Source organism: Eleutherodactylus coqui, chromosome 8 (genome assembly GCF_035609145.1).
Source record: "Eleutherodactylus coqui strain aEleCoq1 chromosome 8, aEleCoq1.hap1, whole genome shotgun sequence".
Lineage (NCBI taxonomy): Eukaryota > Metazoa > Chordata > Amphibia > Anura > Eleutherodactylidae > Eleutherodactylus > Eleutherodactylus coqui.
Window position 1 is genome coordinate 152019017 of NC_089844.1, and position 60948 is coordinate 152079964.

Sequence of the window (60948 nt, forward strand, 5' to 3'; positions counted from 1 at the left end):
CCTTAGTCGCCTGATCTGGCACCCTTGGGCTATCATCCGTTTTCTAATTTGGAGGGAATCAAACTTGCCTCAATTTCTAACGCAAATGCAGCAGCTGATGCCTGGTTTGCCCCCCGACCAAAGAAATTCTTTCTTGGATGGGTTGAAAAAGTTTCAACACCTACATCAAAAGGGCATTCACATCCAAGAGGACTACATAGAACAACTGTAAAATGTCATTGTTCTATGTCAAATTTTTGTGGTTAAAACCTCAAGAACTTATCGGGGCTGATGGACTTCATATGTTCTGGTAAGCCAATACAACTCTATAATACATGCATTTAACAAGCTGGATTAATCTGAGAGGCCTGGCTCCAAGTTCCCCCAAAGTCCTGACCATCAGACTCTTTTTAATGGACCAGGGTGTAAGCACATTATGTGACCCTCTTTGCATCACTGTCTCTCCCATGCCTCACCTGTCACTGGGCACCACCATCCTGTACACCATGCTCTGTCCTCCTCTGCATCCCTGGTGTCTGCCCAGAGGGCTTGCATGTGTTCACGCCCCCCTTCTTAAAGAGCTAGCGTCTGCTCCCTAAACCTGTCTCCTCCAATCCCATTCCTGCACTTGCTGTATTAGGCATCCACACCCTGGAATGGATGCCTAAGCAATTGGTCTCTTTAGCCATTGTGACAAAGCTCCTGTTAGTTGTGTATTTCAGGATTGACTCTTGCTTCACTCCTGACATTTGACTTTTGTACTCACTGACCTTGGCTCTGTATTCTGGACTTTGTTACTACCTGTTGCAATCATTGACCTTTTGCCTGCCTCTCGTTTCTGCACCTCGGTTGCCAGTCCTGACCACGGCTAGTCTTTTGGGCACGCACCTTTTCACACCATCAGGTACTATGCCTCGGCCAAGTGCAGCATCAGCAGCCACATTACCGGGACTATTTGGGCAAGTTTTGGCTTGGGGACCCTGCAGCAAAGAACCTAATTCCGCTTGGAGGGATCAAGGATGAAAATGGGTACGACCTCCCCAGAAAGCCCAAAGTCAAACCGGTGTGTGCCAAGATGGATCCACATCCATCTGCCTGACACTTTGCTTTATCAAATATGAAAAACAGTCCTCAAAAGTCGTAAGGAAAAAAAAAAAAATATATATATATATATATACTTATACTGCCAATGCCATTTTCGAGTCTTTTCCACCAAACAAAAGCAAGAAGATGGTTTAGGGCTGGGCAGGGACTGAGCCCCAACCTTAGCCCAACCAGCACCTCAGAAGTTTGATTATAAGCTTGAATTGCTTTCACTAGTTTCATTATAATCGTTTCAAAAATATAGCATCCTTCGAGGTCCTCACTGAAATAATGAAGACCACAGTGAGCATTTGTTAAATTTGACTTAGCGTATGTTATGGGTGAAGACCTCTAGACAGAGTCCAGGAATACCCCACAATCAGGGTTGAACTGGCCCACCAGAGGAAAAGTGATACTCTTCCACAATTGGGTCAGAGAAGTTTAGGAGGAATTAAAGGGGACATGCACCCATTCTGCATAGCTGGATGGTGGGTTTGAGGTAGTGCAGTCCATCCCAGCTCTATACCCTGTATACTGCATGCACCTGTCCAGTGTCAGATGAGAAGAGAATTTCCAGCAGGGATAACACAATAAAGCTGTGTTTGCAGCCGCAGTGTGAATGCAGCCACGTGTCCTCACAGTCAATATTTAGAAGTCAGTCAGTCAGAGATAAAACAATCGGACACAGTCAATTTTTAAGACATCTAATCTCCTAATGGAAATTTTAACCCCTGGGAGGTGACAAAAAAATTGTGTGTTGAATGGGGAGATCCATTGTCTGTGACGTCTACAACATTGCAGGATATAGATATTAAATAACCAGCGGGGTTCTTGGTCCGGGTCTTACAGTCAGGTAGGAACTTTCACATGTTGATCCAGGGCTTATTTTGACTGCCATTATGGGGTCGAAAAGGAATTTTTTCCACCAAATAGGGTGAATTGGCTTCTGCCTCATTGTTTATTTTTTGCCTTCCTCTGGATCAACAAGTTGGGGTGGAATAAGGCTGAACTGGATGGATATATGTCTTTTTTCAGCTTTGCATACTATGTTACTAGAAAAAGGGTCACTAGACCTAGCGTAGGGTCTGAGGAGGTGGAGCATGACACAAAGACCATCAAAGAAAAAGTCCCTGTGCCATACTCCGACCCCTCAGACCCGGCACTAGGCATACGTTTTACCATTCAAAATAATAGTTCAATAAATCTCTGGACTACTGAAGAGAAAGCAAGTCTTCAGGGGTCCCACATGGAAATCTATTGCACTATTATCTTGAAAGGTTTGGCTCCAATTTTTTTTCATCACCAGCCCCATGTGACTTTTAAATATGCTCAGCTTTCATTTCACTTCTATATAAGTTTTACTCTGATGATTCCTTTAACCCCTTGAGTGGCGGGTTTCCTACCACCCTGTCGTGCCCACCAGGGCAGGTTTTTTAAAATGGTCTAATCATTGAATTTCAACTAGTTTTGCAGTTGTGTCTCAAGAGCCATAACTTTTTCATTTTTCCATTGACATGGCCATGTGAGGGCTTGTTTTTTGCGGGACAAGTTGTGATTTTTTTAAACAGGGGGGAGGAAAAAAAGAAATGGGGAAAAAAGAAAAAAAGGGGCCATGTCATCAAGGGGTTAAATAATGTATTAACTTCCTTCTCTGGGTCATTACGACGCACACGGATACCACATGTGTGATTGTATTTTTGATTTTTTACAAAGTAAAGGGAGACAAGTGTTTTTATTATTTTTGTAATAATTTTTTTCCTTTTTTTTTTTTTTTGCTTTTAAATTTTTTTAATTTTTTTTTTGTCCCTTTAGGGGACTTCCACAGGGACCCATCAGGACCCCCTGATCACATTCCGGGGGGTCTGATGGTGACAGCCCTTTACATGCTGCAGTCACATAGACTGCAGCATGTAAAGGGTTAACACAGCAGAGATCGGAGGTTTTCTCTGATCTCTGCTGTAAGAGCTGGTGCCTAGCTGTCCTCTCACAGCCAAGCACCAGCTCTCCCTGCTACAGAGACCATCGGCTTGCTTCTGACAAGCCGATGGTCTCTATGGCAACCTGTAAACAAAGCAGGAGATTGCCGGCATATCTGCAATATATTCTGCTGGTTTTTCAAAGCCCTTGCTTTGTTCTCTGTGGGACTGTGCAGGCAGAGTACACTGTCACAGCTGATTGCATTGTGCTCTGCAGCTCCCATAGTGATACATAGCCCGGAAATCTTCCGGGCTATGTCGCTATGAGCAGTGGAGCTCGTCCCGGAAAACTTCCGGGCGTGCCACTCAAGGGGTTAAGAGCTCTTATGTAGCACTCAGGTTAAGGCCCTTTTACACGGAACGCTATTGTTCAAAAAATCATATAAAAACGAGCAAAAGTGAACCATAATCATTCAGACTAAATGTAGTCAACGACCGGACGGCGAAGAATAAATTGTTTACTTTTCACTCATTGTTCATTTTGTGCAGAACTAAAAATCATCATTGGCTCGTTTGCTGATCATCGGTTTAAATAACGATCATTCAGTCGTTCTCAGTCATAGAATCATTGTAAGGGACCTCCAGGGTCATCGGGTCCAACCCCCTGCTCAGTGCAGGATTCACTAAATCATCTCAGACAGATATTTATCCAGCCTTTGTTTGAACACTTCCATTGAAGGAGAACTCACCACCTCCCATGGTAACCTGTTCCACTCATTGTTCACCCTCCCTGTCTAATATCTAATCTGTGTCTCCTCCCTTTCAGTTTCATCCCATTGCTTCTTGTCTTTCCTTGTGCAGATGAGAATAGTGCTAATCCCTCTGCACTGTGACAGCCCTTCAGATATTTGTAGACCGCTATTAAGTCTCCTCTCAGCCTTCTTTTTTGCAAGCTAAACATTCCCAGATCCTTTAACCGTTCTTCATAGGACATCATTTGCAGACCGCTCACCATCTTGGTGACTCTTCTCTGAACTTGCTCCAGTTTGTCAATGTCTTTTTTAAAGTGGGGTGCCCAGAACTGGACACAGTATTCCAGATGAGGTCTGACTAAGGAAGAGTAGAGGGGGATAATGACTTCACATGATCTAGACTCTATGCGTCTCTTAATACATCCAAGAATTGTTTACCTTTTTGGATGCTGCATCACATTGTTGACTCATGTTCAGTCTATGATCTATGGTCTTTTTCACATGTGCTGCTGCTTAGCCCAATTCCTCCCATTCTGCTTTTTTCATTTTTCTTGCCCAGATGTAGGACTTTGCATTTGCAGTCACTTATAAAGTGAATGAGAACAAATTCCCATTTGAACAAGCCAAAAAATGCATCTGCTTGTATAAACAGCCTGCATGAACGAACTCTCACATGGTTCGCTCCTTCAAATGAGAAATTGTCTCATCTAAAAGGACCTTTACTGAAAACTAATAGATTTTCATCAAGAGATACATAAAGGCAAAGCTTAAAATACTCATGCGCTTCAAACCCTACCAATAATCTGCCTCAAAATGCATCTTCAATTCTGCCTGTGCCTGATAGGGGTTGTCCAGGGAGGGGAAATACTGATCCGGTCCAGCGGTGTTGGAATAAGCTGAACAGTCAGACCCCTGGCAGGCAACGGAAGCATCATACCATACGACCCTGTGCTAGAAGTGGTGGTTCCAACATCGTTGAACCAGGTATGTATTTCCCCTCCCTGTAGCAGCCCTTTGAAGAGGGTTATCTGACATAAAAAAGTCTCAGTTTTTCACCCAAAAAATAGTGTCACCTTTGTCTTTGACAGCGAAACATGTTCACTCAAACCTCAGTGCTGGATTGTCATTGTTGATGTCTCCACCATGATGTGTTTCACGTCCTGAAAAAAGTAGGACATACCAGAAGAACTGGAACAACCTGGGTCCGTGCTGCTCATAATGGTCAATAACCCTACTTATCCAGCTTTGTACGTGAAACATCATTGATGAAAAGTTAAGGGGCAAACAGAAAAACTGCGATACATGGAAGTTCTCTCGATCAAGAGAACATCCCGCTTGTCAGCGAAACGGGACAGTAAGAGTCTCCTCCCTTTATCTAATCCTTTATTTCCCACATTCCTCCCTTTCTTTTTTCATCCTTTCTTTTTTCTCTCCCATCTACCAAGTCTGAAGATTTCCCCATCCAGCAGTCGATGGCGTCTCTCTTTGCCAAAGATCCACTCCAAATCTAGCAGTTATTTTAAGATTGGCCGTTAACTGGCTCCAGCTCATTGCCTCAAGGAGAGCTGAGAAATGTAGTTCTGCTGTCTCTCAACAGATGTGTCTGTTCTCTTCATCTCCCGGGGGTAAGGCCAGTGTTTCCAAAACTCCAGTCCTCATGACAATCAACAGGTCATGTTTTCAGGTTTCCCTGAGTATTGCGCAGGTGATGTAATTATTATCAGTGCCTCAGACATTGCCACAGGCGTTCTCTCTATAAGATATCCTGAAAACATGACCTGTTGGAGGTCCATGAGGACTGGAGTTGGGAAACACTAGGTTAGAATGACGATTAACCCCTTCCCGCTCCATGACATACCGATACATCATGGAGCGGCGGGGTATGTATGAAGAGAGGTTGCGTGGCAACCTCTCTGCCTACAGTGCGGGCGTCAGCTGTTAATAACAGTTGACACCCGCAGGCAATAGCCGCAATTGGCCGTTCGGCTGATCGCGGCTATTAACCATTTAAATGCCACTGTCAATTCTGACAGCAGCATTTAAATACCCTGAACGATGTTCGGGGGTCCCGCACGCCACCCCCCCCCCCTCGCACGCGGTGTGATAGGGGGAGCCGTGCAGGTGTCATGGCAGCTGGGGACTTAATGAAAGGCCCAGGGGCTGCCTTACCAGACTGCCTTTCAAGCCATCCCTGTGGGGTGGCTTGATAGAGTGCCTGTTAAATTGCAGTATGACGTAATGCTATAGCATTACATCATACTGCAGGAGTGATCAAAGCATCACATGTTAAAGTCCCCCAGGGGGACTTCGAGGTAAAGTAAAAAAAAAAAAAATCAACAAAGTTTTTTTTAATTGTAAAAAAAAAAAAGTTATAAAAGTTTAAATCACGCCCCTTTTGCCATATCTATTATTAAAAAATCTAAATCATAAAATAAAAATATGTATTTGGTATCGCCGCGTCCGTAAAAGTCCGATCTATCAAAGTAATGCATTATTTTTCCCGCACGGTAAACGTCATCCGGAAAAAAAATAAAGAACGCCAGAAATGCACTTTTTTAGTTAACCTGTCTCCCAGAAAAAACTCAATAAAAAGCAATCAAAAAGTCGTATGTATTCCAAATTGATACTATCGGAAACTACAGGACATCCCGCAAAAAATTAGCCCTCGCTCAACGACGTCGATGGAAAGTTATCGCGCGCACAAGATAACGGCAGAAAATAATTGAAAAAAATTAAATGTCTTTGAAAAAAAAAAAAGAGTAGTATAGTAAGAAAAAAACTATACAAGTTTGGTATCGCAGTAATCATACCGGCCCATAGAATGAAGAAGTTATCATGACGCTTTTGTTGCCGTTTGCGAAATGTGTTTTTTTTTTTTCCATTTTACTCCACTTAGAATTTTTTAAAAGTTTTTCAGTACATTATATGGTTCTTTAAATAGCACCATTGAAAAATACATCTTATCCCGCAAAAAACAAGCCCTCATACAGCGACGTCGATGGATAAATAAAGAAGTTGCGATTTTTTTGAAGGGGGGGAAAAAACGAAAATGGAAAAAGAAAAAGGGGCTGCATCATGAAGGGGTTAAATAAGAAACTGAAGGGAAAATCCAAAAGTTCAACTTTTTTTTGCTGCTACAAAATTTCATAACCTCAAAAAAAAACTTTTTTCCAAATGCATGTGAAATTACAATATACAATTATGATATCACAGGGTTTACATAAAACAGCTGCTCTGGGGCCCAATGAGAAGTATGCTTTGAAGGTCCAGGGGCACAATGCCAAGTCTATACCAGCCACCTTCCCCCACTTAATCATATGTCATTTGTAATATTGGTGTCTTCTGATTTGACAGAGGGACCTTTGGGCCCCTCAAGCACCACATCCCAGTGTGACTGCTACCCCTGAATACAATACAGGGAGGGAAAAGCAGCCCAGGTGCCACAAGTCCCTTTTTTCTGGAAGAAATGTGTATGCGCTTGATAAATGGCCCTGAATTAGATTTAAAAAAACAGGAACAGGTCATAATGGCCCAGTATGGGTGCGGCATAAAACTGCTGATACACATTAGATAAGTGTTGGTCTCACATCCAACAAACTTAGTGGGGATTTGGGGTAGCTCTTCTACTATCCTTGATAGCCATGTAGAAGTTGCTATATAAGTTGCTCCCAAACTCTCCCCTTGGCCGAGCCACGCATGCATTCTCAGGGGTCAATTGGGATGACTATGGCCTGAATTCACCATTTCCCATGATTATTAGGACCACAATTGCTCCATGTACTGATACTTTATATGGGACCCAACAGACCAGATTGTAAGTCAATAAAGGTCCTACTGGCATCCTTTTGGAAGGGATCAGGCACTGCATCATGGTTTCTATGACATGTATGTGAATAGAACCCTCTAAAATTAAAATATAATTACTACAAGCATTAAAAAAAATTGCCTTTTCATTTTTTTCTCCCTTGGCCGTGTTTGCGGCTCAGTCTATGTCATTCCACCCGACTGACAAAGTGTCTATATAAATATTAACTGTTTGTCAAGCATCATGTCCTTTAAAAGATCCCTACTCCAGAAGTCAAAATAGCATGAAATGTAATTTTCCAGCAATCTGTCAGAGCCGGGCCGAGCCTGAGATCAGGTTTAGTGATAAGAGCCATACGTACAAGTGTTAGGGGCGGCCGGGCATCTGTGGCCAGAGACTTAATAGCAGAATTCACAGCAACACCACTTGAGAATCCCCTGGCAAATTGACCATTAAGTTAAAACTCACCATCCGTTCTAACTTACTCCCTTCCCCTTGCTCCCTGGTTGCCGGGCGCTAAAACAAATCCCTGCTGTGTTTGCCAAGTGTGCGATTACAATACTCCTATCAAATATTTGTCAACCTGTCAGCTCCAACCTCCCCTATAAATACTTTATCTAAAGCCTCAGGTGGTATACAACGGGGAACCCAGCAAACAAGAAGGTGAGTCGTCTCAGTTCACTTCAATTGGATTATTTCAAGAAAAAAAAAATTTTAATACAAAATCTTAAAGTTTACAAAAAATTCCAAAAATTTTTGTGCAGATTTTATACTTTGTTTTTCCTGTTTATGTATCAGATAAATTCCCTCCAGCGTGATAAGAGTTGGATGATTGTCTATAGGGAAAAAAAAAAAAATCACTTTTTTCAAATGTGTGAAATGTTTTATTCTTTAAAAATGACTAGAAAACGTGTTTAGAATTAAAAAATTACAAAAGTTTTACGAGGACAATTTAAAATGTTAGAAGTTATGTTTTTTTTTTAAAATTTCAGTGACTTTTATTAAATTGAATTAAATTTAAGTTAAATTCTAGAAATAGGATTGACATTCTGGGGGATTATTAAATGAGATTTTGAATATTTTTTTTAAATTGAGTTAAAAGTTGTAGATTTTTTAATTTCTTAGGATACTTCTATAAGACATCTAGGTGGTGTATTACCTGCATATGTCAATGACGTATTATTCGATATCATCAATATGAAATATGGGTTTAGAAGGAGAAATGGAAACATTACCAGAAAATTACTTTTCAGTCTCATGTCTATGCCAAAAAAGTATTTTTTTAGAAATTTCTTTTTTTACCTATTAAAAAAGGGAAATTCAAAAAAAATAAATATATATATATATATATATATATATATATATATATATATATATATTACACATCACGTATTATTAGAAGGAAACCACTATGTTTATGTCAAAAATGGATTATGGCATAACATCCCACAAAAGGGAAACCAGGCTTCGCTTTAAAAATTTTCCAGAGTTTCTCATTTGTTTCTCTCTCTTCAGTCTTCTTGATCTTGTAACAGTCCAAATTATCTTGCAGTTCTGTGACCTAAGAAAATTGCCAGATAATCATAATTCCTGGACTGTTGTATACCAGATTAACAGAATTTCTTGTTTTTCAACAACTTGAAATAAAAAAAAAAAATGTAAAAGAAATCCAAAAATATTATACTAAAAATAGCTAAAAAATAAAAATGTCCCCTTCCAACTCATCTGTAAATCATTACATCTTACCCTCCAAAAAATGTATATTTTTCACCCATCATTATCATTACTGTACCAGAAAATGAAGAGTTCGTCTACAGTAACCAATTGTGTCCCGGCTGGTAGAATTTTGGAAATCTCGTACTGCATGTGTAACTTTAACAGAGAATAAGGCTGCTTCCAGAGGAGTCGATTTGCGTTTGAACGAGCGAGTGACGTCATCGCCAGCTCATGTGCTCTCATTCAGCCAGTTTAGACAGGCATGGTCTCATTCGATGAGAAATCATTTAGCCTTCCTTATTCGCGGTATAAGCGACTGAGAACGACTGGATGAGCGCTGGTTAAACCGAGTGATAAGTGATCGAGCCGATGATGATTTTTATGCGGGCATAAAATGAACGGCGAACGAAAAAGCAAATGACTTGTTTGTCACTCACAGTTGATCGTTCACTTTTGCTCGTTTGAACGATTTTTTTGAATGAGGATCATTTTGTTTAAAAGCCCCTTAAGTCTTTTACAGATTTTACCCACCCAAGTAATTCTGACATTGTACTTTATATAGGCGGTAAAAGTAGAACAATAGGATTTGCATATATTAATTTGAAAATATTTGAAAAATTCCGTTTTGTTAAAAATATTTCCAACTGCAGTATGTCCCATAGGTTGTATGTTTTTGTTATCCGATATACAGTGTATCTCCGTTTGTTTGCTTTATTGTGGAAGCACATTTTTGTGGCCATTTAGGAGATTTACTAATTTAACATTAATTTTTTAAAACGTTGAAGTACATTTTGTTTTCCTGCACCAACCAAGTTTGCAGGGGCTTACGGGATCAGAATGAGAGAAACCTTCCAGAAACTTCCTATTGAATTCCATATAGTACAGGGGACCTTTCTTTCACGCAGACAGAATTCTTCTGCAGGACATAGCAGAACTTTCTATACTGCTGAAAAGTCTGCACCAAAGTCCGCAGAGCCAACCTGAAATAGTTCAATCGGAGATACGTCACTGAGGGGGTTACATTGGGGTTGATGTTGGCACTTCACAATAGAGTCTGCTTGTCTCTCCTCGATCTCATACTGACAGGAGAGAGAGGCTGTACGGCTGGATTCACACAGACATAAGGACAATTCGGCCGCACAGACATGTCGCAGCAGAAATGTGATGGTACCCACGCAGTTCGGCCACTGGAGGGTTAATGTGCACGGCACGCTTGTTCACACAAATATACAGTTCTGAAATCTCATTGATTTCGTGCCCGAATGCTGCATGATTTCTTGCATTGGCGCAAGCCCATTAATTTGAATGGGCTTTTGCGCTGTGCAAATGCGCAGAAGATAGAGCATGTCACGTATTTTTTCACGCAACCAAAAGGCGCGTGCAAAACACCAATATGTGAATGAAGCCATTGAATGAGTTCTATTCACTGCATATTGCGCATAATATGTTGTGCAAATACAGTCATGTGAATCCAGCTTTACAGTACTCAGATGCCAGGAAAGTTTGGTACAACAACAAGCTTTCCCTGGCAGTGCTCTGAATGGCTGTCACTCGGATCACGTCATCAGGACGTGAACCAATCAGGTCCCAATGACTGCACCCTAACCAATCAGGTCCCGATGACTGCAACCAAACCAATCAGGTCCCGATGACTGCAACCAAACCAATCAGGTCCTGATGACTGCAACCAAACCAATCAGGTCCCGATGACTGCACCTTAACCAATCAGGTCCCAATGACTGCAACCAAACCAATCAGGTCCCAATGACTGCATCCGAACCAATCAGGTCCCAGTGACTGCATCCGAACCAATCAGGTCCTGATGACTGCAACCAAACCAATCAGGTCCCGATGACTGCAACCAAACCAATCAGGTCCCGATGACTGCACCCTAACCAATAAGGTCCCGATGACTGCACCCAAACCAATCAGGTCCCGATGACTGCACCCTAACCAATCAGGTCCCGATGACTGCAACCAAACCAATCAGGTCCCGATGACTGCATCCGAACCAATCAGGTCCAGATGACTGCACCCTTACCAGTCAGGTCTCGATGACTGCACCCAAACCAATCAGGTCCCGATGACTGCACCCTAACCAATCAGGTCCCAATGACTGCAACCAAACCAATCAGGCCCCGATGACTGCACCCTAACCAATCAGGTTCCAGTGACTGCAACCAAACCAATCAGGTCCAGATGACTGCACCCTAACCAATCAGGTCCCGATGACTGCACCCTAACCAATCAGGTCCCGATGGCTGCACCCTAACCAATCAGGTCCCGATGGCTGTACCCTAACCAATCAGGTCCCGATGGCTGTACCCTAACCAATCAGGTCCCGATGACTGCACCCTAACCAATCAGGTCCCGATGGCTGCACCCTAACCAATCAGGTCCCGATGGCTGCACCCTAACCAATCAGGTCCCGATGGCTGCACCCGAACAATAGGCCATTTCTTGTATTTCACCCACTCATCCATGGGAGTAAGAACATAGATTTATGTTGCTGCTGCACGGAGTTCAGCATGCAGCGACATTAATGTACAGTGGGCAGTTGTTAAGCAGATAACTAAAGGGATGAGCTTATTTATTTACTTATTAAACTACTTTTTCGGTGATAATTTGATAATTTTATTGTGGAAAAAAAAGACATGAAATAATTAGAGATATTTTTGTTTTGTCATATTGTGTTCACTCAGCCTCCCCTCTGCTAGAGATAAGTAAAGGGGATGCAGACCATTACAGCCAACATTATTGTCCCAAAGCATCTTAAAAATAATTTTAAAAAAGCGATATATATAGGCACACACACACATATATATATATATATATATATATTATATATATTATATATTATATATAGACACACACTACCTGACAGAAAAGCCGGCACCATGAAGAAAAGCTCTAAATGAAGCGACACACAACATATACGTAGAGAATGAAGTCCTGAGCAATCAGTTTTGATTTCCAACAGTTGCCCGTCTCCTGTGGTCCAATAACCGGGGTGATCAGTAAGCAGTGGGCCACCATGTTGGGCGATACGGTCATTAACACAACGTGGCATTTATTCGGCAAGTGCTGGGCTCCTGTCCCGGGGTGGTGATGGCCAGAGTCCACAGTTCATCGTCATTACGAGGCTGTGGGAGAACGATCGCTCCACATCCAACCGTGTCCCACAGGTCCTCAACTGGAGATGGATCTGGCGATCATGCTGGAAGGTGGCTTTGGGTACGGCCTGAAGATCTGGCAGTGTGACGGGCTGCAGCACATCATCAACAGTTGTGCCCTCAATGTGCCCCGTTGTGTACTAGAGGTGATCTGCTGTTGATGCTGCTGTCACCATAAACCATAACTCTATACCAGGGGTGTCAAACTCATTTCCACCGAGGGCCACATCAGCCTTATGGTTGCCTTCAAAGGGACGCTTGTAATTGTATAGTAAGGGCTCGTTCACACAGTCATAGTTGGGCATTATGTGCACATGTAATATGCAGTGAACAGAACCCAATGATTCCAATAGATTCCTTCACATGAGTATATTTTCAGACGAAGTACAATTGTGTGAAAAAGTACACGGCCTGGCCTCATTTGGTGCATATTGCAGACCTCAATAGGCCTTTGTAGTGAGTGGACTGGCGCATATACGCAGTCAATACACAGAAAACCTCTGAATTCCCTGCATATTTGTGCACTATTTCAATGGGCCTGACTGCGGTTTTTAATGCTTAAATACACAGTGCAGGCGTGATTTTCGGTCGTTCAAATACACGGCTTATGCCTGTGTGAATAAGCCCTTATAGTTATTACTGCAGCCACTAGGGAGGTAATAGTATCCCCCATATTAATAGTGCCTTCCATAGTGGCCCCAGTAGTAATAGCGTCCTTCCATAGTGGCCCAAGTAGTAATAGCGTCCTCCATAGTGGCCACAGTAGTAATAGCGTCCTCCATAGTGGCCACAGTAGTAATAGTGTTTTCCACAGTGGCCTCAGTAGTAATAGAGCCCCCCCATAGTGACCCCAGTAGTAATGGCATCCTCCATAGTGGCCAAAGTAGTAATAGTGCCCTCCATAGTGACCAAAGTAGTAATAGTCCCCCCCATAGTAGTAGTGCCCCCATAGTCTCCCCAGTAGTAGTAGCGTCCCCCATAGTGGCTCCGGTAGTAAGTGACCCCCCAAGTGGCTCCGGTAGTAATAGTGACCCCCACAGTGACTCCGGTAGTAATAGTGACCCCTATAGTGGCCCCAGTAGCATTAACGTCGCCCATAGTGGCCACAGTAGTAATAGTGTTCCCCACAGTGGCCCCAGTAGTAATAGAGCCCCCCCCCCATAGTGACCCCATTAGTAATGGCATCCTCCACAGTGGCCCCAGTAGTAATAGTGCCCCCCAAAGTGGCTCCGGTGACTACCTTGATGGTCTTAAGCTGGGCAGCATCCCTACAGGCATTCCACTCACTTATCGTGCAGGTCCGATGCGGCGCTGGTAGTGCGGTCTGTGTACGCTGACCTCTTCCCTCAATGTCTGTCTGCGCTGTGTACAGGTTGGCACACACAGAAGATGGGGGGGGGGGGGAGCAGTCAGTCTGCGCTGCCTCTGGACTGGCAGGCTGGATTCGGCCAGTGGACTTGTGTTTGCACAACTTGTTCAGCTGAACATACCCTGAAAGTTACATTTTCACAGTGAGACAGTGTATAGACCCCCACATCCCCCTTCTTAGGGGTTGATTAAACATCATCATTTTGTGTATGCAGCTCTTATGCAGATCTATGTATCTCCATGGAAACAGACTACAAAGAAAGGTCTCATTGACCCTGACGTATTCACAATCCGGATTACGTGCGGAACACGGAGAGCTGAATCCCCACTGCTTTGCATCGGGGTACGAGTATTCACACATTCGTTTTTCCATAAGAAAAAAGACGTAGCGTGTTCGATTGTGGTTCCCAATACGGATCGAAACAACCCATGTGAAGGAGCCCAGGTAGTCAGATCCTACACTTGTGTTACTCTTGCCCCCATCCCGCTCTTCTTGCTATCCTCCGTAGAGGTAAAAGGCTTGCTTCACACAAGCGTCATTTCATTACGTATTATGCACATAATACGTGGTCAATGGAGTCAATGAAGGGTACATCGATTTTCATTGATCCTTTCAGTTGCGCATATTCATTGCGTATAAGCCGTACGTAAAAAAAGGACACAGCATGTTCTATTTCACTGTGTATTACGCGACATACAGCCCTATTGTTCCCTACAGGTGTGTAATCACTGAGAGAGAAGTCACTTCAGTGAACTGAAACTAAGTGACTACTCAGTGATTTCTCCCTCCATAGTCTATCGAGTACCGTCTTGTTTCAGCAATTTTTCGGCTAATAGTTGCCCTGTATAAAGTCACCCTGACACAAATTTGCAGGGTTAGACTACATAGAGATTGTAGTAGACTGTAACTCTGGAGACGCATAGTTCTGCATAAGAGCTGTAGACTACATCCAAAGTTGCTTTGTTTTCTGTTCTAGATGAATTGCAAATGTATTCATACCCTTTAAGATCTTTCTTTCTGTAGTTTTCCTGGATTGTACTCAACACTTGTTAAAATATTAGTCGAGGGTTGCTATCTCCTCCTTTGTCATATTCCTCTCCCCCCTCCCACCCCCTCTCCCTCTCCCCCCCCCTCTCTCTCCCCCCCCCTCTCTCCCCCCCTCTCTCTCCCCCCCCCTCTCTCTCCCCCCCCCCCTCTCCCCCCCTCTCCCTCTCCCCCCCTCTCCCTCTCCCTCCCTCTCCCTCTCTCCCCCTCTCCCCCCCTCTCTCTCTCTCCCTCTCTCCCCCCTCTCTCTCTCCCCCTCCCTCTCTCCCCCCTCTCTCTCTCCCCCTCCCTCTCTCCCCCCTCTCTCTCTCCCCCTCCCTCTCTCCCCCCTCTCTCTCTCCCCCTCCCTCTCTCCCCCCTCTCTCTCTCCCCCTCCCTCTCTCCCCCCTCCCTCTCTCCCCCCTCCCTCTCCCCCCCCTCTCTCTCTCCCCCCTCTCTCTCTCCCCCTCCCTCTCTCCCCCCTCTCTCTCTCCCTCCCCCCCCCTCTCTCTCTCCCCCTCCCTCTCTCCCTCCCCCTCCCTCTCTCCCCCTCTCTCTCCCCCTCCCTCAGCGAAGACAACCATTGGACATGGTAAGGTCACCGACTTGCAGGTAAAGTAGAGAGGGGTAACTTGAGGCTCCTGGGCCCAATGCCAAAACTGCAACAAAACCTGTCATCTACCTTGTGCTATTTGTAGTAGAACATATAGGTAGATAGAAGATAATTTGTATCTTTTTAGGTGTGACCCCTATTTTTGCACTCTAAGCTATGTTCCTAGTAGGGTGGATGAACATAGTCCACATCTTAACACTAGAGATCCAGGGCCTGCGATACGGACGTGTCCCAAGAGAACAGACCATGGGGGTTACTGCTCCTGTCTGCATAATTCTACAGAGCAGAGGCCATGGGCCAAATCAAAAAATCTAAGTGCATTATTACATCTTCAAGGTGAGGAACTGCACTTAACAGTTTTTTCTTCTTTTTTTAGCACCTCTTGACACAAAATGGCAACTGGTGTCATAAGAAACCTCTCAGAATTTAAGTTGCCTCCACCCTTCCAACATCCATTCCTATTCCCAGCACTGACCCAGGATGTGGACTTCCAAGATTCCTCAGAAGAGGAGGATGAAGTGATAGAAGAGGACATGGAAGACCTAGCATATGAAGTAGACCAAGACATCAGGTCAATCAGCAGTGTAAACAGCCATGAACCATCCTCAGAAGAAAGACCCACAGAGATGACCGAGCAGCTCCTCAAGTTTTCAGAACTCATCAGCAATGACATTCAAAGATATTTTGGCCCAAAGACCAAAGAAGAAGACCCCGACTCTTGTAATATTTATGAAGACTACTTCACCCCTCGATTGTACGGAGGGCAGGAATTGTATTATCAAGACCTAGTAAAGATGGCACAAAGTAAAGACCATGATAGAGAGGACTTGTTCCACTCCCTCGGTCTCCCTGTTGAGATAGACCATAAGATATTAAAGACCATCTGCACCAAGGAAGATCCCAAGAAGCTTGGACCTCTTACCGAGCTCTTTGACTTCGGTCTTCGAAAGTATACAAGGAAAAAGATGGCTATGGGTAAAGATGCCAGATTACAGAGACTAGACCGCAAATATGCCCATATTGTGCCCATGCACAGGCGGATTTTACCATTGTCATTCTGGAAGGAACCATCTCCTATCCCATCTTGTATCCTCAACACGAGCACCCCCGACTTCAGTGATCTCCTGGAAAACTGGACATCGGATGCACACCACGAATTACAGACTGCCGGAAGGGACCTCATGAGTGAATTCAGTAGATAGCCATACAATGCTCCCCATGTCCCTTATATTATGTAGCAGTTCAATATTTTAGGAGAAGCACATAATCGAGCACAAATAGTCATTATTACGCTCATTCACCCAATGCAAGAACGTCTTTGTCAGCTGATCAGCCCGTGTGAAAAAGGAATGTGCCGACAGTGATAATATTGTATGGGGTGCAAACAATTGTATGAATGATCATTCTTCTCCCACACAGAGAGAATCAGCCTGTAGAAAGGCCAAGCAAACGATTGCCGATATTTATGATCGGCACTCTTATTATTAACCCCTTAAGGGCCAAGCACCATAAATTTACAGCACTTGGTCCTGGGCTTTAATCCTGGCCAATGGTACAAATGTGGTGTGCGATTAAAACTCCTGCTTCTGCAATGTAGCAGGTCGTATCCTCAGCTGTCAGTTATAGCCAAAGACCTGGAGGAGAAGGCAGAAATAGTTTTTAACTGCTTATGCCTTCGCCCTTGCAGGCTACAAAGTGCTCAATGAGCGCTACGTAGTGAAGAGAAAGCGGGAGGGTGACGTCCACTATTCGACTTGGCGATCACATGACTGCCGGGTGCCCCCTGCCAGAGCAGAGCTAGAGGGTCCGCAAGAACAGAAAAAAATTTCACTGAAAAAAGATAAAGATAAAAAAAAGATTTTAAAAAATAGCTCTATATGTCACACAAAAAAAAAAAAAAAGACGCAGGAAAAAAAATATTATTTTTTTTCAACTACCAAAAAGTCAGTAAAACCACCACATGGGTAAGATCTCTAAAAGTGTCTGCTCCTTCAGGGGTTAAAATAAAAAATATGCTGGGTAATTGACCTGTGTAAGGGGGCTCTCAGGCAATAATCTCAATAGGTAATGCTGTTACTTCCCCTATAGAATTAGCATCCCTACTGTATTTCATTTGCACTCCACCTTCTAATTGAGAAGACCCTGAGATGTAGGCAGACTTATTTTTTTGGGCAATGCTCCATGGGGAAAAAAAGTAGGCAAATTAGCGATTGTCAAAGACTCCTCCAAAAAGGAAGGGTGACTCATCATAACATAGATTCACAGTCCCTCATCAGTAGGGAAGAGTCTCTGGTTTAACTCTGTAACAGACTGACCTCTACAGGCGATAAGTGGTACTACACTGCATTAAAACATCAACAGTTACTATTCATGCATCATATACCCGAAACGGAATATATTTTAGTTAATAAAGTTTTTTAAAATGGCAATCTCTGCGTTCTTGTTTCATTTATTGTGCGTCCATGAAGAACTGCAGGTTTGCCACAGGATCTCCCTGCGGTCAGGGCTGCGGTGCGACCGACAGCTGCTGCGGGCTTCAAATCTGGTTTGTTAAAGGACGTCAGTCAGCAGCACTTTGTCGTGTAGACGGATCCCATCCGTAGATGTAAATGGAAGCATGAACATTCCTCTTTTCTCAGAGCCGGCAGGACACGGAAATAACCATTTTTCAGCAGCATACGCACTTTGCAAATTTCCGAGGAGCAGCGTGGGGTCCGCCGGGGTCCTCTCCACCACGACCTTTTGCCTGATGTGACTGCCGCCTCCAGCGGGCGGTTACTACAGCCATATACTGTCATGTGTGGCTATTTCAGCCTGGCTCTCTTACATTTCCTATGGAGAATGCTGACTATTTAGGACTATGTTTGCTACTTCCTAATACCAGATTCTCTATTCCCTTATTGGATCTGAGTTTATGCACTTGCACTTTAGTCTATATGATCTTGTTCTACCTTGTTGGTACATATGCACTGTGGTTGTTCTACTACGCTGCTCGTTAGGCGGCTCTTGTTCATCCTTGTAAGTTGCCCATAATTACTGTTGTCTTTATTTGTTATATATGCCTTTGCGTGTCCATTGTCACCAAAATACTGCCACCGTGTGGTTGGATGATGGCATTATACGCGAAGGCATATTATATAGGCAAACAGAGGGGGACTTGGCACTCAATTGTTTAGACTGTAGAGGACACGGTGGTGCGCACGTACCCGGAGAGCGGCTCCTGCTAAACCCACATCCAAGTGCTGTGGTGTGGGTGGTACCAAGTGGCGAGAGGGGGGAGAAAGACGTTTCGTACAGACTCACTCCACTAACCTGCACATTTTGCCTAGCAATTCCTGCAACATTCAGTGCCCACGTCGATCCACAGTAGAGGGATTATACAAAGTCATGTGGGCGGTGCCAAGCCAGAGGTGGTGCTCACCTGCTTCTGTGACCAGCAGGTGCTGCTGCAGTCAGCACCCACATCGATGTGCAGTAGAGGGATGGTACAGTGTGATGTGGGCACTGCCAACCCAGGTGGGCCAGTGCACACTAGCTGCAGTCAGCACCCACATCACAGCGCTATAGGGGAATGTAGTGTAATGTGACCACTAGCAAGCAAAGAGGGTCCATGCCAGGCAGTTCCTGCTGCCCAAGCACCGGGGGGTGTGGAGGACGCTCGCCTCTTGGTCAAATATTTTAATTATGTCTACGAAAATAGGCCAGTGGGACAACAGGCAAAGGAAGCGCCCCGGTGGTCGGTCTTTGATGCCCTTTTAAGTGTTTTAATGGGCAGGTGTATTTCTTGAATAAAGGCTGTTCCTTTTATTTTGGACATTGCATTTTCTTTTTTTTGTGATGAGATTCCTTGTTGTGTCATGAAGGCTCCGGATCTGAGCTGGAGACACTGCGCTCCACGGACAACATGTACAGAACACGCTCTGCGGTGGGCACCGACCTTAGTGATATCGGACACATGTGCCCAGTCCAGAATGGGTGGAGTGCACAGCATTTCCAGCTTAGAGATGAAGACGTCACTCATCAGGCAAAGGCTAGGCTTGACCAAAACAAGGCCAAAGTAGACCAGACCACTCCGGACAGGTCCTTAGCAATCTGCTGCTGAGGGATGAAAACGGGCAGCCTGTGCCCTAGCAGTCTAGAGGGTGCATGCCACACAGAAGGGAAAAAGAAATAAATAGATTTGGGGTTATGTTACCCTTGTCAAAAAATAGCGTGCATGCGCCTCGTTCAGGATGTGTGTAGCATACTCCATCAGTAGAAAGCACAGTCTCCAGCTCATCAGGCAAAAGGTGGGGTTTGGTCAAAATGAGGTGGAGCAAGCCTGGAGCGGACCACCCATCAGTTGGCTCCGTGGCAACTTGCATAGAGCATACACTCCTGCAAAATGGCGATTTCATGGTCGTGCCACCCCTGTGAGAAAACTAAATTATATTCTTGCTTCTTATTCATATCAGCCTAGAGACTGTTAGGTTTGGTAAAATGCCGGATAGCCTTTAAGTGGGCACAAGCTGCACACCTCTAAGTGTCTGGAAGATCTTGTACCACAGCACCACCTGCTGGCCACTTCAACCAATCACAGGTGCATAGAAAGTTCTATAAGGGAATGTATCACACAGCATTATTAAATTACACCCGCCACTAGGGGAGCCATTTAGAGGGCACTTTATTCTAGATCCTGCAAATGTAAAGAGACTGCTTCTAAAATCACTATAGCCCGAGATATAGCGCCACCTGCTGGGGAAGAAAATGACAGACTGAATGGTGTCAGGCGAACTAAACGGTTTATTTAAAACAGCAGCAAATTGTAGAACAGAATCCATAAAACAAGAGAAAAACAACCAAGAAACGACACGATTTATTTCAATCAGGGCGGCGTCTCGCCCGGGCATTCACCCGTAGGTCCTTCCATCCACTCACACACGCTGGGGGCAAATAGACATAAAAAATAACCCTGTCAGGAAGTTTGCAGTATTTGGCTTGTATAGCAAGTGGTCACTTAGTGAAAGGTGCGGCGCGGTCCCTGCTTCATGGTCCTGAAGATGGGGGATTGGGATGGAACGCAGCATTACTGGGATACTGAATCATACGGGAAACAAAGGGAGGAAAAAGGGCAAATATTTGCATTTTAAGTCAATGATCAAAATCTGCAAGGTATAAAAAGCCAAAAAACCCTGGGGGGGGGGGGGGGGGGGGCGGAGCATCTGATGGGAGGAGCCCTTCTCCAACATCTCGGGTGAAGATGTGCCCATTGTAACCAAGGCAACTTTTTGCAACATTGTTTCCACGATCAGCTCAGTGATTCCTAACCCTGGAGGAGCGGGAATTCGTTTCTGGGGGCAGATCTGCAGATTTCATCTGACCGCGCCATGGGGCAGGGGCAAAATGTAGAGAAAGTAGCCAAGGGGGCACAGCACTGCACCCCCTCGTTCTAGCAATCAGCAAGAGTCTCAGCCATTGAGGAGTACTTTAAAGTGTAGTTACTCTAAAACGAACCCTCTAGTCCTAGGGATATAATCTGCCCAAGGAGGAGGGAGGTGTTCCATCACCGGCTGCCATCCTTTCTCCCTGTTCTGCTGCCGATCTGCCTGTTCCTGCGGCTACTCTTCATTCTTCTAAGATGGTTGAGTCGCTGCCTTATTCACGCTGTTGACTGGTTGCCAGACTTGCACACCACTTTCGTATTAGCCAGCGGCACTCCCATGAGAATTGCCGGCCAACCAGAGCAGTGTGAGTGGTCTTAGATTACCGATGACCACAAGGGGTCAGTGTATATTAGGTGGTCTATAAAACGCTGCAGCCATCATGAACACAGCAGACGGGCCGAAGGAACAGGCGGATGGGGAGCGAAACAGGCAGAATAGAGCCCCTCCCCCAAAAATATGTGCCAAGACCAGGTGGTCACCACTTTAAGACTTTAAAGGCGGGGCACACATCATGGAAATGCTGCGAAATTCTTCAGCAACGTACAGTACAACAGAAGTGAATGGGTTAAACCGACACCATTCACTTACAGCAGAAGAGGCGCGCATTTTCACAGCAGAATCCACATGCAAATTTTGGCGCGACGAGGTGCGCACGTACCCTTAACAAAACAAAAAAAAGGGGGAAAACGGGGAATTTAAACAAAAAAATGTGAAAAACGAATTTTTTTTTTTTCAGTAGTCTATTCTTTCCACTTTTTTTGGTCGCCGACCCCCAAAACTCCCAGAATTACACCGAATTGATGAAATGAAGAAATGTGTAAGTGGTGTCAGATAAACGCAGCTTCGTGCGGCCATTCCACATACGTTTCCCAGGACGCAAGTGACGGACTGGACGCAGTGCCCCCTCTGCTGGGCTGCGCACATACCGCCGCTACGAGTGGAATAACATCACCGGAGGCTCCGCTGCAAAATCTAATTTACTTTTAAACATTTTCATAAAATTTGAAACATAAAAACAATTTAATTTTCTAACTTTTAAAGAGATATCGCCCCATTATTGTGCAGCGGCCACTGAGACAGCAGCAGTCCGAGACGGGATTACCGTATTCCGAGGGCTATGTAGGTTTGTACGTCTCTCTAGGGCTGTGGTCTCCCACTGTTGGCAAACTATAACTCCCAGCATGCCCTCTCAGCCCCTGGCTGTCAGGGCATGCTGGGAGTAGTAGTTTACCTATGACCACAAGGCCACAGGTTGGAGCCCACAGCCTTAGGGCGTATCAAAGTCCAACATTTCACAGTATAAATCTATTTGGTTTAGGCCATGTGTTATACTCCAATCACATCCAGAGCTGCATTTATTTTACTCATTTATGTAGCACCAACATTTTCCACAGCGCTGTATGCAGATTGTCATCGCTCACATCATACATTTCCATTTGGTCTTGCGCTATATATTTGTGAGCACGGTGCTGACGGACACCCCCTAACGCAGAGGAGGTCCTGTTTCGACGCACTCTGGTGCAATGCAATATGGGGAATGTAGAATTTCTAGTAACTCTTAAAACACTACAAGTCCCATGATGCACAGTACAACAGAGCATGCTGGGTAATATTGAGCCTGCAGGGAGATGTGCAGTCCTGCAACCTGAGAGATAACAGAAAAAAGGAATTCTGAATGCAGCTTTGGATGTGACTGGAGTACAATGCACATAGATCAGATGAGGAGGATATGAGTTTAATGGTGTGTGGTTGCAGGACATACTAAAGGATATCTATACTGTAAAATAATAGAAACAGTCAGCAGGACAGTGTGCTTGTATCAAACTAAAATGGCCGCCTCCAGGTCAAACCGGTGCTGCATACACTTTACGGTGGGCTCCGGAGCTTACTGGTTACAGCCACTTACAGCTGGTTTATAAAGGTGTGACCAGTGCAGGGTCTGGTGAAGAGGCAGCGGACGCTCATTTGTAGCTTCCAGGAGCAGAAGTCACCTCCTCCAGAGCAGGCAGCTCGCGGCAAGTTCTCACAACTGCTGAATGTCCGCTTCAAGGAAAAGAGTGGAATTTAGTGAGGTGCAACATCACGTCTGTGCGAGCGCCAGCTCCTCCAGGCCGTTCTTCCCGATACGGTAACGAGCAAGATCTTTTCTGGTTACCAAACCCATGACCTGCGGGAGAACGGACAACACCGGTCAGGAGATTGCCAACCTAGCGGGCAGGGGGGTGCAGCAGGGATCGGGAGAGAGCAAGAAGAGAGGCAAAACACAGTGGGCAAGGGAAGGGGGGGGGGGGGTGGCAAGAGCAGCACCAGCAAAACACAGGGGGCAAGGTTGGGGGGGGGGGGGGCATGAGAAGCACCAGCAAAACACCAGTGGGCAAGGGGGGGGGGCAAGAGCAGCACCAGCAAAACACCAGTGGGCAAGGGGGGGGGGCAAGAGCAGCACCAGCAAAACACCAGTGGGCAAGGGGGGGGGCGCAAGAGCAGCACCAGCAAAACACCAGTGGGCAAGGGGGGGGGCGCAAGAGCAGCACCAGCAAAACACCAGTGGGCAAGGGGGGGGGCGGCAAGAGCAGCACCAGCAAAACACCAGTGGGCAAGGGGGGGGGGGGGGGGGCGGCAAGAGCAGCACCAGTAAAACACCAGTGGGCAAGGGGGGGGGGGGCAAGAGCAGCACCAGCAAAACACCAGTGGGCAAGGGGGGGGGGGGGGCAAGAGCAGCACCAGCAAAACACCAGTGGGCAAGGGGGGGGGGCAAGAGCAGCACCAGCAAAACACCAGTGGGCAAGGGGGGGGGGGGGGCAAGAGCAGCACCAGCAAAACACCAGTGGGCAAGGGGGGGGGGGCGGCAAGAGCAGCACCAGCAAAACACCAGTGGGCAAGGGGGGGGGGGCAAGAGCAGCACCAGCAAAACACCAGTGGGCAGAAGGGGGGCAACAGCACCGGTAAAATAATGTGCAGAAGGGGGCAAGGAGGGCAGTAGCACAGGCAAAATGCAGTTGAAGAGTGGAGAGGGGACAAGAATGAAGGCAAAAGAAGATCTGCAGAAAAGGAGAAGACAGCAAAGTGCAGGAGGCAAGGAGGAGGAATAAGAGTGCAGTGAAAATAGGGCACTGAAGAGCAGAATGTGGGCAAAATGGGAAGAGCAAGGAGGTGCCCAGAGCACAGGCAAAACATACTGGCAGAGGGGAGGGGTGCAAGAAATGCAAAAAGCACAGAGGTCAAACACAGTGGAAAAGGGGAAGGCAGCAGAAAGGCAAGGGGGGGGGGGGGGGGGGGGGGGGAGGGCAGGCGAAACAGCAAGAATGAAGGAGAGTCTGTGAGGCAAAGACAGGGGACCTGGGGCCCAAGAGCCCAGATAGCAAGCAGCAGGCAAGAGGATGAGAGTGCAGGCAGAAAACCGCAGACAGGCAGAGCGCAGGGAAACCGTCAAACAGAGACCCCACCAGAGTGACATCTGGGGACACTTACCTGGTTCTGATTATCCACCACCACCAGGTGCCGGAGGCCGAGCGCTCGGAATAGCTTGAACACTCGCGGTAACGAGGCTTCCTGTAAATCACACATTATAAGATCATCACCCGGATTATACCACTACGGAGAGGCGCTGCAGCGAAGGTATACGATACCTGCGGTACAGTGTATGGGGTGGGGTTCATGAACTCCGTCAGGTCCATCAGACATTCCCGCTCGTCCTGCGACACGTGGATGGACTGGATCGGAGGGAAGCGAGGATAAGCATCCCGGAAATCTTTTAACTTCAAGCTCCGCTGGATGAAACTCAGATTTTCCCTCTCAACAAAAACCTAAAAAGGTCAGACACGGGACAATGACCGACGGATCCATCAATGTGACAGCAAGGGCCCCTGCAGCCCTGAACCCCAGCTTAGTACTCCTCCATAACTGTATGACAGACGCCCTCTACAGCACTCAAAGGGGAAACAACAATCTTTGTTCTTATTTGGTCGCTTATGTAAAAAATAAATAAAATAAAAAAAATGCAGTTTTCAAATTGGCCACTAGATGTCAGCATAAATGAAGAGGTCACAGTGAGGGTGAAATCACCACTCATCTTGACATCCAGGCTCCATTAAAGACAGAAGAGAGCACTTCAATTTCGGCCCATAGGAAAAAAAAAAAAGTTTTCACTGCGTTTGTCCGTCTAGGTTACATGCATTTTTGCTGTGTATGCGTGTTTTTTTACATTTGTGTTGCAACCATGTGTCATCCATTTTCCACGTGCACCCACAAAAAAACAAAAAAACCCCAAAAAACTACAAGGTGGCCCAAGTGATGTCAGTTGTCACAAATCACAGAAAGTGCTGCGCAAAAAACCCCGCGGTGAACATAGATGCTAATGTGTTCGCTGCGGTTTTTCATGCACCCACAGACTATTGGGCAGCTTTCAGAACATTGTTGCGTGTTTTTTTGCACGTGCAATCACGCAGGATTTATATGCAGTAAACACGCACATGAGCGTGTAAATACACAGCGCCAGAGTACACGTAAAAGCGCTTACGCCTCCGAGACACTGGCCTTAAAGGGGTATTCCCATCTCAGGAATCCTATTTCAAGATGTTCAAAATCGCAAAACAAGGCACTGACCCATAAGAGGTTATTTCCAAAATGCTCCGTTCTCCAGATATCGCAGATCTTGATTCCTCTGCTTGTTGCCAGGGAAACAGACCACCTCCTCTATGGACAGAAATCGCAGAGTACGACTGCAGGTTTTTGGGCTGAAAGCTAGTGTGCATGCACTCCCGAGAGCCGGCCAGCAGATCTAGGTAAAAGAAGAGCGCAAGTGCCGGCCGTCTCTGCCATTTCTTTCCATAGGAGGTTGCCCGTTTCCTTGGCGACAAGCAGTAAACAACCGGAGGGCAGAGGAATCAATATCTGGAGAACGGAGCATTTTGGAAACAAACCTCTTATGGGTGAGCGCATTGTTACGCAATGTCAAACACACTGAAATAGGATTCCAGAGACGGGAGTACCCCTTTAAGGCCAGGGCTACACACTGCTGTGTCGCGGCAACCTGCAAGTCGTAAAGCACCCACATTCACTTACGGTATTTGAGGTCCATCTCTGGTGATGACCGCGACACTCGCACGGACAAGTCCAGTGCAGCCCTAGACTAATTTAAAGGGGTTGTCCCGCGAAAGCAAGTGGGTCTATACACTTCTGTATGGCCATATTAATGCACTTTGTAATGTACATCGTGCATTAAATATGAGCCATACAGAAGTTATTCACTTACCTGCTCCGTTGCTAGCGTCCCCGTCTCCATGGTGCCGTCTAATTTTCAGCGTCTAATCGCCCGATTAGACGCGCTTGCGCAGTCCGGTCTTCTTTTCTGAATGGGGCCGCTCGTGCTGGATGCCGGCTCTGTGTAGCTCCGCCCCGTCACGTGCCGATTCCAGCCAATCAGGAGGCTGGAATCGGCAATGGACCGCACAGAAGCCCTGCGGTCCACCGAGGGAGAAGATCCCGGCGGCCATCTTCACAAGGTAAGTATGAAGACACCGGACCGCGGGGATACAGGTAAGCGCTGTGCGGTTTTTTTTTTTAAGTCCCTGCATCGGGTTTGTCTCGCGCCGAACGGGGGGGGGGGCTGTTGAAAAAAAAAAAAACCCGTTTCGGCGCGGAACAACCCCTTTAACATCACGCTAACCCATACTTTAGATTTCACAGTCCGATTCACAAGATAGTCCCACAATGATGTGGCGGGGCTGCTGTCAGTGTGCCGTACCTTGTGTTTCAGGAGGACAATCAGCTGGGATCTCAAGATCAATCCACATAACCGAGGAGGCTGGAAGGAAATAAAAAACAAAACATACTTTCATTGCCTGCCCCTTTCTAGCACAACACATTTTTGAAAGGGCATGAATAGTTTTGCCCAATTGTTTATTGCTCTGGTGCATCGAAAAACTATGAAAAAACTTGGTAAAATGGCCTTGATTAAAAGGTCCAACATTGTGTCTACAGCTTGTATGCAGACCGATGCGTTTCCATGGTTACAGACTACAAACTTGTAGTCATGTGTTACTCCAGTACATTACAAGAGGAGGGGCACGGAGAGGAGTAATGCACAGATACAACATATCGCTCACCTGACTAGTACTTCCGCTGTTCTCCACTACAGGAAAACCATTGTGGTTGGATGCGGTATTGCTAAGTATGTCCACAATGATGCCAACCTTCTCCTTCCTGCGCAGACAGGTGACCGGCGTACTCATCACTTCTCTGGTATAAGGTGAGGGGGGGAAAGAACACAGAGCTTCACTTTATGCAACATCTAGAAGATCACCACATGTACAAACTAAAGTGAACGGCCTCTTTATTAGAGCCCCCGGCCCTCCCTAGATTGGGGGTTCCCTCTATGGAAAATAAGACCCATGACCCCGGATGCAGCATAAAACCACTGCCGACCTTGTGGGCGTTTTCTTGTATGGAGAGTATAGCAAGAATGGAGTCATCAAGGAAAAATTTTATCACTGAGCAGCAGAAAACCATCTCCTGTCAGATGGATCCAGATTCCTGTTGCCCCGTACTGATGGGAATCGGAATTTGGTGCAAAAAGCACGAATCGATGACCCCTTCCTGTCAGCTGATCAGAACACGTCAGCATGTCCATCTAATCTGCAGCAACTACAAGAAGTTTCCTGTCAGCAGGGGCCGATATTCCTGCAGAAGGATTTCATCACCTGGTGTAATCTACAGTACAGATCTGCTGAAGACCAAAGGAGGTCCAACGCGCTACTAGATGGGGGCTCTACTAAAGGGGCCATTCAGTGTATATACATTTTATAAACTTGGATGCAAAGACATACAACCACCACTAGATGGCAGCAGAACTCAAAAAATAACACGTCCTATTACTGCCAAGAGAACATAACTAGTTAGAGGGTCTTAAAAGGGTAACGATAAGCAGGAAAGGTTGAAGTTCCCTCCTCGGTCTATGGGCTGCCTTTATTATTGCCCCTCTAAGTGACAGTTGCTTCATCTACTTTACAGATAGTCCCCAACTTGCGAACGTTCGATTCATGAACTTTGGTATATACAAACAAAGCTGTCTGCGATCTGACAGGCAGTCTATCAAGCCTGCCATAGGCACGGCTTCATAGGCACTCTGCAATGGCAGCCCTGGGGCCTTTTGCAGGGGAAACAGTGCGGGACCGCCGAACATTGGTAATAGAACAGCCGGCACCCGCATTGTATGGAGGGGGGCGCTGGGGGTGGGGGGAGCTCTCTCTCTCCCCCCACCCCCTCTGCAATCCCCCGCTCACACGCGGCGCCCCCCGAATCTTTTCGCCCGAGTAGTCAGTTACTCGAAAAAAAGCGGTGATCGATTGCGAAATCGCCCTAACCGAGTACGATCGCTCATCTCTAATCCCCAGCCATACAAGAGCGGCGCTGCTGAGGGGGATGCAGCTCCCATTTATAAAAGGGTCGATTCCTTAAAGGGATGTGATGTTGCAGAACTACTGCTCCCAGCCTGACATTCTCTTCTCCGCTTCATAGTTGGAAACCCTATATATTTCAAGGTTCCCCCACGTTACTCTACAACTTTATGATTGGGTTTTACGCTGTCTTATAGGGGCCACAACACAAAATTGAAATCCATATTTTGGGGTCCCGAGTGGCTCATGCGCCGTACCATCATGTAGGCCATCCGTGCCTTCCTATCCAAGTAAGCTATTGTTATTTATATACAAGACACCAGCCTAGCCCTATAAGGGTGCGTAGAAGGCCCAGACATTAGGTATAAGCTGGAGGTCCAGCATCGGCCCAGCTATTCCCATAAACCCTCTCATGCCCCATCAGAAGGATCTGTAGTCACTGACTTGGCCGTGAGGGAGTGCGAGGTGACGGGGGCCTCCCAGTGCAAGAACGGGACACTCTGCAGCTTGATATGAAGATCGTAGAGACCCTGTATGCAAAAAGGAGAGAAGACAAACATAAGCACAATAGTCTTCTGACACCTGTATACAGTGACAGCAAGCAGAGGTCTTGGAAAACAAGTTATCTTATTTAGAACAGAGGGGAGGGGCTCATTTGAGACCTCTGAAGTTGCTCCTGGACAATGTGTGCGGCCCCTGCGCTGAAGGACCCAGCCAAGTCATGTATTATACAGACAACCCATTGTGTAATGCTTCATCCCCCCTGTAGAGGCGCTGCAGAAGAACTGAATACTTCTAAGTTTCTCTATAAATGACAGCTATTATTAGGGGGTCCCTAATGAGCTTATCAACAGGGGGTCCTTCGGGCAGAAAAGGCATTATCCAAAGCGGGCCCAACATAGCATTACAAACCTCAACGAACAGATCTCCGACTATCTTCGCTGTGATGAGGACAAGCATGATCGGGAAACCGTAGGTGACATTCCCTGTGGCTTCCACCATAATAACCGTGAGGCTCAGCGTCATCCTGACAATCCCACCTAGAACACAGAATACTGGATATTAAACAGATCAGGACCAAAACCAGGGGAAGAGGTCAGAGGTTACCAGCGCCTCATACACATCCGACACACCGCTCTAAACCCCCTGATCGTCCTCAGTCAAAGGTAAAATTATACAATTCTGCTGCCTACAGCCACCACTAGGGGGAGCTCACTGTATACAAAATTATATAAACATCACTGGGGGGAGCTCACAGTATACAGAGATATACAGCTACCATTAGGAGGAGCTCACAGTATACAGATTTAGGCCGGCTGCACACGACCGGGTCGGATTCCGCCATGAGAACCCGCTGGCGACCCTGTGTACTTGTCTCTTTACTTCTTCATGTGTATTGCGAATGGCTGTGGTGAGCCGTCGTCGGACAAGCCTAGTACAGATTTTTTTTTTTTTTTTAAATGTTTTTTTCCTGCTCCATCGCTAGGTGACGATGCGGAATCCGCGACCTATCCGCAATGTCAATTGTAAAAGGGCCGCGGGTCGAACGGCTTCCATTGACCCCAATGGAAGTCGTCCGTGCGGAATCTGCGCTAAAATAGAACATGCTGCGATTTTTCCTCCAATTCACAGAAATTGCAATACGTTTCCACGAGTGTGCAGGTACAAGCAATATTGTTTAGCATGTTCAGAACAGTATTTGCTGCCGATCTGCAGTGGGGACACCGACCGCAGATTCCCAAATGCAAATCCATTTGTGTGCAGCCGCCTTTAACAGCCGTCAGTAGGTAGAGCTCACAATATACAGGGAATTGCAGACATCAATAGAGAAAGCTCACAACATACAGACACCACTAGGGGGAGCTCACTGTATACAGATTTATACAGCAGTCAGTAGGGAAAGCTCATAGAATGTAGAGATATACAGCTACTTCTAAGTGGAGCTCACTATATAGAGATTTATACTGGCCACCAACTAGAGGGAGCTCACAACATATAGAGATATACAGCCACCACTAGGGGGAGCTCACTATATACAGGTTTATACAGCCAACATTAGAGCTCACTCACTATATACAGAGAAATGTAGCCACCACTAGGGGGAGCTCACTGTATATAGATTTATAACGCAATCACTAAGGGAAGTTCACACATACAGACACCACTAGGGGGAGCTCAAGTTATACAGATTTATATAGCAGTCACTATAGGGGGGGGGGGGGCTAACAGTATGCAGAGATATACAGCCACTACTAGAGGGAGCTCACTATATAGAGATTTATACTGGCCACCTAGAGGGAGCTCACAACATACATATTTATATAGCCACCAGTAGGGGGAGCTCACTGTATAAAGATTTATACAGCCGTCAATAGGGGAAGCTCTCTACATACATATTTATACAGCCACCACTAGAGGGAGCTCACTATATACAGAGGTTAATACAGCCACCACTAGAGGGAGCTCACTATATACAGTGGTTTATACAGCCACCACTAGAGGGAGCTCACTATATACAGAGAAATGTAGACATCACTAGGGGAAGAGCACTGTATATAGATTTCTAAAGCAATCACTAGGGAAAGCTCACACATACAGACACCACTAGGGGGAGCTCAATGTATACAGATTTATATAGCAGTCACCAGGGGAAGCTCACAGTATACAGAGATACAAAGCCACCACTAGGGGGAGCTTACTGTATATAGATTTATAAAGCAATCACTAGTGGAAGCTCACAACATACAGCCACCACTAGGGGGAGCTCACTGTATATAGATTTATAAAGCAATTACTAGGGGTAGCTCACAATATACAGACATCTCTAGAGGGAGCTCACTTTATACAGATTTATGCAGCTGTCAATAGGGGAAGCTCACTACATACATATTTATACAAGTTTATACAGCCACCACTAGGGGGTGCTCACTATATACAGGTTTATGCAGCCACCACTAGGGAAAGCTCACTATATACAGGTTTATGCAGCCACCACTAGGGAAAGCTCACTATATACAGGTTTATGCAGCCACCACTAGGGAAAGCTCACTATATACAGGTTAATACAGCTACCACTAGGGGCAACTCACTCTATACAGGCATATACAGCCACCACTAGGGGCAACTCACTCTATACAGGCATATACAGCCACCACTAGGGGGTGCTCTCTGACTACAGATTCATTTATACGCCAACCACAGATCTGTTTAATGTTAACTCCCCCTAGTGGCAGCTGTATAATCTGTACACAGGGAGCTTCCCCTAGTGGTGGCTATATATATCTGTATACAGACCCCCCCTAAACATGTTGGGGGTTCTAGTTTTGCAGTGTATTGAATATGTTAGGCTCCACATCTGGTGAACATTCACAGCAGCCACACTGGGGATCAATAAATAATGAAATTTCAGAAGTATAAACAGGCGGCCGGCGGTCGCTTCCTCCGTCTGCTGGATTACTCACCGAGCTGCGCTGCTGCCCCCATCAGTGCGTACTTCCCGGGATCAGCCCATAACTGCACGACAGGAGACAAAGGGTTAAACTCTGCTGCATCTAAGCACCGGGCATGCCCTGCAGACCATGGCAGGGGCATGCAGGGAATAGAGCAGGGGTGCAGTACAGACAGCAGAGGTACTACAGTCTGCAGTTACTTACAATGGACTCATTCGAAATATTGGTCAATAGGATCCCAAACAGACGTCCCCAAGCCGCTCCCAGGAGGAGGGAGGGGATGAAGACCCCGGCCGATACGGTCAGACCGTACGTCCAGCAAGCCAGGAAGAAGTAGAGGAGGGTGAACAGGCCCAGGGTCATGGGGTTAAAGGAACCTGCGGAGAACACAGCACATCATGGGTTAATCCATAGTAGATAGTTTGTTGCAACCACTTCTCCAGTGACAGATCAAGTTAGGGGAGAGGAGAGGGAATAACGGAGGTACCACAGGAATATTAAAAACTCTGCAACAAAAAGGAACATCTAATCTAGCAACGTCTTGGAGAGAACAGTCCAATGAGGCCCCTTTAATGTCCGAGGGGCAGTTTACAGGGCTGCAGTGGGAAGGGGTTAAGTTCTCATTTTCTTTTTTTCCCCCTTCCCTCTTGCAAATCCCTTATTTTTCCGGTGACCCATTTACATGGGGGCTTGTTTTTTGAGGGTCGAGTTGTATTTTTCAGCGGCGCCATATAATGTGCTATATAATGCACTGGGAAACTTTTATAAAATTCGATGTGGGGAGAAGTTAAACGGCGCAATTTTTGGCGAGTATTTGCTTTTATGATGTTTCACAGCACAATAAAAATGACGTGCCGTATTTATTCTGTGGGCTAGCACGATTACGGCGATACCAAGTTTATATAGTATTTTTAATCTAGTTTTTTTTTTATATATATAATGAGAGTTTTTGAGAAATAATTGCCATCGTCATCTTTTGACCCCCGTAAATGTAAAAAACTTTTTGTTGATTGGGCTCTGACCGTTCTCAGTTTTTTCAGCGACCAGTAGTTTTTATTAATACCACTTTGAGGTATACATGACTTTTGGATCGCTTTTTATGCCATTTTTCCTCGGATTCCTTTGGTCACCCCAAAAAAAAAAAAAAAGCGCTATTCTGGCACTGCATATTTTTTTTGTAATGGTGTTCACAATATGAAATTAATAGTGTGATATCAATAATCTGCACTTTTGGACGTATTGAAAGCAAACTTATTTTTTTCATGAAATGACTGGGAAGTTTATTTTTTGCTTGTTTTTTTAACTGTTACAACTGTTTATTTTTTTCTAATATTTAATAAAACCTTTTAAAACTTGCTTTCACTTTTTTTTTTTTTAATTCCCATAGGGGACTTGAACTTGCATTCGTTTGATTACCAACACAGTATAATGCATTACTGTGGTATTGCATTATACCGCATTCTGACAAGACATACCACAGGCACACCTTGATGCACAATCAGCCATGGCAGCTCTGAGGGCCTTCAGAATGGCACCCCCCTCGATCACACTGCAGGAGGACTGTTCGGGACCTCTGAATGCCGATTGGGGTATTTAAAGGGCTAACAGCCACAATCAGCGTTCACACTGATCGCAGCTGTTGCAGGCGAGTGGTGGCTGTCAAAGAAAGCAGACACCAGAAGCATGCAGCAGGCTTGGGTTCTAGGCTCGCTACAGACAACCGATGCGTGCCGTACATGTAATGAAGGGGTTAATTAGGGTCTCTGAAGTATCCCATGCTCACAGCACTTACCAGCAGGGTCATGGAAGAGCCTACGCACGCTGCTTTCTGGGGTAGCAAAGAATGCCGATGCCATAGCGTTGTATTCCCCATCTGCACAGAACAGCTGGATACAAAAACTGAATGTCAGAGGGGTGTGTAGATTTTTGCAACATTGTTTTGTATCGCACTGAGGCATCTAAAACACCAATTAGGCAATGACATTAACCCTTCATGGATTAAACTGGCTCAAAGTAATCTCCTCCAGTTACATCCAAAGCTCCGTTCACAACTTCACTTGTTGCTCTTAGAACAGGACAGTTTAACTACTCCCTCTGGTCAGTCATGTGACCTAAAAGCTCGGCTGCTACCATCCCACAATGCACTGCTCTCTAGTAACTAGACTAATTCTGAACGCAGCTTTGGCTGTGAACAGAGTAGAGAACCTCTTTACCTGTAAGGTGTATTCTCCGGCACTCTCCCTCAGCGGCTGGCAGTCCGAAGTCCAGTAAATCATGACGAAAGACACGGTGCCCGTGACGGCGGCAACCAGCATGGCTTCTACCACCTGCAGGCAACGTCTGTGTAGATACCTGAGAAGACATAAGTAGGTCCAGACTTTATACCAACATTTCTTAAAGGGGCAGCACACTATTTTCTGATTTTCGCTTGGACACTTTATTCCTTGCGGGTCCAGTTTCTGAGTTGGGTTTACACATCTGAGTTTACAATTACTGGCCGCGCAATGTGCCGCAGCCCCCCTCCCCCCACGGGCCGCCGCCGTCCAATCGTCTACTGTGCCAAAGAAACTTTATTAATGGGCAGGATGCTTCCTAAGACGTCTTAAATTTGCCTAAAAGTCTTGAGAAAAGAGGAAGAGAGGGATTAAATATCACGGATCCGGTCACTGCTAGATGCAGATTCCCTCTGCAGGAGCTTAATGAATAAAGCAGGAGACGAGACAATATAACGACATCAGCGCAAAAACCACCTGACTGCAAAACCACGAAAGAGGAGGCCCAATGCTGGCGTTACCCAGCTTCCCAAGAGCAAGGCAACCTTTTCTCCATTTCTCCTACTACTCTGCACAAGACCCAGCAGGCTAAGGATGAACACTGCTAAATATAAGTACCTAATGCTGCAGGTTATGGGAGGCACAAGTCAGGGAAAACTCACAATACCTGATTCTGAACATGGTCAGCCAGTTATTCAGGGCATTAAACAGCGCCCCCAGCATCCCTCCTGCCAAACAGAGCACAGCAAGTCATGGAATGTTTTATTACCGTAATCAGTAGTGTATATAACCCCAGTATCAGGAATCACACTCACCAACTGCGCCCATACAGATGAAGATAGGGAGCTCAAAGTACTTGTAGCTGTTCTCCTGCAAATCAACAGACATAAAGAGGGCAGTATTATAGTAGTTATATTCTTGTACATAGGAGGCAGTATTATAGTAGTTATATTCTTGTACATAGGAGGCAGTACTATAGTAGTTATATTCTTGTACTCAGGGGGCAGTATTATACTAGTTATATTCTTGTACATAGGGGGCAGTATTATAGTAGTTATATTCTTGTACATAGGGGGCAGTATTATAGTAGTTATATTCTTGTACAGAGGGGGCAGTATTATAGTAGTTATATTCTTGTACATAGGAGCAGTATTATAGTAGTTATATTCTTGTACATAGGGGGCAGTATTATACTAGTTATATTCTTGTACATAGGAGCAGTATTATACTAGTTATATTCTTGTACATAGGAGCCAGTATTATAGTAGTTATATTCTTGTACATAGGAGGCAGTATTATAGTAGTTATATTCTTGTACATAGGGGACAGTATTATAGTAGTTATATTCTTGTACAAAGGGGGCAGTATTATAGTAGTTATATTCTTGTACAGAGGGGGCAGTATTATAGTAGTTATATTCTTGTACATAGGAGCAGTATTATAGTAGTTATATTCTTGTACATAGGGGGCAGTATTATACTAGTTATATTCTTGTACATAGGAGCAGTATTATACTAGTTATATTCTTGTACATAGGAGCCAGTATTATAGTAGTTATATTCTTGTACATAGGAGGCAGTATTATAGTAGTTATATTCTTGTACATAGGGGACAGTATTATAGTAGTTATATTCTTGTACAAAGGGGGCAGTATTATAGTAGTTATATTCTTGTACATAGTGGGCAGTATTATAGTAGTTATATTCTTGCACATAGGGGGCAGTATTATAGTAGATATATTCTTGTACATAGGGGGCAGTATTATAGTAGTTATATTCTTGCACATAGGAGCAGTATTATAGTAGTTATATTCTTGTACAGAGGGGGCAGTATTATACTAGTTATATTCTTGTACATAGGAGCAGTATTATACTAGTTATATTCTTGTACATAGGGGTCAGTATTATAGTAGTTATATTCTTGTACATAGGAGGCAGTATTATAGTAGTTATATTCTTGTACATAGGGGGCAGTATTATAGTAGTTATATTATTGTACATAGGGGCAGTATTATAGTAGTTATATTCTTGTACATAGGGGGCAGTATTATAGTAGTTATATTCTTGTACATAGGAGGCAGTATTATACTAGTTATATTCTTGTACATAGGAGCCAGTATTATAGTAGTTATATTCTTGTACATAGGGGGCAGTATTATAGTAGTTATATTCTTGTACATAGGGGGCAGTATTATAGTAGTTATATTCTTGTACATAGGGGGCAGTATTATAGTAGTTATATTCTTGTACATAGGGGGCAGTATTATAGTAGTTATATTCTTGTACATGGGGGCAACATTATAGTAGTTATATTCTTGTACATAGAGGGCAGTATTATAGTAGTTATATTCTTGTACATAGAGGGCAGTATTATAGTAGTTATATTCTTGTACATAGAGGGCAGTATTATAGTAGTTATATTCTTGTACATAGGGGGCAGTATTATAGTAGTTATATTCTTGTACATAGGGGGCAGTATTATAGTAGTTATATTCTTGTACATAGGGGGCAGTATTATAGTAGTTATATTCTTGTACATAGGGGGCAGTATTATAGTAGTTATATTCTTGTACATAGGGGGCAGTATTAGAGTAGTTATATTCTTGTACATAGGGGGCAGTATTATAGTAGTTATATTCTTGTACATAGGGGGCAGTATTATAGTAGTTATATCATTGTACATAGGGGCAGTATTATAGTAGTTATATTCTTGTACATAGGGGGCAGTATTATAGTAGTTATATTCTTGTACATAGGAGCAGTATTATAGTAGTTATATTCTTGTACATAGGATGCACTATTATAATAGGTATATTCTTGTACTTAGGGGGCAGTATTATAGTAGTTATATTCTTGTACATAGGGGGCAGTATTATAGTAGTTATATTCTTGTACATAGGGGGGCAGTATTATAGTAGTTATATTCTTGTACATAGGATGCACTATTATAGTAGGTATATTTTTGTACATAGGATGCACTATTATAGTAGGTATATTGTTGTACATAGGAGGCAGTATTATAGTAGTTATATTCTTGTACATAGGGGGCAATATTATAGTAGTTATATTCTTGTACATAGGGGGCAATATTATAGTAGTTATATTCTTGTACATAGGAGGCAGTATTATAGTAGTTATATTCTTGTACATAGGAGGCAGTATTATAGTAGTTATATTCTTGTACATAGGGGGCCGTATTATAGTAGTTATATTCTTGTACATAGGGGGCCGTATTATAGTAGTTATATTCTTGTACATAGGGGGCAGTATTATAGTAGTTATATTCTTGTACATAGGAGCAGTATTATAGTAGTTATATTCTTGTACATAGGATGCACTATTATAATAGGTATATTCTTGTACTTAGGGGGCAGTATTATAGTAGTTATATTCTTGTACATAGGGGGCAGTATTATAGTAGTTATATTCTTGTACATAGGGGGGCAGTATTATAGTAGTTATATTCTTGTACATAGGATGCACTATTATAGTAGGTATATTTTTGTACATAGGATGCACTATTATAGTAGGTATATTGTTGTACATAGGAGGCAGTATTATACTAGTTATATTCTTGTACATAGGGGGCAATATTATAGTAGTTATATTCTTGTACATAGGGGGCAATATTATAGTAGTTATATTCTTGTACATAGGAGGCAGTATTATAGTAGTTATATTCTTGTACATAGGAGGCAGTATTATAGTAGTTATATTCTTGTACATAGGGGGCCGTATTATAGTAGTTATATTCTTGTACATAGGGGGCCGTATTATAGTAGTTATATTCTTGTACATAGGGGGCAGTATTATAGTAGTTATATTCTTGTACATAGGGGGCAGTATTATAGTAGTTATATTCTTGTACATAGGGGGCAGTATTATAGTAGTTATATTCTTGTACATGGGGGCAACATTATAGTAGTTATATTCTTGTACATAGAGGGCAGTATTATAGTAGTTATATTCTTGTACATAGAGGGCAGTATTATAGTAGTTATATTCTTGTACATAGAGGGCAGTATTATAGTAGTTATATTCTTGTACATAGAGGGCAGTATTATAGTAGTTATATTCTTGTACATAGAGGGCAGTATTATAGTAGTTATATTCTTGTACATAGGGGGCAGTATTATAGTAGTTATATTCTTGTACATAGGGGGCAGTATTATAGTAGTTATATTCTTGTACATAGGGGGCAGTATTATAGTAGTTATATTCTTGTACATAGGGGGCAGTATTATAGTAGTTATATTCTTGTACATAGGGGGCAGTATTATAGTAGTTATATTCTTGTACATAGGGGGCAGTATTATAGTAGTTATATTCTTGTACATAGGGGGCAGTATTAGAGTAGTTATATTCTTGTACATAGGGGGCAGTATTATAGTAGTTATATTCTTCTACATAGGGGGCAGTATTATAGTAGTTATATCATTGTACATAGGGGCAGTATTATAGTAGTTATATTCTTGTACATAGGAGGCAGTATTATAGTAGTTATATTCTTGTACATAGGGGGCAATATTATAGTAGTTATATTCTTGTACATAGGGGGCAATATTATAGTAGTTATATTCTTGTACATAGGAGGCAGTATTATAGTAGTTATATTCTTGTACATAGGAGGCAGTATTATAGTAGTTATATTCTTGTACATAGGGGGCAATATTATAGTAGTTATATTCTTGTACATAGGGGGCAGTATAACAGTTATGCTCTTGTATAGAGCTCACTAGGAGGTGAAAGGATTATAGAAGGAATGAGTAATGAGAACAGTTTTGTCCTGAGGCATTAATTAAGGCAAATTCAGTAAAGAATGATTTCTGCCCCAGTCAAGTTGCATAAACTGCTTTGCATTACAAATCATGGGGACCCCCTGAGGGCGAGGACCTCTGCCATCAGACCACAAGACTGCCTTATGACTTGTAGGTGACATACTTTCTTATGTATAGATGTATATTTTAAGGGGGTGAATTATGGGCCTGGAATGGTGAAGGGGGTCAGTGTCCATGTAATCCAAACACGATCATATCACATGCAGCGAATAATCGTAGCCTTGTTATAAAGAGGAACAATGAGCTGTGTGTTTTCCATCTTCTCAGCTTCAAGTTCCCAAATCCTCTATAAGTCTTCAGTATCTACAGTCTTTAAGGTTCCTTCTTCTGAGAATTCAAGATTTATCTAAATACAACTTAATCATTGTAGAATACGAAGTTGAGCAACTTTTCAATATACTTTATATAGTAATTTATCACCATGAAGGTCTCTGCTTGCTGTCAGTGAATGGAAATATTCTTTATATTCAGAGGCAGAAACCCCTGTCTTAAGCCCCATTTACACAGGATGATTATCACTCACAATTCGCTCAAACTATGTCTTCTGAGCAGTAATCTTGCGTATAAAAGCTACAGTTGTTTACTTTTCGACCAAACGATGATTTTATGTTGAGTTTAAAATCCATGGTTTGGCCGGGCAGCTGATAGCAGGAACTGCATGCAGTGATTCTCCACAGGAGCGCTGATAACATTGTATTCAGCTGCAGCTCAGTGGCAGAACAAAGGGATTGTATGCAGATAACAGACCACCACCTGCTGTTATCTGCATACAGCGTAAGGAGGCTCATTTGCATGCAAATGAAGGTAATAAGTTATTAATGGGCATGATGCAGAATGATCACTCAAAACGATCATTCTCCCTATCTTTTGAACAAATTTTGAACGATCATCTTTGCATGTAAATGGGGCTTTAGTCCTGCTCACATAACTAAGAGTTTGTTACAATGTTGCCAAGAGTCATTCATTGACCCCCCAAAAAAGCAGAGCTCTTAAATAGGGTGGGAGATCTATTCAACATAAAAAGCTTCAGAAGACCAGAGAACGTGACTCCTGCAGGCAGACATTAGACCACCAGAGTAATGGATATATTTGTGTCATAGAGAACAATTAATTCCATTTAGAGTCCCCAGACAGTGACCTCAGCGGAAAAACATCCGCATATCAAAAAAGGAAGCAGATATATTAGGAACAATGGATGACACAAGGGGGAAGAAGTACTGCGGTGAGCCGGAGACACAAATGGGTTTTCCCACTAAAGTCACTTATTGTCTACCTACAGGATAGAATTAATATCCGTTTGCTGGAGTTCGACCAATGGGATGGCACACACAGATGCCCCATGTGAATGTAGCAGTGGTGCAGATACCGTGTTTTCCCAAAAGTACAACCTACCACCCCTAAAATAAGCCCTGCCCTGATTTTTTTAAGGCGGTGGGCTGAAATATAAGCCCTACCCAGAAAATAACCCCTAGCTATACTCCGTGAGGAAAAAACATAAAACAAACAAAAACAAAACAGTACTTACGTAGCAGGCGCCATTCAGGTCCCTCCCGCTGGTTTCCGCAGTTCTGGGCAGGCTTGATCGCACTTCTCAGCGCCAACAGAACATTGCTTGCTGGTAATGGGGTTTGCAAACCCCACCTCTATCAAGTGATTGCTTTGATTGGTTCTCCAGCGCCGCGGCTCAGCCAATCACGGAGGTGCTTGATAAACAAATCACAGCTCTTTATGAATGATCCTGTGCCTCTTTTGGGGCAAAAAAATTTATATAACACAGGGTCTTATTTTCGGGAAAACATGGTACATGACCACCACTCTATTCAATTCCATGGGACCAAGGGAGATTGCATAGTGCATCAATCCCACTGCATTGCCATGGGGCATTTGGATGCACAGTTCTCAGGAATGTTGGGGGTCCCAGCAGTCAGACGCCTTGTGGGCAGACATTTTTCCCTTTTCCAACGTAAAGCCCCTTAAAAGGGGACGCAACATCTTCCTGACATGTCAGTTTAAGTAAACAGGTGTACTAACAGAGTACACTATCCTACCAAAAGTAATTGGACACCTGAGCAAGAATCAAAAGTAGTATTCATTTCCATATGGTAATACTTAGTGGGGCTCCTTTGGCCCTAATGACACCAGATACTCTTCTTGGCATACTTTCTACTAATGTCTGATACACTTCAGCTGATATTTCCCTCCATTCATCTTGCCAGCATCCCACGAGTTCTCTCAAAGAAGATGCATTGGGATGTCTACAATGGTGTAAGGAGAGTTGAGCAATAGAAGAATGTTCTATGGAGTGATGAATCGTGCTACTCCATCTACAAATCAGATGGATATACCTGGGTGTGGAGGATGTGGGTGAACACCTTCTGCCCGAGTGTGTTGTGCCAACAGTTGAGTACGGTGGAGGCTCAGTTCTGGTCTGCGGATGTGTTACATGGCATGGTCTCGGTCTGTTGGTTGTAGTGACAAGAACCATGACCACGGAGGTGAACCTGAGAGTCTAGACCAGTGATGGCGAACCTTTCAGAGACCGAGTGCCCAAACTGTAACCCAAAACCCACTTATTTATAGCAAAGTGCCAACACGTCAGGGGGCGGGGCTTATCACGACGTATGATTTTACCTCCGTCGTTCTAAAATGGGCAGGGCTGTTTTAAAATAGACAGGGATCAGATTTTGACTGCTTTTTGGATGCGTAAATGCTGCAGAATTTGCCACAGAAATTTCCGCTGAGGACATTCTGCAGCATTTCAGCCACGTGTAAACATACACCAGCGGTAATCCCGACATCCCACAGCGGCCCCCAGCGGTAATCCCGACATCCCACAGGGGCCCCCAGTGGTGATAGTGCCCCCCTGACATCCATATACTTCCCCCCCTCCTTATGGAAGCTCCGCCCCTCCTCTGGTCAGCGCTGCTAGCAGCACTGATCCCGGTGCACACTGTGATGTCAGTGTGTGCTGCCGGACGCCTCCTACCCTGCTCTAGCAAAACCAAAGAGGAGACATCAGGGGAGAGGGGAGGAGGATTCCAGCTGCACACTGATGTCACAGCTGAGTGAATACCAGCAGGGGAGCCGCGGCCCCTGCTGGTATTTACTAACATGGTGAGTGGCAGCACGTGCCAGCAGGGAGAGCTCTGCATGCCGCCTCTGGCGCACGCGCCAAAGGTTCACCACCACTGGTCTAGACAATAATGTGCTACAAACAATGTGGTAGTACTCTGGAAATGGTCGGCCATACTTCCAACAAGACAACATGGCTTGTCACATCCAACCCTGCTTTGCGTCGGTTTGAGGATATGGACGTTCCACGATTTGATTGGCTGCACAGAGTCCTAGCCTGGACATCTTTGGGAGGAACTGGATCGTAGTCAGGAAACATGAACAGCGGCCATTTTCTTCAAGAGAACTCACCAGATGTTCGCAGGATGAATGGAAGGAAATAACAGATGAAGTTTATCAGACATTAGTAGAAAGTACACCGCAGAGTATCTGGTGTCATTAGGGCCGAAGAAGCCCCACTAAGCACCAACATATGTAATATATACTACTTTTCGTTCTTGCTCAGATGCCCAATTACTCTTGGTGGGATCGTGCTTTGTCTTACAATTCTGCATTCTTCTTGTATGAATACATTGACAACTGAGCGTTCCGATCCCTCTCAGGTCATTACGCTGCCTCCCTATACAGATAGAATTCATATACAGGCAGACTAGAGACTCACATCGGTGTCAAACCTCCCAAAGTTGATCAGACCGGGGTTGGACAGGTCGCCCGGCTTGCGGTTGTAGAAGCTCAGGACAAAGTTCAGGGTGAAGGTGGAGATCATGGAGGCGAAAAACTGGAAGGAAAATAATCAAAATCAGTCAGCTGACTAGAAACATCTCTTGGAATAACACGTGACAACCTCAGCTCTGCTACATGGGACGCTCTGGAGAAGAGACATGTGAGAGGAAAGGATGAACTGATTGGTAAACACGATACGACAGATGACCACCGCATGCTGTGCGCGATGCTGCCGCCATTTTGCACTGATTTACAGGCAACACCGTGTGTGCAGTAACCAGCGCCGCGCCGGAGGACTGAGCCACGGAGTCAGTGCTGAACATGTGTGTGACTGGTTATAGGTATATAATGTCGTATACTCCAGTCACAACCACAGCTGCATCTAGGAGCGGAATTCACAAAGACTATACCCCAGTTTAATTCATAACTCCTATAGTTTAGTCACAGAGCTGCATTCACACTTATTACACCCCTAGAGCTGAATTCCCAAATATTACACCCAGGCATATCCATAGCTGCACCCCAGCTGTGTTCCCACTTATTGAATCCCAATCGTATCCAGAGCTGCCTTCACAATTATTACATATCCTGTCATAGCCAGAGCTGCATTGCTTATGATTACACCCCAAGCTGCATTCCCAATTATTACACCCCTAGTCATATCTAAAGCGGCATTCTCAATTATTGCACCCGATTTGCATCTAGAACTGCATTCACACTTATTACACTCCCAGAGCTGTATTCACACTTATTACACCCCCAGAGCTGTATTCACACTTATTGCGCCCCAGAGCTGCATTCCCAATTCCAAGTCCCCCTATGTGGAATCTATACAGCAGCTTCATTGGCACAGAACCCTAAAGCCTCAGCAGAAGCCCCAAATAGGGCACCATACTCAGATGTCTTGCATTCTAGGAGATGTATGTATTTTTCCAGAGCTCCCAAAATGCTCTCAGACACATGGCCACTCATGCCTACGGGGTTGCATCTGGTATTGCAATAGTCACATGAATGGTATGAACTGCAATACCTGGCAAAGCCCACAGAGTAGCGGGGCGCTGCTTCTGAATGAAGGTGGCCATGTTTTTCTGATCTCCTACAGCCTTTTGGTATAATGTAAGCCACCTACAGATCACACACAGGCCTGAGGCGGGGGATGTGAAGAGATTATGCTTGTGACCCGTCCCTTCTCCTGACTCCACTACTGGGTGCGCCGTGAACAATCCCCCCGTATACGGTCTACAGCTGCGGGCCGTTACTCTTGGGAACGTCTTTAAAAGTTTTCTGTAACTCCAGCACAGATCTCATCCCCGGACGGATTTATAAGTAGTAACCAAGTCAGCAGCCACAGCGTCTAGCACTAACGAAAACCAAACACGCCAATTCTGATCTCTGACCTCTGTGCCACCAGGTGTGGCGGTCGGCTGCAACCTGGCAAAGGCTGAATGAGACAACAGCCGCGAATGTACGACTCAGCCTCTACCTGGTTACAACTGCTGCCGGACAGTGCACCGGCGGAAGGAAGGTTCTCCATAGGGGCCGCTGAGGAGGCAGAGCCCCGGCCTCACAGTCCATTGGTACTCACTATTCTCCATGTCAGCAGCTGGTTCCAGAACGAGGCTCCTTCTTCCAAACTGAAAAGCACCCCACCTACGGGCAGAGAAGATGCCGCCGGTCACATGACGCTCTAAATAACAAGTCCAATGACACTCACACTTCTTGAACCCTGATCATAGGGGTTTTCCAATTAAAGAGATTGCCCCCCTACCTACAGGACAGGAGGTAACTGACCGCTGGGGGGCCAACTGCTAGGACCCCCAGCAATTCCAAATGTTAATGGAGCGACTATTATGTGCATGCTCGACCTCCACTTCATTCACTTCTATAGGACAGCCGAAAATCCATGTGCTCGGCTATCTCCATATAAGTGAATGGAGCAGCAGTCAAGCACGCACTGCGCCATTCACGTGCAGCATTTGGGTCCGACAGTCTACGGATCATTAGCGGTCCCAGTGACCACTTCCCGTGCAAGTGTGATGTGTTTTTAAGCAAACCCAAAGCTTCACTTGTTATATGTCATGTCTGCTACTCCAGTCACATCCAGAGCAGCATCCACTTGTTCAGACCAGACATCTTGCATCTACAGTATCAGATTCTGTACAGCACAAATTCTGCTGCGGTACGCAGCGGGAGATGTAGGGAATGGTATTAGACTGGGTAAACCTCATCTACCACAGTGCAATGTAGAGGAGTGCAGCACAGCAGATCTGGAGGTGACTAGAGTATAAGATGTGACATAAGCAAGATATTTGTAACTTTACTCAACCGCAGCTAACCAAGCCCCCACTTACAAATCCGTTAAGCCAGTAGACAGCAGACCGTGGCTCCCTAGCTGTTGTGGAACTAAAAGTCCCAGCATGTCTGCAGACTGCTAGAGGGTCAAGCAGCTTATATGAGAACTTGGCACACGCTCTACAGAAGTGGATAAGAGACACGTGCTCAGTGTGATGACTCCGGGTACAGGTATAAAGACAGGCAGATCCATAGGATATGGTCACATATACAGTGCAGCAGCCCCCAAGGGCGGGGGGGACAAGTTGTGCCGCCATGTCTGCACTACTCCCATCATGCCAAGCTTTACTGCTGTTAGTAAGTAGTCCTGGACTAACGGGATCGTACCAACTGGCGCCCCAAAAGCTGCCGAGACTCCAGCGGCGGCTCCTGCTGACACAAAGTCTCTCTTCTCCGTGTCTCTGCGAAAGTATTCAAAGACCTGCAAAGGGGAAACAGAGGAGAACAGAGGTGAGAAGTCGTACAGCTCCACATCCTACATGTAACCTTCACGGCCAGCATTCTGCGCCAATTCATTTCTTAATGTACATTTATAGCGCTCACGATTCTGGTTTTCTGAAACACAAAACTTCAAACCCTCTATATAGACAGTTACATGATAACATTGTCTGCTCGATGCCGCCACTAGGGGGAGCTCACTGTACACATCTGTTTACACTAAAAAGCCCCTTTATTAGAGCCTTGGCCCTCTCAGGATAGGCGCTCGCCTGTATGGAGATTCTCCCCGTGACCCCGGAGTGCTGCATAAAATCACATGACCAGTTCTCCGTGGATCAGTTTCAGTGTGAATCCACATTAGATAGGGAGATGCAGCGATCTGAGTGACTTCCAACAAGGTCCGGTCATCAGTGCTGGACTAGCCGGGGCCGGGATGGCACTGCCAACCACTGAGAATTTTTGCATGCAACGATGTGGCGAGTATGTAGAAAATGGCGTGATGGAGGAAAACTATCCAGTGAAAGGGGATTCTGTATGGAAACAACTCCTCACCAAAAGGGGTCAGAGGAGGAGGTCATGAATCATTCTGACCAACAGGCGCTGCACAGTCACAACGTTGTCGCTCCAACTAATATGTCCAAGCGCACAACTCGCCACTCCTTACCAAAGATTCACTATAACAGACCAGTTCTAGCGCCATTGTGAAGAGAAGCAGAACGACGAGACTTCAGGGAGGTGAAAGAGCGCAAAACTTGTATCACTGAGCAGCGGAAAACCCTCTCCTGGTTGGGGGGATCCAGATTTCTGTTGCTGATGGAAGGTCAGAATTTGGCGCATGCAGCATGAACCGATGACCCCTTCCTGTCAGCTGATCAGAACCTGTCAGCACCTCCATCTAATCTGGATGGGGGGGGGGGGGGGGGGGGGGTCTAATAAAGGGCCCATTCAGCATATGTACATTACATATAACACAGTTCCATTTGATTCCCTGTAAATCGCTCATGTCCTAAATGACCCCGGGTCCCCCATGCCATAACTGACCTTGAAGTCCTTCTTCAGAGAGGTTGACCTTCCTTGAGAAATGCCGGCAGCGATCACAGCCCCGGAGTGGATCATGGGTCCTTCCTGGGATCAGAGCAGAAACAACATCGAGTGACTCTCAGCGGGTGTTACTTATTGTATGGGAACCTCACAGCGCGCCAAAGTATGAAGTGGACATATAAGAAGTCATAGAGGAGGCCTAGAATGGCTTTACATGGAATATCTGTTCCCCGAACACACGCTCAGAATGCTCGCACAGCGACTTATTAGCATGCGAGCCCTTGATTTTACACCGCACGACTGTTCACTTCTTGCTCGATTTCGCTGCTACTGAAGCGCACACCTCCCTACAAAGCCGTCAGCTAGTCGTTCAGACACAAACGATTGCCCGTTTACACCAGACGGCGTTCACATGGCGGATTCCGCAGTGGCATTCTGTGACGTGTAACTTCTCCATACGTCGGACATTCCGCCAGCAGATTTTGGCCACGGACAAGACTATATTCGCATGCAGATCCGTGGCAGAATACCCAGGGATTTCAGCCGTGGCTTTACAGGGGGATTCTGCGCTGAAGATTCCGCAGCGGGATCCCACGTGTGAGGACGCCTCTAGTCTACGTTTACACTTTGTCAAAGTGTGGGGATTTTCCGCAGCAGTAAATTTGCATGACTTCTGCCCAATCGGTGCGGATCCACAGCAGACTTCACCCTCTTCTATTGACAGGGTGAGATCAGCTGCGGAGTCGCACCCATTGTTTCTGATGAGGTTTTGATGCAGATTTCCTGCATCATCTCCACTACGTGTGAATGTGCCCTTATACTAGCTATAAAGAAACTCCACCAACCTTTCCGACTGCGAGTCCTCCGACGACAGACAGTATGACTCCGCACACCTTCACCACCAGGGTCTGCAAACAGAAGCATAAAAGGTGTTACTATATGAGAATTGATGCCGTGGTCCCTGCATTCAGCCCCACTCTTCAATATTGTACGGGCTTCCCCTACATATAACATGTGGAGCAACTTCGCAAATCCCATTTTTCTTTCCTGTCTTATTCTCCAATCACAACCAAAGCTGCATCCACAATCCCACTGCCTTCGCCTCACCATCCACTATTACTCCTCTGTCCCGCACTTGCAAAGCCTTCCAAAATGCACCGCTGAGCACGTTCTGTAAGGACACACTGAAGCAGCAGCGGGCAGAACGGAGATGTGCGGTTATGCAAACGGAAAAGTGGAAGAATTCTGAATGCAGCTCTGGATGTGAGCAGACCTCGGATTACCCACACTGCAGCGTCCAAACTTCTTTTTTGGACACACTTTGGGTTTTTGGTGTAGTATGCATAGATGATCGCCCCTTACCTTGAGTCTCACCACGTGGGGAATCTTGACGCCATTGAGGAAACACTTGATCTGCGGGATCCCGCTGCCGGCCGCCACTGGCTGGAAGAAAGAATCCATAATACAAGGTGAGACGCCAGATATGATCTCCTCCCCATCAGTATTAGACCGCGACTTGTACATTTACCTCTATGAAGGCGACGATCAGGGATCCGAACATGACTATCACCGCGTTCAGCGTGGCCCAGAGCAGCAGCGAGAACGACAGACCGCCCTTCTCCGTGAACTTGTCAATATCTGACCCGCTGAGTTAAGGAAGAAAACAACAAGCAGCGTGCACCGACTGCAGACCCCGGAGCCAATCAGACTGCAGGAAGGATCACAGCGGTGCAGAGTATGTCAGCACGGTCATGTGATGCATCAGGGGGCCACGGCTGCAGGCATGGAGGGGCAGGAGTGCTCTATAGTAACCACATTCCATGGATCCACTTTTTAACAAAAGTTTTGGTTGCTAAGGACAACTGCTCCACTACTGCACCACTTTTTAACCCCCCCCCTAATGTCAGCAGGAGGAGGGGATCACATGGGGGGGGGGGGGGGTCACAGAGGATACTGCTCTTTATTACTTGTAACTTCACCCCCACCAGCTGCTCCACCATAATGTCAATGAAACAAGCGACGAGTCCGGTCAGGATCCCGATCATCCCGCAGATGACCCAGCGGGTGACCTCCACGGTGCGAAACGCCTGCCGGAGACAAGGCATCACAGGATGTCTACTGTCTGCAGTTATCAGTCAGGCAGATACGGGAAGGGGGGTTATACTCACCGCATGATTGATCCTGCGCTCCTCCTCCATAAACAGCTGGTTCTCGCTGTTATCATAATCCAGACTCTGCAACAGAGGAACGACACACTGAAACGACACTGCAGCAGACTGATCCAGTCGACATGACAACACGGGCCAGGATCAACCTGCGTCTACAGCTGCTGCAAAACTACAACTACGGATGCATTTCTGCATTGAATCCGCTGTTAGGCTGGGTCAAACGGGACGGATTTCCAGCGGAATTCTCGCAGATTGGCGCACAGGAAGCCGCGAGAATTCCGGTGCGGGGTTTGAAGCGGCTCCGCTGCCTGCATTTTGCAGGTCTCATCCACTTTGCTGGCTAATCTTGGGATTAGGAGCCGCGCACGGAAATTCCACAGCAAATCCGTCCAATGTGAACCCAGCCTTAGAGGGCATGTTCATACAGCGGAAGCTTTCAGTGTGAATTCCGCCTCTAGAAGTCGAAGTAAAATCTGTGCTTTTCTGCCACGGATCTGCATGCGGATTTAGCCCTGTCGAAAGGTAAAATCCACGTTGGAAAATAGCGTTCCCACGTCAAGAAGTGACAGGTCACTGCTTCACATGGAAACACGGCAGAATTTACCCTATCAATGGGCCAAACCCGCATGCAGCTCCGTGGCAGAAAGACGCAGGGTGTGGCGCAGTTTTTAGAGTCAGGATGTGGACAATTCCACGGCGCCGCATGCCCTAAGGAGTCGGCCACAAAGTTTCCAGATTGAATCTGCATACAGAGTCTATGTGAATGAGCAAAACCCGAGTGCAGAACTGATGACCCGCTTCTGCAGGGATCTGCGTGAAGAATTGACATGTCGCTTCCTTACCTGGATCCGCAGAGAAACGGGTTGGAATTCTGCATAATCCGTAGCAGAAACCGCTGCCTATTAGCCACGGATTTCTGCTGCGGTTTACAGGTGGATTCTGCGTCACAATCCGCCGGGTGACGTCTCCTTTATCCAGGGCGAGACCTGTGTGCAGAATTTCCAATTCATCTCCGCATGAAGAATGACAGGTCACGTCTTCAGGCGGATGCATGTCAGGAACTCCGCACACAGGTCTCGCCCATTGAGGGGGTTAACTCCATTGGAGATCTGCAGCAAAATCCACGGAACAGCCACGGTTTTTAACGCAGAATCTGCAGGAAAAAATACATGTTGGGTTCCACAGTGTAAACTTTCCATAAGGGTGTGTTCACACAGCAGGAAATCTGCGCCAGAGCTGCAACAAAAACCTGCAAAATTCGTGCCATTAGTGTGAATGTGATGCGGATCGGCAGCAGATTTAACCCCTTCGAGTAAAATCTGATGAAGATCCACATCAAAAATCATGTCCAATGGCGCGGGTTTTGACTTTTTGTCTACAGCGTTTTTTCGCTACGTGTCGCCGTTCATGCAATGCTCTACACAACCAGCATAGGTTTACAATCACTGCCGGCATCACCCCTAAACACTGGGGTCACCGCAGGGCATCACCTCGTATTTCAGGGACAGCAGGTTCTCGTTGTGCGGGATTTCTCTAATGACCGTCGACGAGAAGTCCGTTTCCTGCAAGAAAAAGATGAAATCAGAGAATCCATCATGTTGTATATGCAGAAATCGAAGCGATCAGAGGCGTCCTAGCCAAGAGTCCACAATGCACTGGGGCGTAAACCCCACAACCCCCACAATGCAGCGCAGCACAGATGTCACTGGAGGAAGGTAACAGCAAAGCTGCTGAATCCTAAACGCAGCTCTGGGTGTGAGTGGAGCGTAAAGAGCTTTCAGAGGCAACGAAAATAGTGAAAAAAATTGTTCAAATGAGCAAAAATGAACGAAAATCGCAGCCAAAGACCGACCGCTAATCGCTCCCTTCTCGCTGATGTCACGCAGAATAAACATAATCGTTGGCTCGTTCGCTAATCGTTCAGTTTAAATACAGATTTTGTGGCCCTTCACTTCAGATCAAAGCAAGTCAAGTGTTTGGAAAGGTTTCCAACGCTGTATGTAGAGGTCACCCGTAGGGGGCGCTCATAACATCCACTCATTTAAACCCTTACCAGCTCACGCTGCTCATCGCTCAGGTCCACGGTGCTCAGCTGCCCCATGCGGGAGAAGATGGAGCTTGGAAACTAGGAGAGAAAAAGGGGAGAATGATTAATAACTGAAGGGGAGGGGCTTATAGAGCGCCATTACCAGGAGACGAGGGTCAGATCATATCAGGACGGGGCGAGATAAAGACCAGATGGGGAAATCATCATCATCATATCAGAAAGAGGAAGGAGCCGTCCGACAGGGGGAGGGGGGGGGACAAGAAGTGGAATTAGAGGCTCCTGCATGAAATACAAGACTACTGAGAAAACCGTAAGAGGATTTAAAGGGACAGTGCCCCCTGTGGGCGATCCGTACCTCGTGTGCCCTGTGGGCAATCCCCGCCCCCTGTGCCCGGTACCATCACAGTATGGACTGAGCAGCCACAGTATGCGCTTATGGCCGAGCGCCAAGCAGGCGGCACCCAGACATGTTGTATCAGCACATCTCGTATCGCCGCCAGCCGAGATAAATCACCCCGATAAATCACAGCGTGTGCGCCATTCACAGGATAAGGGATTTCAACGCGCTGCGCAGACCAGTTCTGTCATTCCTCACCTTACAGTGGCTTATTTTTTTTTTTTTTTAAATGAAGTCTATTTCTCTCTGTTATCAGCCATTACGCATATATTTTTTTTATGCGCGTAATACAGTCAGCACAAACCCTACTGACTTGCTCTGGGTATATTCAACCGCTCGTATTTGCCGTGCGTGGAGAAAACGGCAGCGTGTCCTATTTTGGGGCGCTCGTACAAATCTACAGGTGCGCAAAATACACCTTGAACATGCGTGTTAGCAGACCGTGCCGGCATGAATCTGGTCTTCTTGCATTTTCTTTGCATGCTGTGAATACGGACGCCACTCGCGCCCAGCCCAAGACAGATGGATATGATCTATTGCTCCCTGTTATCAGCCAGAGGCTGTAGGGTTCTTCAGTGGTGACTGGAAGCCACCATGGCAGTTGATAGAGGTTTCCCAATCGGCCTCATGGGGTCATTCGGGGCGGTGGCGTGGTTTTAATGGCGTTACACGGCGATTTACGCAACCCGTGTCAGTAAATGTGCTCTGGTCTCCGCACAGCAGTGAGTCACTAATTACCAGGCACGTTAATTACATCCCTGCAATCTATTCTCTGTTATCAGCCAGCTGGGCAGAGGCTGACGGCGGCGTTCTTCAATGGGATGAGTTGTAAGCCACGAACCGGTCGGATACCGACCTGCGATCATGCATGGACAGTAATTACGGATGGTTGCCAGAGATGGCGGATGTGCGCGGTTTTCACGGAAGCAGCATCTCTCCCCTCCAGACGCTTTTCTATCCATTTTCCTCTGAAGTTGCGAGTGTTTTCGCCGCTCGTAGGGAACATTAATCACATATGGGCATCAGAACACTCGCACCCACTGACATCACGGAGGCCGTCCGCGCTAAGATGGAGCATGCTGCGATTTTTCTTCCGTTCGCGGACTACGCAATTCGTTCCTGTGAGTGTGAACGAAAAAGCGAAAATGCCTGCATCCTACTGCGGATCTTCCGTGTTGGAAGCCATCGCGGATTCGGGGGTTAAACTAGGAACTGGACGACGAACCGTAAGAGCTAAGATCGTTCCGTGTAAAAGGACCCTTTGAGGACCCCCTCCCCCAATGGGAGCGGAGGGGCTTCAGGAAGGGGCTGCGGTGGGATCACCCCCTTAACTACGACATCCAGGGAGAATGAAGAGTCCTGCAACTTTCTAATATTCTTGCACTTCAAGCCCCTTTTCAAGATTTCTGCTTGCTGTTAGTGAATGGCGACATTCCTGCTTACAGTCGCAGGCGGAGACCCCTGGGGCGTGACAAGTGGGAGGGATTTAGCCTCTACATACAAACAAGAGTAAAACCGCTCTCATTCATCGACAGCAAGCAGAGATCTTAAAATAAACTGAAAAAAAAGAAAAGTTTAGAAAGATTGCCAAAACCTTTTATTATCCAACGGTGAAGCTGTAGGGGAACGCCTGTGCGGACGGGGGGAGGGGGGGGGGGGGGGGGGGAGGGGGCGAATAGCTGCAGAGAAGAGGGGAGCCCCACAGAGAGGCACACCCAGTGGAGAACCCCCTACCCCACCCTGCTGCACCCAGAACTGCCCGAGTGTCTCCAGTCCACCTCCGGCACCCCAGGACAATTAAAACCAATTATGCCCTCCCCTCTGGGCTGTGATCAGGGCAACAAGATCCAGAGTCAGTAACACAATGTGACCCCGGACTGATGCAACATTGTCCAGCATCGGAAGAAGTGATGATCATCAGTCAGCTGACTGCAGCAACCGCAGGGGAACACCGCCGGACCAGAGGGAGGGGAGCGTACAAGGGAGCAGTACATGGGCCAAAGTGCAGGTCCGGGCCCCAACCCCAGGCGGGCAACTTCAGAGGGGGAGGGGAGGACATCATTGGTTTTGATTGTCCTTTATGCCTTTGTCCCGGGGTGTCGGAGGTGGACTGGGCACACTCGGACAGGAGGGGGGATCCCCAACCCGAGGCAGGCAACTTCAGGGAGGAGAGGGGGGAGCAGTCCCTAAGCCGAAGCGGGCAACTTCAGGGGGAGGAGGGGGTCCCCAACCATAGAGCTACATAAGCTGATGCGCTGCACAATAGCTCTGCACATTTCAGGTCTTCAGCCGTTGTCAGACTACAAGTCCCAGAATGCCTGCCTGCATGTTCAAGGATGGGGGAACTGAAGCCACAGGTTACATGGCAATGCATTACAAGGAGCCGGGCCTGCTGGGAGTTGTAGTCAGACCATAGCCAGAAACCATAGCCTGTGGGCCACTATAAAGATGGAGCGGGCGAGGACTGCAGTAATAGTCACACATCAGCCAGTGTCCCACTGAACTACATGGAGCTGGACATGCTGGGAGTTGTAGTCACACAATGTCAGGAGAGCCACAGCGTGAGACTATACCACTCCCAGCATCTCCGGCTCCTGTGCTGCTGGGACTACAACTCCCAGCAAGCCTAGCTCTATAGCCACACTGAGCTGGACATGCTGGGAGTTGTAGTCACACAACGGCAGTAGAGATGAGGTCCCTGCCCTCCGCCCAGAGGCATCTAGTACACCTGCTGGGCGCTCACAGTATTACATAATCCCCAGGGCTCTGCACAATCACAGCCGACCCCACCCAACAAACACCACAGGCAGCTGGCGCAGCGCACCACAAGCCCCAGCACACCCACACTGGGGGACCAGCTCATACACTGCAATCAAGGGAAGGAACTAACTGTCCTTGCCACTTCCAGTCCCACTGGGATCTGTGAGGTGGGGCCAAAGACAGCCGCCTGGGAAGGGTCACGTCCTTGTGTCTGTCCGAACGCATCACCCTCCAGCTCTGCAGGGTTCACTTATTTTCTGATGAGCCACTTTTTACTTTAAGTCACATACCCATCCCAGAGAAGCATAGAGCAGTCCACTGGGGCAAAGACAGCAGAACAGTGAGTGCAGCTCTGGAGTATAATACAGGATGTAACTCAGGATCAGTACAGGATAAGTAATGTATGCACACAGTGACTCCACCAGCAGAATAGTGAGTGCAGCTCTGGAGTATAATACAGGATGTAACTCAGGATCAGTACAGGATAAGTAATGTATGTACACAGTGACTCCACCAGCAGAATAGTGAGTGCAGCTCTGGGGTATAATACAGGATGTAACTCAGGATCAGTACAGGATAAGTAATGTATGTACACAGTGACTCCACCAGCAGAATAGTGAGTGCAGCTCTGGGGTATAATACAGGATGTAACTCAGGATCAGTACAGGATAAGTAATGTATGTACACAGTAACTCCACCAGCAGAATAGTGAGTACAGCTCTGGAGTATAATACAGGATGTAACTCAGGATCAGTACAGGATAAGTAATGTATGCACACAGTGACTCCACCAGCAGAATAGTGAGTGCAGCTCTGGAGTATAATACAGGATGTAACTCAGGATCAGTACGGGATAAGTAATGTATGTACACAGTGACTCCACCAGCAGAATAGTGAGCGCAGCTCTGGAGTATAATGAAGGATGTAACTCAGGGTCAGTACAGGATAAGTAATGTATGTACACAGTGACCCCACCAGCAGAATAGTGAGTGCAGCTCTGGAGTATAATGCAGGATGTAACTCAGGATCAGTACAGGATAAGTAATGTATGTACACAGTGACTCCACCAGCAGAATAGTGAGTGCAGCTCTGGAGTATAATACAGAATGTAACTCAGGATCAGTACGGGATAAGTAATGTATGTACACAGTGACTCCACCAGCAGAATAGTGAGCGCAGCTCTGGAGTATAATGAAGGATGTAACTCAGGAACAGTACAGGATAAGTAATGTATGTACACAGTGACTCCACCAGCAGAATAGTGAGTGCAGCTCTGGAGTATAATACAGGATGTAACTCAGGATCAGTACAGGATAAGTAATGTATGTACACAGTGACTCAGCCAGCAGAATAGTGAGTGCAGCTCTGGGGTATAATACAGGATGTAACTCAGGATCAGTACAGGATAAGTAATGTATGTACACAGTGACTCCACCAGCAGAATAGTGAGTGCAGCTCAGGGGTATAATGCAGGATGTAACTCAGGATCAGTACAGGGTAAGTAATGTATGTACACAGTGACTCCACCAGCAGAATAGTGAGTGCAGCTCTGGGGTATAATACAGGATGTAACTCAGGATCAGTACAGGATAAGTAATGTATGTACACAGTGACCCCACCAGCGGAATAGTGAGTGCAGCTCTGTAGTATAATCCAGGATGTAACTCAGGAGCAGTACAGTATAAGTAATGTATGTACACAGCGACTACCAGCAGAATAGTGAGTGCAGCTGTGAAGTATAATAGAAGATGTAACTCACGATCAGTATTGCACTCCCCAATCCTTCTATAGAAGGATCAGCGGTATGGAACTTCTGTTCTGTATGGCTTCCGCTACTCTGATTTAAGCTTTAACTCATTCTGGACTTTTCAAGCTCTATAAAGGCAAAACCGCAGGATATATTGTGAAATCTCAATGCACAAGAGTCAAAGTCAGCGCAGCAGGAAGCGACCTCCCCGCTCCCAGAGGGGTCACTAGGAGCAAGTACTTTACCTAATATGTAGCTGTACTATCTGATAACATCACAGCGAAAAGCTACAGACTCCAAACTACAGCTCTTCAGAACTACAACTCCCAGCAGACTGCGGGGCTACAACTCCCAGCAGACTGCGGGGCTACAACTCCCAGCAGACTGCGGGGCTACAACTCCCAGCAGACTGCGGGGCTACAACTCCCAGCAGACTGCGGGGCTACAACTCCCAGCAGACTGCGGGGCTACAACTCCCAGCAGACGGCGGGGCTTCGGGGGGTACAACTCCCAGCAGACGGCGGGGCTTCGGGGCGTACAACTCCCAGCAGACGGCGGGGCTTCGGGGCGTACAACTCCCAGCAGACGGCGGGGCTTCGGGGCGTACAACTCCCAGCAGACGGCGGGGCTTCGGGGCGTACAACTCCCAGCAGACGGCGGGGCTTCGGGGCGTACAACTCCCAGCAGACGGCGGGGCTTCGGGGCGTACAACTCCCAGCAGACGGCGGGGCTTCGGGGCGTACAACTCCCAGCAGACGGCGGGGCTTCGGGGCGTACAACTCCCAGCAGACGGCGGGGCTTCGGGGCGTACAACTCCCAGCAGACGGCGGGGCTTCGGGGCGTACAACTCCCAGCAGACGGCGGGGCTTCGGGGCGTACAACTCCCAGCAGACGGCGGGGCTTCGGGGCGTACAACTCCCAGCAGACGGCGGGGCTTCGGGGCGTACAACTCCCAGCAGACGGCGGGGCTTCGGGGCGTACAACTCCCAGCAGACTGCGGGGCTTCGGGGCGTACAACTCCCAGCAGACTGCGGGGCTTCGGGGCGTACAACTCCCAGCAGACTGCGGGGCTTCGGGGCGTACAACTCCCAGCAGACTGCGGGGCTTCGGGGCGTACAACTCCCAGCAGACTGCGGGGCTTCGGGGCGTACAACTCCCAGCAGACTGCGGGGCTTCGGGGCGTACAACTCCCAGCAGACTGCGGGGCTTCGGGGCGTACAACTCCCAGCAGACTGCGGGGCTTCGGGGCGTACAACTCCCAGCAGACTGCGGGGCTTCGGGGCGTACAACTCCCAGCAGACTGCGGGGCTTCGGGGCGTACAACTCCCAGCAGACTGCGGGGCTTCGGGGCGTACAACTCCCAGCAGACTGCGGGGCTTCGGGGCTACAACTCCCAGCAGACTGCGGGGCTTCGGGGCTACAACTCCCAGCAGACTGCGGGGCTTCGGGGCTACAACTCCCAGCAGACTGCGGGGCTACAACTCCCAGCAGACTGCGGGGCTTCGGGGCTACAACTCCCAGCATACTCTGTAGCATGGAAATGAACTCTTCTAACCCCAAGAATAACCCAAATATTTACTGCAAAGCATCATGGTCCCAAAGTTGACCCCAATGTCCTATTTATACAGGGGGCTGACGGCATCTAAGTACAGGATGGGAGTACACGGATATTGTAAGGGTGCAATCCATAGAAGACAGAGATTTAAGGGGACAGTGACTTCACGGAAAGTCCGCTCAGGCTGGAACGTTACTGGGAAGTCATACATTGCTGCTTTACGTCGCCCCCTGGCTGTGGGGAAAATAACTGCAGGTATTGTGAAATACTTCTAAGAGGAAGTGATTTGTTACATTGTACAGAACAGAAACCAACTATGTATTCAGATTTTACAACTTCTATTCTGGGAAAGCCGAATGCCATCCGACATATCCACTGCTAGCCGCCATTACCCAACTCTCCGAGAGTCCTGAACAGCAGATCTGCCCAGTTATACAGCACAACATGCAGGAGACCAGGAAAGCTGAATGTCTGATCTAGCAGAGGTGTGACTACAACTCCCAGCATGAACTACTAAGAACAGCCTCTCCGGTTACGCTGGGAGTTGTAGTGCCCCTGCAGCAGGAAAGGGAGGATTACCGGGAGAGAAGATCATGAGAGACAAATCCTCAGCAGCCGGAGTGTTATAATCTATTATAATCCACGTCTCTTCTCCCTCAGCGGTCACCCCCCCCCCCCCCTCCCCATGTCAAAAGGCTTAAAAGGCAACTCCATAATACAAACAGAATACAGAAAGTAAGTGCCCTCCTGTGCCGGATCATAACGCAAGGGACTGAATTCGGGGGTGAATATATAGAGAGGGGTCTATGGGCAATCATAGTGCACAGAGGGGTCCCGAAATGGGTCCCACACAACCCCTCTCCTGAAAGCCCCACCCCAGATGGAACACCCAGCAGAGACCCCAAAACAAAAAGCACTGTCTAGAGTCCCCTCAATCTCTTGCCCCCATACCCCAGCCCACCACAATGCCGCTGGTTTCACCAGTATGACCCCTGTACTCAACCTTCCCAAGGCCCCATGACCCTCTAGAGCTCCCCAGACTGCCTGTCCAAAGCGCACAGAAATCACCCTCCTTCATCATGAACCTCACTTGGGACCCTAAAGGCAATCTATTCTATTAAAGTGCCCCCAAACTGTTTGCACCCACCATCCACACTACGAGTAGTGCCCCCACCGAGCCCCCTAAATCTTGCCCCTGTTCACACCACAACCAGCCACAATGCCCCAAGTACCCAAACTTCCCCCAGGACCTACTAAGAGCCACTCAGACAGTCCGCTCCCAAGGACCCTCCTTACCTCCAAACTGTACATCCTGCCCAAAACCCTATTCACACCCACCTCAATTATGAACGTCACCAGTGACCCCAAGACCACCCACCTACTTAATGGCCCCACGCTGTCCGCTCCCACATTGGCTATTCAGAACCCCCCAAACAGTTGCCCCCATACAGCTCAACCAGCTACAATGCCCCCAGAATGACTCCCTATTCAAACTTCCCACAGTCCTACTAAGAGCCCCCCAGACTGTCCTGCCCAAAGCTAAAGACCAACCACTCCTCTGGGAGCCCCTAGACTGCCCAAAACACCAAGATTCACCCCCACCTGAACCATGATCATCACCAGGAACCCCCAGACTATCAACCCGACTAAGACCCCCAGACTGTCCGTTCCCACCGAACACAGAATACTTAAAGCCCCCACACAGCCCAGTCAGCCACGATGCCCCCTGATCCCTCATTATAACCCTCGTATTAAGCCTTCCCCAAGAACCTACTAACAGCCCCCCAGACTATCCGTCCTGCCCCCCAGAATCACCCCCCACCTGGACCATGGTCATCAGCAACCTCAAGACTCACCACTTTTTGGAGCCCACCAGATGGCATGCCTGGCCCAAATCCCCAAGAATCCCCCCTCTATACACACCCACCAGGAACCTCATCAAGGACCCCAAGATTCTCCACCGTTCTTAAAGCCCCCCAGACTCCACACCAACAACCTTCAGACTCCCCCACCCCCCCCAACTAGTCACAATACCCCTCGTTTCCGCCAGCGTGACCCCCAGACTCAAACTTCCCCTAAGTCCTATTAAGACCCCCCATCTACACTGCAGCCCTCGCCCGGCCCCCCAAATCCCTGCTAGTCACAGCTACCAAATTGTCCATGCTAACCAAAGCCCCAGAATCCCCCTCTTACACTCCCCTACCCCACTGAGACCCTTATCCAGGACCCCAGTCTTCTTAAAGCCCCCCAGACTGTCCACCCAAAGCCCCCCTCTATCTGTAGTGCCCACCAGGGAGCCCCCCTCCTATTTAGCACCTCTCCCTCCAGACTCTGCACCATGCCCAGTGCCCCCACCCCAGTCACACCCACCCACACCATCACTCTCAAAGACCCCCCAAGCTGTCCACCCTGCCCAAAGCACTTAGAATCACCCCCACCTCAACCGTCACCCCATCAGAGACCCCCGACACCCTCCGCACTTCCCAGGGACCCCCAAACTGCCCGCCCTACCCAAAGCCCCACCATGATCAGCCCCACCTGGATCAGGACTCTCACCTGGGACCCCCGCCGTACTTGGCGCCCCGCCCCCACTACTCCTAGTGCTCACCCAGACTCCCCGCAGTAATGGGATCCCCCTGACCACCCCTCCCTGTAGCCCCTGCACCGCTAGGACCCCCATGTCCTCCCTGGTCCCCGTCTCACCTGTCGGGCTCCGTCCCCGTTCAGCAGCGGCGTGCTCTCGCCGTCCTCCTCCGGCTGCTCCCTCCCGGACCAGGACACCCTGTTGGCCACATTGGCCATCTTCCGTCCGCCGCTCAGTGTTTGTGCATGTGACAGAGCGAGCCGCGGCGATCAGCCGGTCATGTGACTCAGCGGCTACGGCGCGTCAGCAGGGTCATACCAGGAATGTGACGCGGGGGATGACGGGTAATGTAGTCTTACTGCGTCTAGAGCGGCTACTGCGTTACCACGGCAACACAGCTGCTGGCACCTTCCCTGCCGGCTGATGAGCTGTAATGTGGCACTTTCCACAGTGATGCCCGGCTTGAGCCACCCCTGCCCTCCCTGGGGCCATTATGGTGCTGGCACATATCTGAAACGTGACAAATCTCATAATAAAAATGGCCTATGACTTTACTAATAATGTGAGGACAAAAATAACAAAAAAAACCCCAATGTTTTAATGATTTAGATGACTTGGAGCGAGAGGTGCACTGATTTGTATCGGGGTCACAGTTAAACGCAGTTCTAAATTCCGAGGAGTCTTGGAATTCCATCCAATAATGCCATGTTTTGGAGAATTTCGCCTGTGTTTCTTTAACCCCTTAAGGACCAGACACTTTTTAGGGATTTTACCCACGTGGTGGTTTTACTGCCCAATTTTTTTCCTTCAGCGACCAAAATTATTTTGCTCCGTATTTTTTTTAAATATCTTTTTCACTGACTTTTTTCCCCAGTTTTTTAGTTTTATTGGGCACTGTTTGCAAAAGGAGGGGTGGGGGCGGAGCTAAGTTCCACCCCCTCCCATTGCAAATAGTGGAGACGTGAAAACCCAGCCGATATACGCACTTTGGAATAAGCCCTAACATTTATAGTTTTTTTATTTAATTAGTATATTTACGCTTAATTAAAATATAGAAATGGGTTCCTCATTTTGTTTCGGCTGTTTTGATATATAGTGTGTATGGTTTTGGATTACAGGGCGCATACGGCATCGGCTTTGGGTTATCTTTTTTTTGTATATTTTTATTTTATTCTGTAATTTTGTTTTACGTAGTTATGTATTTTTTTTGCCCTCTATATCCCCCATGACATTATATAAGACCTCTGGGGGACATTCACA

General features: G+C 46.7%; 2 protein-coding genes across 2 annotated transcripts; one reads left to right on the plus strand and one right to left on the minus strand.

Annotated features, from left to right (window-relative positions):
* The first annotated feature begins 15821 nt into the window (after positions 1–15821).
* PERCC1 (proline and glutamate rich with coiled coil 1) lies at positions 15822–16631 on the plus strand. The gene has a single exon (XM_066577544.1). It carries the CDS (start codon positions 15822–15824, stop codon positions 16629–16631), a length of 810 nt encoding a protein of 269 aa, XP_066433641.1.
* A 3562-nt stretch (positions 16632–20193) lies between these two features.
* CLCN7 (chloride voltage-gated channel 7) lies at positions 20194–59961 on the minus strand. Its single transcript, XM_066576703.1, has 25 exons — positions 59808–59961; positions 50653–50724; positions 50090–50161; positions 48600–48665; positions 48386–48518; positions 47960–48069; positions 47794–47874; positions 47277–47339; positions 46432–46515; positions 45280–45373; positions 44186–44250; positions 42539–42655; positions 34784–34838; positions 34636–34696; positions 33909–34047; positions 33488–33581; positions 31900–32072; positions 31708–31759; positions 29159–29286; positions 28691–28776; positions 26957–27089; positions 26596–26655; positions 24479–24655; positions 24321–24401; positions 20194–23019 (listed from the first exon to the last, which is right to left on the minus strand). Exons 1-25 carry the CDS (start codon positions 59904–59906, stop codon positions 22933–22935), a joined length of 2382 nt encoding a protein of 793 aa, XP_066432800.1. The 5' UTR covers positions 59907–59961; the 3' UTR covers positions 20194–22932.
* Positions 59962–60948: the final 987 nt, after the last annotated feature.

What these genes read in the sequence shown, in the direction of transcription:
- PERCC1 (XM_066577544.1), top strand. Translation starts at nt 15,822, where the DNA reads ATGGCAACTGGTGTCATAAGAAACCTCTCAGAATTTAAGTTGCCTCCA.
- CLCN7 (XM_066576703.1), bottom strand. Translation starts at nt 59,906, where the DNA reads ATGGCCAATGTGGCCAACAGGGTGTCCTGGTCCGGGAGGGAGCAGCCG. An exon ending in ATATTTCGAATGAGTCCATT is followed by an intron (nt 31,760 to 31,899) that starts GTAAGTAACTGC and finishes CCTGTCGTGCAG; the next exon opens with TTATGGGCTGATCCCGGGAA. An exon ending in ACAGCGGAAGTACTAGTCAG is followed by an intron (nt 26,656 to 26,956) that starts GTGAGCGATATG and finishes ATTTCCTTCCAG; the next exon opens with CCTCCTCGGTTATGTGGATT.